The sequence below is a fragment of the Acipenser ruthenus genome, chromosome 12, assembly GCF_902713425.1.
Source record: "Acipenser ruthenus chromosome 12, fAciRut3.2 maternal haplotype, whole genome shotgun sequence".
NCBI classification, from domain to species: Eukaryota; Metazoa; Chordata; class Actinopteri; order Acipenseriformes; family Acipenseridae; genus Acipenser; species Acipenser ruthenus.
Window position 1 is genome coordinate 30,641,826 of NC_081200.1, and position 72,089 is coordinate 30,713,914.

The following is a 72,089-nucleotide window of genomic DNA, read 5'->3' on the forward strand; positions in this document are numbered from 1 at the left end:
TCGAGAAGGTGGAGGAGAAAAGGAACATAATAGGAGTTTAGCAGGATCCAACATAGTGCTTTGGATAGGGTATCAAAAATCTTCGGACTGCTGCGGCAACCGAAGGTGAGCTGGATGGCGAAATAAAATCCTCTGTTCCAGTAGACACCAAATAAGTGATGGAGGGAGGGGTGGATGGGCATCACCTTGAACGCGTCCAAAATATCTGCTTTGGCTAGCCATGCTCCTTGTCCTGCCTGCTTGATGGATTTTGGCATCTGAAAGAGTGATATAATGAAGTGAGAACTCGCCATGCAGGATCAGTGCATTAATGCTCCTCATGGAACAGCCTCTTGGGGCGGACAGATCTATAATTAGTCATTTTTCCCTATTGGGTTAATTTGATATTGAGGGGGTTGGGAATCTGCCTACCACCTGTGAATTTAATAGAGTGGACATATTTATCCTGGGAGTGAGATGCAGATGGGGGTGAGCCGTGGATAGGATTGATGAAAGAGACGCAATGGGTAGAGGGTGGAGAAGAAGGCAGTGGGGTGCAAGAGCTGTAGGAAGTGACTCTGGGGCACAGAGATGAAGAGTGGGCTGTCAAAACACAGATCTAGCAGGCGTGGGCTCGAAGCGGCTTCCAGGATTACGGCTGCTTTGGAGGAGAAAGCTTTATGCTAATCATAAAATATGGTACCCCCGTATCTGACGGACAGCTCAGAAACATACAGGAGATATTGATCCAACTCCTGGCGTCTGTGAGGGAAAGCTATGCAGAGGATGTCCCGATATGCTGAAAAGACGATGACAAACTCTTCGTGGATCGCGGAACTTAAGGGTGACGGAGAGGTCGCCGCAATCCACTACCCGATGGTCAAGGTACACGAAGGCTGCAAAGAGGATGGACACAGGTTGACGTCCTTGCCCTGGATGATTAGGCGGCGGAGATGAGAGGACATGGAGTTGTGTCTGAGGAAGTAGAAGGCGGGAAAGACAAGGAAGCGGAGGCAGCTGTGGCCAAGTTGTACTGTGGGGCCCCAGGATCGGTAGCTGGGAGAACAGGGTCTGAGGTGGGAGCTGGGGCTGAGGTGGAGGCGAAGGCAGAGACGGGAGGAGCTGGTGCGGGCCTTGATGGATTGAAGATGGGAGGAGATAGATAAAGGACTCGGCAAGAGGCTGCAGAAGGGCATTGATGTCTGAGAAAATCTCTGTGGATCATGGATAGGTTGGCTGCATATTTGTCTGCTGCTGCAGGCTCATGCTCATCTGCTGCTGCAGGCTTGTCTGCAGGCTGATCCATGAGAAGGTTAAGGGAGAGAGAGAGAGTTGGGCTGGACTGAACAAAGAAAGTAACTGGAGCCTGGCGCTGAGATTGAAAGCGCTGGACAGGGAGCTGTAGAGCTGGCGCAGCTGCGGTGGCTTGGAAGAGGAGGGTCGGGCTCTTGACGCTGCCGGGGTAGGAAAGACCGGATTAGCTGACTGGGACTCGCACAGGAGGAGAAACATTGATTTCCTGTCGGATTGTGCTGGTATGGATATTCCGAGATCGAACAATGATTTAAGTAACTTGTTGGTTGGCCAGTCTTTGAAGAAGAGTCAGCTTGGCGATGGATTAAACAGAGCAGATCTCTTACCGGGGATGAGGAATGGCGGCAGCTGCCGCTTTAATAGCTCTGGGTTTAAGAGATTTCAATTATATATATTTTTTTGAAAATATACCAGACTAGGAATAGACTGGTAGCCTACCGGTTTGTACAAAAAACAAACAAATGTTAGAGAGAGCAGAAGTGGAAACGGGAGACTTATATAAAGAAGGGGAGTGATTGACAGGGAGATTAAAGATAGAGGAAGGATAGATGCGACTCACCAGCGCCCCCCGAAACTCAGACTAAAGGTTTACACTTACCGTGACGACAAAGATCAGTGACGGATTGCGGAAGCAGGTTATTTCACTACTACAGCTATGGCCAAAAGTTTTGCATCACCTAGAATTTTAGGATTGAGATATAATTAAAAAAAATAAAAATAGACTATATAGAACATAATTTAGATATTTTACTTAGCATCCTTTAATCAAAGAAACTAGAAATTGATATTGCAAAAGTCTACCAGAAGCCATAACAGTAGTACATTATTTCATGTTAAATTTCGAAATGTCACATTTTTCAATTTTTATCAGTTTTGCGGAAAACTACAAAGCGTTATGTAATTCAATATGTTAACGTAACATTATTCAGCAGACTTTATGAGGCAAAATTAGTTAATTCTATAGGGTGATGCAAATCTTGTGGCTATAGCTGCAGTAAAAGTATGTGATATTACCACAGAGATAAATTCGACAAAGGAATGAATCAAAGATTTTTTTTTTTTACCAGTGAAAACACACATATTCTTGGTAATATTCACTTAACTTTCCAGCTACCAAATTGCATGAGAACACCATCTTCCTTTCTCTTATTCGGTTGTGTTATTTTTCTAGATTCAACGGATTTATATTATTATTATTATTATTATTATTTATTTATTTATTTATTTATTTATTTATTCATTTCTTAGCAGACACCCTTATCCAGGGCGACTTACAGTCGTAAACAAATGGTGAACATGAAATAATGTGACTTAACGGCACTCCCAACTGCACCCATGTGTCCGAAAACATTCCAAAATATATGGTGTGTGTGCGTGTTTGTGTGTGTCAAGGCAATGGTGTGTAATCCATTTTAACTAGCCTGTGTACAATTAGCAACCCATATGCACTAATCTGAACCAAGTGGCTCCTATAATACACAACCATAATGAAATGCATTATCTGAATATAATAATTCTAATAAGCGTGTAAAACATTTACAGCTGTCTCTATATGATTTCTCAAATGTTTTTTGTATTTATTTTATTTTTGATGGAATATAAATGTCCAGCATTGCATGCTGCAATCAAATAGGACCCACTTTACAGATAGCATACTGTATGATTATTAATTGTGATCACAACAGGGAGCTGGAGTAACACAGAAAAGAAAGTAAAAGCATAGCAAAAGCTTGGAAGGGCACAGGCCGGTAAGTGGTACCGTGATTATAGCTAAAGCATCCTAAAAATCATGGGTAAATGTAGAAAAGCACAGTAAAATCATAGTACAGGCACATTTACGGTGGTCAAATTGTACACAGGAGCACAGTTGTTATGTAAATAGCAGAAAGTTATGCACGTTTAGCGGATTAAATCACTCAGAATTACCAATTTATGTCATTCACGGATAACAAAGGGGTATTAGTCAGAAACGACTTTACAGAAGACCTTGTCTGATGTGGACTTGTGTTGCAAAAGGAAATGATTAATAATAATATGTATGTTATTGTTTGGGATGGCGTCAGGGAAATCATGAGTATAATATATTAACATTGTAGGATTTTTCCTGAAAAGAAAGCCAGAAAATACAGCATTTGCATGGTATTGTGAAATACTGTATATCCTTTTCCGGTAAGGCTTTGGTACATGTTCTGTGGCTCTTTGTCTGCTTATCAGTGTTCAAAGTTAACTTCTGCTACTTCAAAAGAAAAAAAAATGTCCTTTGCTAGTTCCTCCTACTGCAGTATGGATTTGCTTGGTCAGTACATTTCAGTTCATCTTGGCAACAACGAAATGTGAGGCACTTCAAGACACAAAACACTGTATAATTTACTGCATTAAGTTCAAAGTAAAACTTTGTATTAACTATACACAACACTAAACTTATGGTTGTTTTTAATAGTAGGGTAAGTCTTCATAAATCAAGAACTGGACAACTGCCAATACCGTACTGGCAATATTGTTTTCAATTGTCACTTAACTACCTGAACTGTACTGTATACCTTGGCTTTGCTTTTGGTTCGTTTAACCAAGTCTCAGATTTTGATGTATTTGAATAACCTTTTCAAGGTTTCTTTTTGAATACCCTTTAAATCAGCAGTGTATACTCAATGATGATAAAAAGATTGACTTTATTTAAATATCTAATACACCACTATGAATACCACACAAGTCAGGGCTGATACGTCTTTGAATTTGCACATTTACCTATTGGAGGCGAAGGAGATCGAACTGGAAACCCTCGAGGAAGTGTTTGAAAATGATGCACTAAACTTGACTGCTGTTGAATGTGCCAGACCCCGAGTTTTGGAAAACAAATACTAATGCATTAAAAATCACTGAAATGTATGGGGCTTCCATTCCTGGATGTGTCCAAGATACATAGGAGAAGAGCTCCATTTTTGAAACACAAAAAGCTGTACAATACTATAGAGGTATTCGTCATTGCAGAAAATGTGTTTAGGTTTTAATTTGGATTGGGCGGCTTAGATACCTGGACATTTATATCACTGTTTAAAGGGAGTTTCAAGATTCTCATTTCTGGTTAGCTTTTAGAGGGCATCTTCCATCTGATAATGACTACTCTACTCAGAGCTTGAATAGCTAACACGATCTGTGAGGTTTAAAATGCTGTTTATTGAACAGATTTTAAAAAAAAAGCAAAAATGAATACAAAGTGGATAAACAATTGAATTACTGTTCCATACATAAATAAAAATGAAGTCTTCGTCATATTAACTTAACAATAAATAAGGTAGTCATAGTATATTAACAATTCTTGATAGTTTATACATACAAAAAAAGAACTGGGACTGGGACTTTGATATTGGCTTAGTGATAAGAGTTCATAAAACAAATATAATTAAAATAAATGTAGTTGCCAGTTGCATAAAACAAATAGAAACTATATGACATTTAACAAGGCATGAACATCTGTTCTGCTGATTATAGTAATTATACTTAAATATAGATTCATTGTTCAAAAGAAAGGAGACTGTCAAATAAAGAATCACAGAGGATTCAGACTACTGACATATACTGCTTTTTTCTGACATAGACAGTTGGATAGGACACCCTTTCAACCACTTGAAAAGACTAAGGAGGACCGCAGCTATACTTCAAAACAGCTGACCATGCTCAGATCAATCCTGGCTGATTGTTTTCCACCCACACATTTTAAAAGTTAAAAATAAAACAAAGAGGCTGGCAGTGGGTCTAAACCGCAACATTTTGAATTTGCGGAATGCAAATTTGAAGGTCTCAAATCACTCTGTGGTCTCAATGCAGCACGGTTCTGTTTCAGTCATTCTAAAGACAGGTACAGTTTAGTGTAGGTAGCAATCATGCAGGGCATTCTCCCTCATTCTGATAAGCCTCAGCCTCATCCTTTGTAGGAAACCAAAAGACTTTACTGGACCTGTGTTATCATTCAAAAATTCACTTTCCCCAGAAAAAAGTAACATTCAAGTTCACATTTGGGGAAAAACAGCCAGAAACAATATCTACAAATGCTGAAAGAAAGAATACAAAAACATTCTTTTCACACCAGAAACAATTATCTGCATTGCATGCGGATATCCTAATGTTAACCATAAAATTATTATTATTATTATTTATTTCTTAACAGACAGCCTTATCCAGGGCGACTTACAATCGTAAGCAAATACATTTCGAGTACTGTGGGAATTCATGCCACACTTACCCGAGCGGATATAATATGACCACTTCCTGTTAGTCAAAACTAAATCGAACATGAGAAACTCAAATTCAAATCAGTGAGAATCCTACAATCTCAAGTGCTTGTTAGAGAGAATCCTTGAACATCTTAGCATTGAGGCATGACATAATAAGCCTGTTTAAGTTAAGTAAAGACATACAAAATGCAAGCCCTAACATGGAAGGGGTCCCGGCAGCTGTGAATGAAACAGTCTCTGCCTTAGATGCTTGGAAGGCCAGTTACAGGCAGACACAACAAATAAGATTGTAATAAAAAGACAGTATGACTAACAGAGATAAGATCATGAACTACGGATTACTATAGGAACCAAGCGTCAAGTACAAAATATCACAAATCATTAAATAATCATACAACACTTACTATTACCATACAGATTAGAATATACACTCTCATCTGTAAATGACCATGTTATACACATAAACTACACCGGGTTAAAATAATACAAATAGACTAGTAAGATAAAGAAGTCCCAATTATATGATCCCAATAGGACTGTCCAGGCTCTCTGTAATGCATTATTACTTTTTCTTCTTTTTCTTATTTATTAGTTATAACTGTGATTGTTTTATCACGATTTCTCCCTAGAAAATAAAAAAGGTCTGCCTTTATAAAACACACACTGGAAATATTATATTTTCAGCACACCAAATTTTCACAGCTTCAACTGTTTAGTAATGCAGATGACCATGCACAGTTCAGCCCGATTTGGATTACATAAATACCTACTACTAAGTGTACCATGCTTAAATCAGCTGGCTTCGCAGACCACTTTGCCTGCAGTAAAATTAGGTAGTCCAAGATTAGTGCTAATTGGGGTCTGCAGAACCAGCCAAATGACTTACACAGAATGAATCCAGCAGTTTTAAGTAGGCTTGTTACCATGATCATCTGAACCACAGATTATCCGTCTCTAAGTATTTTAGACACCTCTTCTGCTAACATTCACATTCTATACTGTAATTGTTTCTGATAACATGCTGATGGGGTGCAATGACAATCACATCTGGTACAGTCCTCCTTGTTGGAAGTGGCTTTGTTAGGTGTGGAGTTTGCTGTGGGGATCTTTATTGAAATACTTTCTGTCTTCAATATCGTTGAGCGACACAGAGCAGCAGGATGGATTCTCCTTCCTGAATTTAATACTATCAATGATAGCTTCTTTTATCACCTGCAATTAACAAGCACAATATTTCATTAGATGGCAGCACGTTTTTCCACGGTTCTTAGCTGTATGTGAGCTGATCTGTTAGCTATGATATGTCAGCACACATCAGAAGAGTAGAAAAGCAGTGGACTCACTTCAATGTTGTTGAGCGTGTTGAACTCCATCAGATCGTGCAGCTGTTTGAACGCTTGGTTGGAGTACCGGAAGTTGAAGGTGGAGTACGGCGATTCAGGATCATCAAAGATATCAAACTCACCATATTCCTTCTCTTTCTGGGTTTCTCTCGGAACACCTGTAATTGAACAATACACAGATGGATATACAGCTGTAAGTCAGTAATATGGGACAGGGATCCCACCCAAAATATTACATTTCTGTCTTCAAAAAACATTTTGTAGGTTAGTTCTTATTGTTATTAAGATACTATTTGAATGAAGAGTGGAGGATTATTGATAACATTTTTACAATAAGCATCAGAAATAAGGTGAAAAGATTAATGCAATTAAAAAAGAGACACACTGAGAACATGTCTATTATTTAGAAGTGCAGAGGACTGGCTTAAATGAGCAGATGTTGTGTTTATTAGTTTAGTGCAGAACTGTTGTCGGTTCACAAAAGTTCATAACGAGGTCAGACATTTGTGTGGGATGTATTATATTTATGGTTATTTTTATGACAGTTGTTTGAAAATGAGTGTCAATACATCACACAAAACAGGAGTCATTTATTAGTGACCAATAAAATCAGCAATAAACTTTACTGCAGCTAGTCTGGAATGTCAGAGTGAACATACACATCTGATTTCAAAGGTGGGAGACGATGACAGATTGTGGCCAAGATACTAAAGGGTAAATATTACAGGCCTTGGTAAAATAAAATAATACCCAAGGACATCATTCAGCTTGTTAAAGAAGAACAAGAAGGAAAATGTTATTGGGACATACAAAAATGTCAGAGGAAATGACACTCATTTTTGGGACTACCACAAATAGAATACAGGTAGTACACCCATTCTGCATCTGTCCGTTGTTTTATTAGGGGAACTGCCTCATGGAAACATCTGTGCCTAAACTGCATTTAAAATGTAGCACCAATACAGATTTTAATCCTTGGTCCACCATTGTTTTGTGAAAATAAAACACACACATTTCACATGTTCTTAAATCAACTTTGTTTGCACTGCCATGTTTGTTGAACCTAATCACCCAACCTACCTGGAGCCTTAAAGTTTGTGAAATCGATGTTGGCTAGCACAAAGTGGATGACTGTCGGGCAGTTTTTGTAGCCTTTCTCAGGCTTGAACACGTAGCATTCCTTCAGGCCTTCTCTGTCAAACACTTTGGGGTCGATCTTGGGGAAGGGCAGTTTGTTCATTTTGGCCCATTTCTCTGCCAGCAAAATCTCCTAGCGAGGAAAGCAAATGTCTGTCTGTCAGACAAGCTCAGAGTGAACATTAACAGCAACTATAATAATAATAATATTAACCCCTAACATTAAAAAAAAAAAAATTTCCTAAATATATTTATCTTATATTTTCAATACAAAAAAAATGTATAAGAGGATGTGACGACGGGAAAACGTGGGATCTAGGATGGGTTCACTACTATGCTGCTCGTCCAAGAATGTGGAATGAGAACCTCCTTCCTGAGTCAGCGTCTCACCTTGAAGGGCGGGCTGGAGTCACTGGGCCGAGCAGAGAAGTCGAAGGAGATAATGAGATCGACCCCTCGCTGGGGTCGCAGGATCAGGGGGTACGGCAGGTTAAAGGTCAGTCCGCTGTCCACCACGTGGATCTTCTTACTCTTCACATCCAGTGGCTCATAGATCTGGTCAAACTCGTCTGGATCTGAGGATTAACCATTCCAAACACAAAGAGTTCGTCAGCTTGGTATCTATTTCTGGATGACCAAAATGTATTTGTTTAACCCCTACGTGCCGGACCGCTCTAATTTCGGAGTTTAACCACTGATCACGCAATCTCTTTTCCGGGATGTCTCACGGCAATAATAAACCTTGGGACAATCAAATCAATCTTTCTGAGCTTTGTCATTGAATAAGTCCAGGCACTAGGAACAAAAAAAAGCATCCCGAATCGCCAATTTTGATGGTACACTTCAAAAACGCATACAAAGGAAACGTGTCTACCAGAGTATTTTGAAGTGGAAGAGGACAAGATCGAGAGGAGGCTTGTACTTGACAGTACGTACACCACAATACATCACTTTTATTTATGTATGTATTTATTTGTTTGCTTACAGTGGTGGCCACATTTAGTGCATCACCAAATTATCTGTACGATTACTGCTTTATAATCACCATATAGTTAGTAAAAAATGTGTGGTTATATTTAATTCTACGTTTGTAAATAAATATGATTTTTTGCAAAAGTATTGAATAATTTAATAAAAACAACTGCATTTATTACTTGTATTTATTAATATATTTTAAGGTTAAAAGGTTGTACATACGATTTGGCAATGTACTTTGTGATATTTTGCTTAGTCTGGACTACTTCCATAAAACAGCTTACAGTGCCTGTAAATAGGGCTGTTTTGTCATACAGACCATGGCTCGCACAAAATCTTGTATTTCCTCAACGGTTCCACAACAAAAGACATGATAGCATTGGAAACAGCTACGTAAGGCCTTTCTGTGGATATACTGGCTTTTAATTTCTGATTTAAGGTTGCCAAACTACAAGCGCTAAAACACAAAGTGGTCATATTCATGCCTGTATATGGTCATTTTATTTAGGCAGGAAAGGCTTAAAATACAGGCTGGTTATAAAGTAATTTTGAAGCTGCTGCTACCGTGGTTTAACTACCTGTTACCACGGATTGCTCTTCTTCCACAGAGTTCTGGTACATGAGGTCTCTGAAGGGAGAGTAGGGGAGGGTGGTGTTGAGGTTGAGGCCCAGCATGAAGTTGTGCACTTTGCCAGCCCGCCCCTCACGAGTGTTGAAGAGAGTGGAGTCGCTGATCATGGCAGTGAACATGCGCTGAACCCAGCTGGCCTGTGCGTTTTTCTGGTACTCCTCCTCCACCTCCAGGTTCTCTGATCCTACTGAAAGTGTCAGCAGACAGGCAATGGGTCATTTTGCTGTATTAGTTCTGGCAAGACAGCAATACTGTACAACAATAGAACTAAACTAAAAAAAAAACACAGCCCTGTGGAATTAACTTCTGCTAAAATCCTTCTTTTAATAGAAAATCTAAATTTTGTGAAATATTTGCGTTCATCCCATTGCAAAACACATGGATTACAGAATAAAATACCAAAGAATGACACTATAAAATACAGGGTACCCTTGAGTGAAAAACAACAAAGAGAACCACCTTACGCACAGAAATGCTCCAAAAATTCAAAAATCTCCTTGTGGGTTTAATGGTCATGGAGAAAGAGTCTCAGGATTCTCAGTGGTTTCAACAACTTTACTTCATTTTATATGATTGAAAGGTTTTGAATCTGGATTAGATTTAAAAGGAGATATCTCTCAATTAATGGGACAGTTGCCTTCTTTTATTTTTCATAACTGGACCCTGTGAAATGCATCTAGTACCTTTGCGAGGTTCTTCGTCACCGTCCAGACCGTCCTCTCCCACGATGTGCTGAGGCTTAATATTTTCTGTAAAAAACAAAAACAAAACTCCAGTTTTTAACACAAAATGCAGATTAAAAAAAACAATAGTATATAAACAGTATCTGACAAGCTGCCAGATAGAAAAGGACAACTTTGGGGGCTCCCGAGTGGCGCATCCAGTAAAGGCGCTCCTCGCAGGATGTGCCCTATAGCCTGGAGATCGCAGGTTCGAATCCAGGCTATGTCACAGCTGACCGTGACCGAGAGTTCCTAGGGGGCGGCGCACAATTGGCTGAGCGCTGCCCGGGTAGGGAGGGCTTAGGTCGGCAGGGGAATCCACGGCTCACCGCGCATCAGCGACCCCTGTGGCCGATAGGGCGCCTGTGGCTCTGCAGTGGAGCCGCCAGATCTGTGTTGTCCTCCGGCACTATAGGTCTGGTGGCATTGCTGTGGATCTGCAGTGCGAAAAATGACGGCTTGGAAGGAGCACGTTTCGGAGGACGCGTGTTCCAGCCTCCGTTTCCCGAGTTGGCGGGGGGGTTGCGAGCGGTGAGCCGGGGATACAGATAATAATTGGGCATGCTAAATTGGGGTGAAAACCGGGGTAAAAATAATTGGCTACGACTAAATTTAAAAAAAAAAAAAAAAAAAAAAAAAAAAAAGAAAAGGACAACTTTTTTAAAAAGGTGAAGCCAAAAATTGAACACGGTTTTCAGATTTTCTACATGGATTCTCCTGTGCTCAAGTTTATTTCAATTCAAATTCAATTGAACTACACTGACCATTTGCGGAAGGGTGGTGGGCAATTCACTGACACACACGGGAGACAGAAGTTTTATTTGAAAACACTGCACTAGTGTCATTTTATTATTTCTGAGGTTTTCTTTTAGCCCGCAGAGGGCGCTGTTGTCCGTGGCCTGAGTACCGGCACACAGGACCACAGGAATACGAATACTGGTAAACAGTAAAACAAACTGGCGCACTCACAGGTGCTCAAAATAATAATGTTATAAAACAGAAATAAAACTACAAAACAAAAGTGCTGCTTACGCAGTGCCCCCACTGCCGCTAAGCCGGTCAGAACGGGCCTCCGACCTACGCTCAGTTATCCTATATGGCCAGAGTTCCCCGTATAACTACACACATCCCCTCGGGTATGTAATTATTTATTTTATTCTTTTGTTTCTTTTAAGGCAGGCTGTCGCACTCAGCCGTGCTTGCCTACTCTTTCTTTACACTGACGTCTTTCTCCAGCGTCACTGGGTATCCTCTCTCCGGCCACCCGAATGCACAACCAAGCACAGTTCTTATTGGCTGAGCAATCTCCCAAGGCCCGCCTCTCAGCCACTCAGAGAGAGGGAAAGCCAACACACCCTCTTCCCCACCTCTCCGTGTCATCGCCATGACTGAGGCAGATCTTACAAGACTGCTGCCCTCTTCCTGCAGTACCACGCATGTGCCAGATAGTCAGCACAGACCCACCCCCCCGTTACACCATTAAAAAAGAAAACAAACTTTGAGAGCTTTTTTTTGTTGGAGAGGTATGTTCCCTGGTTCTACTATGCAAGGTCCCTCACTGAGACGACTGTTAAATATGTAATATTTTACAATTTTATATGTTGCTATTCTTTGTCTGTGTATTTTCTTTTCCTTCTATTCAAATTATGTAAGTTCTCAATGTAAAGACAAGCTTGTGGAAGTTACTGATAAGGACATTCCTTTTTTCAGCATGACATATGGAGTATGTTTGTGTGTTGTCATTTCTTGTAGTGATAGATCTTATTAGCAAGGGTGTGTGTGTCAAATGCATGAACTGTTACTAGAAGGTCCAAGAGGGTACCACAGCTGTAATGGAGAAACGTAATAACATGAATTGTGAGGACTGAAAGGACATCAAGCTACACTGGAAAACAGTTTCAAAAGAAGGAATTGTTAAAGAATGATGTAACCACAGACTGGGTATGAAACAGCTTGTATAGTGTTTATTTATTGGACCAGAAGAGGACTGCACACTCTGTCACCCACCAATTGGTAATTGTGCATAAAGTGCCCTTTTCGTATTGCACGTTGATTTTTATGTATTAGTATTAAACTGACTAATTGTAGTACACCACCCACTCGATATACCGCAGGTGTCGGGGTCCAATACAAATCAGCTATATATCGAGGACCGCGCTATAGCGAGAGACCCATAGAAAAACAAATAGGCTAACAAATACTGTACAACCAATCCCTCGTTTTATCAGGGGTGTCAGGGTCCAGTATAAATCCTCTACACAACACATTTAGTCTCATTTTTCATATAAAAAGCAGCACACTGTTTTAATTCATACTGCGGAGGGTAATTGCTTCTCATCAACTTAAAGTCTCCAATTAATTTAATGAGTCTTCCTCTCTTTTCTCAAATGCACACACCCGCTGCATTGAAAGAATCCATTCCCAAACATAGTAGGCTGCTTGCTAGGGAGTTGATGTCACTGCCCTGTGACTTTTGCTAGTGCATTGCTGCCACAAGTGAACACCACGTTGGCTAAAATAAAAACCGCTTCAGCAACTAGATATTCAATTTGCTTTGTGTTATTGTGCAATGCGTGTGTATATGATAACAGTACGATATTCATGCTTTTTTAAAAATGGTTTTGTATATTCTTTTGTTTGTGGTGTGCAGTGCAAAATAAAACAAACAGTAATTCTAAGTGAAACTGCCCATGTATATTGCAGCTAAGGCATACACAGTTAGACTGTAAAAATGAAGACACAACTCCAGGACGGCGATATATCCGAATCTGCAGTATAGCGAGGGCCGATATAACAAGGGGTGGGTGTATTTTGCGAATCATTCTGAGCAACATTTTTCAGCCATGGGAATCATCTGAAGAAGTTATTACTGCTTGAGCTGGAAGTGATTGTTAACACATTTGAAACGCATACGGAAAACATTAAGGAAGGAAGAAATAAAAAAACATAGAAGAGTCGAGAGTTATAAATTAGGAGGGTGAAGCTATTTTGGGGTCATTTCCTTTTGACCCCTCATTGGAGTTGCTTTTCTTCTCTTTACAGCGTAACAGAAATCACTCATCTCAGTAATCTAACAGTTGGGTCTTAATGCTCTTTTCATTTGGTAACTTTGCCTTCTTGAAACTTACTATTATCATTCTTATTAATTTCATGTTTTCTTACATTTTGTATTTCATTTTTATATTGTTATTATGTATTAAATGTACAGTAATCCATCGTGTTTCCGCCCGTCACATATCCACCCTAACCGTTTATCCGCCGTGGTCAAGCTCTTCAGCAACGTCACCCACGTGTACAGCACTAATGCAAAATGGCTACAGGAAAACGAAAGCGAGTTGTGCTTACAATTGAAAAAAAAGTTGGGAATACATTCACTTCTGGAAAAGGGAGTTACCAGGGATACAATAGCACAAGACTTTAAAATTGGACCGAGCACTGTGACTGATACCGCAACCTGAAGCCGATCCGACTTAACTTTTGCTCGTCCGGTCTTTGATTGCAATGGCAGCTAAAACCCGAACCTTCAAAAAACCTGTATTCAAGACTTATTTGCTCCAACACAGTAATGTAAGTACTGTGCATTTAATTTCTATTGTAACTTCAGTTTTCTACTTTTCTGGGGGGTTTTATATTGTTTGAGCAAAGGGACACTACTTGCAGATTCTTTTTTTTCCGTAAACCTATGCATTTTGCTGCTGTGTAAATTACCCGACACTAAGTGTATACAGCACTAATCTAATAGCCGGTATCTTTCTAAATGAGGGATTTAAGGAAGCTATTAAAAGCTGAATCTCAAACCAATAATTATGTGAATATAGTAATTGTTACAGCTATAATGGTATTTAAAACAGGATTCATTTATCCAAGTTTTACATATCCACCCTTACTCTGGTCCCACCGCAGTCGGATACGCGATGGATTACTGTATTATTATTTATTGCTACTTTGTCAATTTTTCAAAATTCTGCAGCAAGGGTCCATGATTTCTGCAACAGAAATTCTTGAATTCTGCGGTAGCCTTTTAAAAGTTAAAACCAATCCGGTTCTTTGTTAATTTCTTTTTTTTTATAGGGCTGTTTTCAAAGTTTATTACAGTACATGCTAAAACGAATAGCAAATGAATACACAAAAAACATTTATTGAAACTTTAATAACTTTTATTAATTCCAAAAATTGTGAGGCCACTGTCAGCAGGTAGAAAAGTAAAAGCGTTTTCCAGTTTTAAACCTTTACTACTATGAGGGGGAAAATACTTTAAAAGTGAGCAACTGCAACTGGAAACAATAAAATTGACTGAAATAAAAATAAAAAATAAATTAAAAAATGTTCTCCATTTTGTCAGGACTGTGTGTCAGATGTTTAAAGTCGTGCTTTCCCATTGAAGTAGAGGAAACAGGGCAACGACATTCATGGCCTGCAAAACAGTTAACCCCCTTCCTCAAACAAGAGTCTCGAGTATTCCCCAGCACGATCAGCGGCTGCTTTATTTCCTAAGTGGCTTTTGCCTCCAGATGCATGTTTGCTCTTAACAAATGTATCCGTGTTAGCTGAGGATTTGAATAGCCACAGCACGTCAAGTGTCTAAAACGTTTGGAGAGCGGGTTGAGCAAGATAAACAAAGCAGAGGTATTCAAAAATCTCACTGCGCCACCTTGTGGAATATTTAAAAAACTTGAATTTGTTCTTATGAATGCTCGTTAGGCTTGTTGCCGTGGAAAATCAATAATTCTGCAACCCAGAGTGCATTCCGCAAAATCGCACCACGATCCGCGGTCGCGTTTTTCACAGGGGACTATATATAAATAAAAGAAATTGAAATTGAATTATAATCTTAATTATTTTAAACGAAAAAGTTGTGTTGACAAATCAGAACATTTAATGCATTGGAAAGCGTGGGTTAGCACACGCAGGGGCAGTGTTCTTACCAAGCTCCTCCTCCATGGTGGATCCTGAGTTGTTTGAGCTAGAGACACCCAGCACTCTGTTGATGAGAATGGAGAAAGCGCTGCCCCATATACCTGCAATGAAGAAAATCACCAACATTTGACAAGGGCAACAATATAATACACAAACAAGGCTTTGCCATCGCTTACTCAGAGTGATCTGATACCTTACCTAAGGACACTGTCTGTGTACAAAATACTGCATTGTGAATCATTTAAACCTGTAATTTACTCATGTTCCAAACAGTTTAACCTCATCCTCTGTCACTCAGTCATGTGTGACCCTGGCAACGCTGCTTACCCATGAGGAAGTGCAGGGGGTTCTCTTCGTATTTTGTCACCACCGTTCCCATGAAGAATTTGCTTCCAAACATATCAGGAGGCATGAATGTCCCATACTTAGCCATTCCAATCTCATAGGGGCTGAACTCTACCCAATCTGTGAATCGGGATAAGGGTAAAAACAATAAAGACCAGCACAGACTTTCAAATGAATTTAGATGAATGTATTTATTGAACCTTTACTGTATGTGTTCACAGCATTCATTTCCAAGAGGTCTTGGAAAGAGAAAAGACAAGCAATTGCCGAAATACTAAAGAAACAGCCCATTGCCATGCTGTTTGGATTAAACTGTGTGTCACTTTATTATTTAACATTATTGCTTACATGTTTCATGATGTGGATGTTTCAGTATTGCATCTTCAAGGTAATAGATTTAATGAGGAGGGTAACAGACTCATGTGTGGAGTGTGGGTGTGTAGATGGACATACTGGCATTCACACTTGTCTGCAGACATCAAAAAGCCCAGGTGAAGGTGTACTGGCCAAAACGGTAATTTAAGGTGGTACTGCTATGAAGCGATACTAACTTAAAAAACTACCTGTACATTCCATCACCACCTTAAAGAGTAAGGTTGGTTTCACCCAAACCGGACTCAAACCGGTACCCTGAAACTCCCAATTGAAGATGACGCAGCCCATCCTAAGAGAAAGTCAGTAGATCCTTTTAAGTCTTTCTCATTCCTAAAACAGCCCTGGTTAACAGCAACACAGTTAAAACCATATATCTATTAAGGCTGAGGCGATGCATCGATGCATCGTATCGTTTGACAACTATCGATAGTCAAACCTGGGCATCGTTTTTGTGTAAAGTGTTTAAGCAAAGTAAAGCAATTATTTTTTGCATTAAGCGCAGAGCTTCTCTGCTTCCCTCAGGTCTGACTCACTGAATCTGCATGTGATTGAGCTCACCTTCTTCCCTCTTGCCCCGCCCCCTGTGAGTGTTTACTGATGGGATTGGATCTGTGCAGGAGTTTTCAAAGTTGTTAAGAGCGTTGTGCTAGAACTACAAATACTGTATTGACCGAGTGTCACAAAGACGGCCGGAGTGGGTGGCGTCAGACCAGAGCCAGGAAGTAACACACAGAGACTTGGGGTTTTGGTGAGGCTGAGCGCGTGATCGCGCTCAGCATTTAATAAACAGAACAGAAAATAAAAGGTTTTAACACAAAACAGGACACGGCACTTCACGCCAAAATAAAGAGACAAACAAAACGTACTAAACACTTAACAAACGGTGCACGGAGACAAACAAACACGGTGAGTACAACACTTATAGTTACGCTTTCTTTCACTATTTAGTTTCTCCTTCTCCACACCCGTTCTCCACTCTCGAACACCCCCCCCTGAGTGAAAGAAACGTGCATCTATACATACTGTTGTGCTGGGATTCAATTACTAATTAATTATTCACTTGAATCCCAGCACGTGAATTAATTCTGTGCAACCCCGTGCTCACATATTACATTTAACCAGCACGTGAAGTGATTTGTGCCCTCCTCGTGCCTAAATATAAATCTACACTTTTTAAATACACGTGAAACACAGACCCGTTTATATCCTGTGTACCAATGACTATACACCAACATTAACACACGCACGCAACATACAACATATAACACACAAATGCACACAGGGGCGGGGCACATTGCCACACCGAGCTACATTGCCTTTTGATGTTTGGCAATTATTTTCTAAAGATAGACGGCAGAAAGAAAAGTAAAGAAAGTAATGTCTGGGATACTCCGGTAACACAACTAATTTGCTTGACCATTTAATGAGATGCAGAGGTCGTGCTAGCCTTTAGAAATGTACATTTGTAAAACGCATACCATCTAAAAATCTGTTTTCAACCATAACATCTGCATTTTTACATATTGTATCAACATAGTTACATTATTTTCCAGTAACTATTTCAGATTAACGAAGTTAACATGCAAAACAGTACACAGTATAAATAATGGTAGTAAAAATAGACATAAAGACAAGCTTACCATAAAACGTTTTCCTTTGAAAATCCGCCGTTCACAACGTAAAAATCAGTGTTGTAGAACATGTACCAATGTCTCTGCGGTTAGCTGTCAACATCATAACTATTTACAGTTTTGCTGTTTAAAAGTTCTTTAAATTTTCCTTTTAGCACCCAAGTCAATAAAATGACTTGTGCTCTTTTAAAATCAAAGTGTTAATAATTCTCAGGAGTATCCATTAAAATGGTCATGTTAGATGATCCTCACACTGTTCTGACAGCTAAAACCCTGTTCTGCTGGTTTTTGCGAAAGCATGAAATATGTCGGAATAGTTCTCAATAAAAAATAACCCTGCAGGCCTCATTCATCGTCTTAAAACCATGATATGTGAGCATGTGTTTTACTTGTCCAAATTCTTGGCTGAGATTTCAACAGGTAAACTGCTCTGATACAGATTAGTGAGTCGCTACCAGGGACGTGCGCAATGCTATATGGGTTACTGAGACCATCGCAGGTTTCTTTTTATTTTTTTTTTGGAGAGGATGCAGGGAGCAGTGGAAGCATTTTTACACATTGCATTGCATAAAACTGCTTCGTAATATAAACACAATTATTGGATAGGGATGAAAAGGGGGAATGTTGTCTTTTACATCTAATTGGTTGTTACTCTGACTGGTTATGGAGTTAAACAACTTTTATTTTTTATTTTGCTTTGACCCCCAAACGGTACAAATCAACACGAATAAGGAAATATATATATATATATATATATATATATATATATATATATATATACAGTACAGTGCAAAAGTTTTAGGCAGGTGTGAAAAAATGCTGTAAAGTAAGAATGCTTTCAAAAATAGACATGTTAATAGATTATATTTATCAATTAACTAAATGCAAAGTGAGTGAACAGAAGAAAAATCTAAATCAAATCCATATTTGGTGTGACCACCCTTTGCCTTCAAAACAGCATCAATTCTTCTAGGTACACTTGCACAAAGTCAGGGATTTGTAGGCATATAGTCAGGTGTATGATTAAACAATTATACCAAACAGGTGCTAATGATCATCAATTCAATATGTAGGTTGAAACACAATCATTAACTGAAACAGAAACAGCTGTGTAGGAGGAATACAACTGGGTGAGGAACAGCCAAACTCAGCTAACAAGGTGAGGTTGCTGAAGACAGTTTACTGTCAAAAGTCATACACCATGGCAAGACTGAGCACAGCAACAAGACACAAGGTAGTTATACTGCATCAGCAAGGTCTCTCCCAGGCAGAAATTTCAAGGCAGATAGGGGTTTCCAGATGTGCTGTCCAAGCTCTTTTGAAGAAGCACAAAGAAACGGGCAACGTTGAGGACCGTAGACGCAGTGGTCGGCCAAGGAAACTTACTGCAGCAGATGAAAGACACATCATGCTTACTTCCCTTCGCAATCGGTAGATGTCCAGCAGTGCCATCAGCTCAGAATTGGCAGAAAACAGTGGGACCCTGGTACACCCATCTACTGTCCGGAGAAGTCTGGTCAGAAGTGGCCTTCATGGAAGACTTGCGGCCAAAAAGCCATACCTCCGACGTGGAAACAAGGCCAAGCGGCTCAACTATGCACGAAAACATAGCAACTGGGGTGCAGAAAAATAGCAGCAGGTGCTCTGGACTGATGAGTCAAAATTTGAAATATTTGGCTGTAGCAGAAGGCAGTTTGTTCGCCGAAGGGCTGGAGAGCGGTACACGAATGAGTGTCTGCAGGCAACAGTGAAGCATGGTGGAGGTTCCTTGCAAGTTTGGGGCTGCATTTCTGCAAATGGAGTTGGGGATTTGGTCAGAATTAATGGTCTCCTCAATGCTGAGAAGTACAGGCAGATACCACTGTGTAACAATTTTTTTTTTTTTTTTGGTTCCTGGGTAGTAAGTGTTATTTCCTAATTGCTTATGCCTCAAAAGTATAGAAAATGGCTATTATTCCCCACAAACTTTGCTTTTGTGACCAGGAGTGATATTTTGAAATTGACCTATTTCCAATGAGAAAACGGGCGGATTTGTATCTTTTCGTTCACATAAAGTCAGAAAAAAACAACATATGAATCCAAATTAACATGTATTTATACTAAAGTAATACAAAAATGACTACAAAAGATTTAGAAGTGAGTAGTTTTTCGAGATTTACGATTATACTGTAAATGCCTCAGACAGCTTAGGGAAGAAGTCTTGAAGGTACTTGAAGGCTGCCGACTCCTTATCTAGAGCTCTGACAAATTGTTTCATAAGGCCCAATTTGATGTGCAGTGGTGGCATCAGCACCTTCCGGGGGTCCCAGCCGTACTCATCATACTTCAAGGCGTCCAGCAAGGTCTTGATGCTGTTGTAATCCTCTTTGAGGTGCACCGAGACGGGGACTTGTTACCATTATGGAGCAGCACAGCTTTGACGCTCCTGGATGAGCTGTCAATGAAGGACAGTATAACGAGAACATGATGGGAGACTACATTTGGGGGCTGATTCGTGAAAGTGATTTACAGTATAATCGTAAATCTCAAAAAACTAATCTTTTGTAGTCATTTTTGTATTACTTTAGTATAAATACATGTTAATTTGGATTCATATGTTTTTTTTTTCTGACTTTATGTGAACGAAAAGACACAAATCCGCCCGTTTTCTCATTGGAAATAGGTAAATTTCAAAATATCACTCCTGGTCACAAAAGCAAAGTTTGTGGGAAATAATAGCCATTTTATATACTTTTGAGGCATAAGCAATTAGGAAATAACACTTACTACCCAGGAACAAAAATTGTGTTACATAGTGTACTTATCCATCATGCAATACCATCAGGGAGGCATCTGGTTGGCCCCAAATTTATTCTGCAGCATGACAACGACCCCAAACATACAGCGAAAGTCATTAAGAACTATCTTCAGCGTAAAGAAGAACAAGGAGTCCTGGAAGTGATGGTATGGCCCCCACAGAGCCCTGATCTCAACATCATCGAGTCTGTCTGGGATTACATGAAGAGAGAGAAGCAACTGAGGCTGCCTAAATCCACAGAAGAACTGTGGTTAGTTCTCCAAGATGTTTGGGCCAACCTACCTGCCGAGTTCCTTCAAAAACTGTGTGCAAGTGTACCTAGAAGAATTGATGTTGTTTTGAAGGCAAAGAGTGGTCACACCAAATATTGATTTGATGTAGATTTTTCTTCTGTTCACTCACTTTGCATTTTGTTAATTGATAAATATAAACTATTAACATGTCTATTTTTGAAAGCATTCTTACTTTACAGCATTTTTTCACTCCTGCCTAAAACTTTTGCACAGTACTGTGTATATATATATATATATATATATATATATATATATAATTACTACGATATATGCATAAACTGATGTAATCAATGTAATATGGATACTAGTTTTTAAAGCGTTAGTAGCAGTGTTACACAGTAATCCACAGCTCCACATGTATTACTGTGTTTTTTTTAAGCTTTCATAACGTCAATGAATCGATGCATCAGCTTTTTTGGAGAACAATATATCGATAGTGAAAAATTAGGCATCGCCCCAGCCTTAATATCTATACAAAGTCTGAATTCCAATTTTGGTTTGTTTGTTTATTTGGCAGACGCCTTTATCCAAGGCGACTTACAGAGACTAGGGCGAGCGAACTATGGATCAGCTACAGAGTCACTTACAATTACGTCTCACCCGAAAGACAGAGCACAAGGAGGTTAAGTGACTTGCTCAGGGTCACACAATGAGTCAGTGGCTGAGGTGGGATTTGAATCGGGGACCTCCTGGTTATAAGCCCTTTTCTTTAACCACTGGACCACACAGCCTCCTATGATTTGTAATGTGTATTACACTTATGAATACACATTCAAGTACAGTATCTAAATGTATTATAATCAAATATATGTTAATGACTCATTACTATGCATTATGAACTTGGTAACTCAAATCTCTACTTCAGTTTTGTTTTTATCTAAAAATGTGCTTTGGACAAAGGATCACTACATACAGTATGGGTAGTCTGGTTTTATTGATTTTAGAAGCTGAACACACCAGTATAACCTTTTTGGTTCTGTGTCCCAAGCGCCATATTTGGCGGAATAAGTTTCATACAAGGTTGTAATTCAAGAAGTATTGCAAACCTCTGTCTCTATAAGCTTATCAGTTTTAATTCATCACAGATCATAAGTACAGTAGCTGAGGTGTTTGCATTAAGATCATGACTCACATGATCAACTAGAAGTCATTGTTGAAATGTTGTATTTCAAGAGCAACAGAGCAAACAAGAAACCAGTATAAAGAGGTGCAAAGATTGACCAACAAAATGTAGGTGCCTGCTAAGGGGCATGGGTTCAAATCAAGACTGGATCATAACTTGGACTGTGTATTTCAAATGAACACTGCCTATCATAAAACTTTTTACTGGTGCCTAAAAATATCCCTTTTCGTAATGCAAAATTATGCAAATATACATATAAATAGCAAATGCTAGATCATGTTAAGGGAAATACTTTGACCCTGCGGGAACACATTTGATACAGTAACCTGGTGCAATGCTTTATTAAAATCCCCGCTTTGCATCTGTAAAAGGTTTACGTAACAGGGACAACTGAGCTCAGAGAATGCATAGAACTGGGTCCATAAATGCTGGTTTATGCAGTATATCATTATAATTGATTTATACAGTATATAATTGTACTACACAAAAACTAAAAGAGAAAATATTTTGGATTACCTGCAAACATGAGCTCTGAGACGTCAGGCTTGACATGCAGACAGGTGAATAATGGCAGAGGACTCTGTCCTTCATTGATCTTGTCCTGCATGTGGCTCATTTTAAAGTCCATTCTCTGAAAGACAAGGTGAGCATTCAGTTGAAAAGCCATAAGAGGATGAGATCCCAGTTTAATGTTTGTACGTTTCAGATAAAGGCATGAAGTGCATCTGCATGTTACATACAGCTTGTGCATTATATAGGAGGTGCATGGTATACTTGGGTTATAGTGTTCTATATAGTATGCTGTGATATTTTTGATAGGATATAAATATACCCTCTTCGGTCTTTTTGTTCAGAACATTTTTCATTTGAAATTGTCCACATCACCGCCAAGCCACCGAGAGCCCTCAGGTATGGATGTTCAAAATGCTGAAAGTTCAATATTTCGGGGTCCCAAGTATTGGTCTCATATTTTCTATTTTAATGTAAAGCAAATAGTGCGTTTTATAGCCAAATTTCGTTTTTAATAAACCTACACTAAGAAAGCCCAGCATAATTTGCAGTATGAAGGTGCACTAAACAAAGCTGTGCCTGTGTGCCACAGCATTCGAGTGCTGAGCAGCGTCAATATCAATGTGCAATGCAAACTAGCCAGTCCATATGAATACCATCATCCAGGCAGCTGTACAAAGCCAAGGTTCATTTGCATACTCTATGAATTATCTTGCAGGATATCCTTACAAAAAAAAGAGAATTGAATCTGAATACCATTTCCAGAATTTGCTGTGTATCAAAGCCACAGTTAAAATACAAGCTATGGATGATATTTGTGTGTCTCTCCTAAATTAAAACCATTTTATACATATGAAGAGTATTTTAATCAAAAGACCTCTGCAATTCCAACTTAATCAATTACACTTTAAAGAAGCACTCGCGGGAAGGCTGCTCTTACATCGTGGATGAGGGTCTCCCCAATGAGCATGCCGAAGATGTCAGTGAAGGTGACTGGCTGTCCACATGCCTTCTTCTTCCACAGAGCCTCGATGTAGCGTTTGATGTTCTGCGGCCGGAGCAGGAAAAGCGGGTTGCTGCTGACGCTTTTCATCAGCTCCTGGTTGATCTCTTGTGGCCCTTTCGTCGGGAAGTCCGGGTGAGAATACAGCGTTGACATGTACCTAATGCACAGCGATTGCTTTATTAAATACAAGTTAAAGTGTTACAGAACCCCCTATAGTATTTACAGGAAACACATTACCTGTGCTGTATCCCATGGCTGTCCATGTTTTTTTTTTATATACTTTTATTCACGCACCACCTGTAAATCAATTAGGGAATTAATTTATTTCAATTTTTACTAGGGAATGTTCACCAGGAGAAAAGAGAATTTGTCTTCTAAACATCCAGCTCATGCTCACTCCTGCAACAATGCTGATGCTCTGATTGCAATTAGGGCCTGTGGCAGTGTGCCGCGCCCCTGTGCATATCTTTGTGTTTCATGTTGTCTGTTATAGTGTTGCATGCGATTAATATGGGTCTGTATAGGACAGGTGATTTAAAATACATAGTTGTATTTAGGCGCAGGGATTACACAATCACTTCACTTGAAGATAAAGTATGTAAAAGTATGTGAGCATGGGGATTGCACAAATTAGTTCATGTGCTGGGATTCAAGTGAATAATTCATTAGTAATTGAGTCACACTCGGGGTTGGGTGTTCAGGGAGAAGGATAATAATTTAAAATAATAATTATGGAGGCTGTGTAGTCCAGTGGTTAAAGAAAAGAGCTTGTAACCAGGAAGTCCCCGGTTCAAATCCCACCTCAGCCACCGACTCATTGTGTGACCCTGAGCAAGTCACTTAACCTCCTTGTGCTCTGTCTTTCGGGTGAGACTTAATTGTAAGTGACTCTGTAGCTGATGCATAGTTCACACACCCTAGTCTCTGTAAGTCGCCTTGGATAAAGGCATCTGCTAAATAAACAAATAATAACAATTGCTATCGTGCTGGAGGGCCAGCACGATACATGTTGTGTGTTTAGTGTTCGTCCCGTTTGTTAGTGTCTGTCTGTTTTTGCCAAAGTGCTGTTTTGTTTTGTCTACAGTGTTTTTCGTTTGTTCAAAACCTTTTATTTTATTTGTGTTAATAAAACACTGAGCGTCGCAGCGTCTCAGTTTCGCCTGCAGTTGTTGTGTGTCTTGCATTCATTCCCTGGCCTGACGTCACCCCTACAGCCAGCCTGTTCACAGTGCCATATGATGGAAACCAGCATTGTTGCACGAGTGAGCGTGATTATTATTATTATTATTATTATTATTATTATTATTATTATTATTTATTTATTTATTTATTTATTTATTTATTTATTTATTTATTTATCTAAGGTGATTTACAGGTGCTACAGTGCAGTACAATGTAAGATAAATATTTAAATACAGTATGGTTTACAAGTTCAGTAATACTACTAGAATACAATATGAACTAGCATGCAACATGTTAGGATTACAACATATATCTACAGAGACATTGTGGTGCAATAGTGCATTAGCTGACGTACGCTTCCAAGTAAATGTAGAGAAATGTATCTCTTTCAAAAGAGACATCAATATGTTTAAAAATATAATGCTGTGATGCGGACAACACGGGACACAGCAAAGGTAACATAATGCATTTCTTGTAAATTTGGCAGGGTGTTCTATAACATTTTAACTTCAACTTTAAAAAAAATGTTATTAAAGATGCTTTTCTGTAACACATCCATAGTTTGATATGACTATTTATAAGGCGTTTCACCTCCCCATTGTCAGTTCAAGGACATTCCAATAGCACTTACCATGTGGATCCTGAGAGTCCCGCAACATATGTAACACAGTCTAGAACCCCAGATTCATAGAGAGCCTTCATCACCCCAGAGAACCCCACCATGGCTCGAAATCCACCTCCAGAACCCAGTACAGCAACCACCGGCACCTTCACACATACAAAGCATAGTTTCACTTGGAATAACTACATGGTGTTACCATCAACCCCATCAAGAGAGAGGCTTCCAATTCCAAGCATGACAATTACTTTACCTAAATTAACATTGTTTAGTCCAAGATTAGTGCTAATCAGGGTTTGTAAACTGTGCAAATAACTCCACTCAATTTCCTAATATACCCGGTTTACCTCACAGTAACTTCAGGACATGTCAATTGTACTTATTTTAGAATGCGATCTACATGTAACTCTAGCCGGTGGTGGAACCACAGTCAAAAGGCTTCTGAGGCTACCAGGTAGCAGTATAGTGTGATTATGCTGCGGAGAACTGTACAGTATTCTTCCCTTGCTCTAAATTTATTTCACAAACAAGGGGGATCTAGAGGGCTAATTAATTAAATTTGAGTTCACTGAGAGAAGACTGTCAGGTTATATGCCAGTTCTCTGCATTAAACAGGGTTTAGGCACAACAGTTTTGGGGGCTGATTTTGTCTCTGTTTATAGCAACTATATTTGGCAAAATGAGTAAGACAAAAAAAGTCTTGCTACTACTATAAAACTAGTCAAATGCAACTGGGTTTGTTAGGGAGTAATGACAGAGGCAGAGTTTCCTTGTGGTTAGAGCTGCTGTATGAGTGGGGCACCGTTTGAATGCAAGCCTCTGATTCATAATGCATTGTTCAGCTCAGTTTCACACAAAAGTGTGTATGAGATAAGTTGCACACTGTACAGTGCATGCCTGATGAAGTAGGCAGCAGACCTGGATTAATTTATTAACTCACATCCCGTTCTGATGATGGAAGACAGCGACCCTTCTCCATTCTCAGGAGTTTCTTGATTCCCAGCATCACTCGCTCCTTGCGCTTCTGCCGGAACATCTTCTCTTTGTCGCACAGCGCCATGCTGAAGCGCAGGTCCGTGGACGAGCTGGGAGCAGAGAGCATGGCAATGTCAATGTGAAGGCAGGGACTGTGCTGTGCTCTCTGGAGTGATAAATTTGGGCTTTTTAGTTTGTATCTGGATGTCTATATGCAACTGAAACTGGTGATGTCAATCACTGTGAAATTAATTAAAACAGTAATCTACCTATGCCTTGCAGCAATACAATGAGAAAATAGTGATGGGAAAGAGAGTTCTGTCTAATGATGTCAGTGCGTGTTAATGGTGATAAGCCATTTGTGCAGGTGTGTGTGTGTGTGTATTTATTCAAATGTTATTTTTCAGCGTTGAAGGTCATGGATAAAGTCTTCCATCGTAACTCACAGGAGATGGTATGCTGAACTATGAAATGAACAAAGCATAATAGTTAAATAGTGGAGTGTGATACATACCACACCTCAAGGGTCATCTCTAGAAACACTTTAGTAACCTGTTAAAAAAAAAAAGTAATCCTTAATAGTAAAATTGCTTGGTCCTGACCAAGGATGTGTGTGTGTCAAATACAAAAAGGATTGTTGAATTCAGAGTGGAGAGGAATATGTGTCTTTTCAACAATAGAGCCCACTTGATTAGGTCTGTTCTAAAAAACATACATGAAAGGTAAGGCACCAATATATATGGCAAAACATGAGGAATGTACAATAAATGGGAAGAGTACTGTTAACTGCAAAATTAAAGTGAAAATGTACCCAAATGTATAATCATTACTGCAGGGGCATTCAGAACAGAAAATAGGAGGCACTTTTTTACAGAGAATTGTGAGGGTATGGAACCAACTCCCCAGTAATGTTGTTGAAGCTGACACCATGGGATCCTTCAAGAAGCTGCTTGATGAGATTCTGGGATCAATAAGCTACTAACAACCAAACAAGCAAGATGGGCTGAATGGCCTCCTCTCGTTTGTAAACTTTCTTATGTTCTTATGTTCTTAAAGATCTAGCTACATTAACGCACTTGGCCAAATGACCTTATATTTCCATGTTTATTTACACTATGAATCCAGTCTTACTTTGCCGATGAGGAATGGCACCTCCTTTGTTTGCCCAACTCGGATTGTTTCGCAGGAGATGGGAAACGTCGTGCTGCCCAGAGTCTCGTCCATAACGTAGTTAGCATCCATTAGAGTGATCTAGAAGGAGACAGGCAACAGACTGTAGCTGGGGGTGTAACTGTATGGAGAGGACCCGTTTAGGTTGTATTCATAAAGTATGTTTACCTCTCAGGCTTAACTTATTTTTCACCATGTGTTTTGATTCTGCGGTAACAGGATGTGGCCATTTTATGAGTGTTTATGTATTTCATCTCCGGCCTTTTGAATGACTGTATGCAGTCTGGCAGTGAGCATGTACAGAAGGAGAGAGCGCTTAAACCCTTAAGGGTGTAACAGAAGACATGAGCTCTGGAAGTGGGAAGCTTTTCCAATGTGTGAAGTAATTAAACTCTGATAGAATATACTGTATTATTCAAACAGGAACCTGCTTTACCCTTTACGCTCAAATATAAGTAACAAAGCTGCTGCAGTTGAGCCTCCAGCTGATGTTATTCATCCACTAACTGTCCTGTCTAGCTCCCTAGCTAGCCTGCTATCTTCAAGGACTCTGCTCTCAAGTGTGATGGACCCTCTCTTGCTACCTGGACCAAGATTTTCATTACACATGCTTCAAACTTTTTTTATTATTATATTATACAGTACATTTAAAGTTTAAAGTCATGGCTAACCAGAATACTGGTTTAAAGAATGCTGGTTTAAGTCTTCATATTCAGCTCACATAAAAAAGTACCACTTTACGCCAAGACAATGTGACACCTGGAGCTGAAAAAATGCATTTATTTTTTTTTCCATATTATTATTTCTTTCTTAGCAGACGCCCTTATCCAGGGCGACTTACAATTGTTACAAGATATCACATTATTTTTTAAATACAATTACATTATTTTTTACACATTATTTTTACATACAATTACCCATTTATACAGTTGGGTTTTTACTGGAGCAATCTAGGTAAAGTACCTTGCTCAAGGGTACAGCAGCTGTGTCCCCCACCTGGGACTGAACCCACAACCCTCCAGTCAAGAGTCCAGAGCCCTAACCACTACTCCATACCGCTGCCTGTACCACTGCCCACTGCCTGTATGTTACTGTACTGATATGCATTATGTTATTTTAGATCATGATACAGGCTTGACTAATGACGATTTACCTCAAGTATATTTTCCTGGTTGGGATCCAGTATGAACTCATATGACTCATTCCACTTGGGATTGACATCATTGTTAATGTGTCTTGTCCTCCTCCTGCTTTCTGGAGCCGAGGAGATGAATAGCTCAACGTAGGGGTCAGGAGTATCAACTGGAGGGAGGGCAGAAAGAGAGTGGACATCACTTTCACAACGATCAGGCCAGATATTACTAAACTGTTTGGACTCTTTAATTGTTTTTCATTTAAATTGCCCATGCATCTCTATGACGAAAGTAAGCCATTAAAAATCAATCTTCAATTACATAACAAACTGCTTGTGCTTTTAAAAAAAAATGTATTTGAAGAGTGAAGCACCCCAAGTGCGGAAAAGTTACGATTAAACTGCAGATTTTGCAGGCTTGGGTCTGATGTTCAGATACATCACCTGATTGTGCTGTCATCAGGTGAAGCTGCCAAGATTTGCAAGTGTTTATGCTAAATGTAGGCAACATCTGTAATTCATGTTCATTACATCGCATGGAAGGGCCACCTGGTTAAATATAGGAAGGCTCTGGCATTGGCTAGATCATCATATTATTCTAATTCAAATGAAACAAATACAAATAATCCTAGATTTATTTTTGCTTCCCTAGATACATTAATTAATCCTTCCACTGATATTCCTACTCTTGACATTGGAGCCTCACACAGCTGCAATGATTTCTTACATTTCTTTAAAAATAAAATACTAGACATCAGAAATGAGATTCCACAGAAACCTTTTATTAAGGAGGACTCCAGCACAATTTTACCAACTACACCTATTAAGGCGACTATGGGGGCTTTTTCCCTTACAGATTACCTTACAGGAAATGACAGCAGTAGTTCAGCATATGAGAGCTACTACATGCTCTCTTGATCCTATTCCTACAAAACTATTAAAAGATGTTCTTGGTGTTATTAATACCCACATTTTAAAAATTATAAATGGTTCACTTTCCTCCGGTATAGTTCCCTCAGCACTTGAGGTAGCTGTGGTAAAGCCTATGCTTAAGAAGCACAATTTGGACCCTAAAGTCCTCAATAACTAGGCCAATCTCCAACCTACCATTCTTAGATAAGGTTCTAAAGAGTTGTTGCAATTCAAATACAATCATTTTTAAATCTTAACAGTATATTTAAAAAGTTTCAGCCTGGTTTTCGTGCTGCACATAGCACTAAGATGGCCCTTGTCAGAGTTGTGAATGATCGGCTGACTCTTTCCATCAGTTTTAATTTAATAAGTGCTGCCTTTGATACTGTAGAGCATTCCATCCTACTGAATCGTCTTAAAAGCACAGTGAGGGGCTCCCGAGTGGCATATCCAGTAAAAGCACTCGCTAGAGTGCAGGATGCGCTCTATAGCCTGGACGTCGCGAGTTCGAGTCCAGGCTATTCCACAGCCGACCGTGGACAGGAGCTTCCAGGGGGCGGCGCTCAATTGGCCGAGCGTCGCCTGGGGGGAGGGAGGGTTAGGTCGGCCAGGGTGTTCCTCGGCTCACCGCGCACCAGCGACCCATGTAGTCTGGCCAGGCACCTGCAGGCTTGCCTGTAAGCTGCCCAGAGCTGCGTTGTCCTCCGACGCTGTAGCTCTGAGGCGGCTGCACGTTGAGTCTGCAGCGTGTAAAGAAGCGGGCGGCTGACGGCACACGCTTCGGAGGACAGCGTGTGTTCATCTTCGCCCCTCCCGAGTCAGCGCATGGGTGGTAGCGGTGAGCTGAGCCTAAAAAATAATTGGGCATTTCAAATTGGGGAGAAAATAATAAAAACTAATTGGCAACGACTAAATTATTAAAAAAAAAAATACAAATAAAAAGCACAGTGGGACTGTCTGGCCTTGCCCTATCCTGGTTCAAATATAATCTTTCTGATAAGTTGGTCTCTATTGGGGAGGTAAAATCGGCATTATCGGAAGGTGTCTGTGGTGTTCCACAGGGCTCCATTCTAGGTCCATTGTTGTTTTCATTATATATGTTACTGTTGGGTGACATTATCCGCAGACAGAGAGTGAACTTCCATTGCTATGCTGATGATATCCAGCTATATTTGTCCCTAAAGCCAGGAATTTCTTCTGCCTGGGTGTTAATAGCTACTTGCCTTACAGACATCAAGCATTGGATGTCACAGAATTTTCTAATGTTGAATTCAGATAAAACTGAGGTTATGCTTGTGGCATCACAGAACCAGCTAAAAGGAAATGTGGGATTACATGAGCTCGACCCTTGCAGTCTCTCATCAAAACTTAAACTAGAAATTAAGAATTTGGGTGTCATCTTTGATCCTGATCTATCATTTGAGACTCACATTAGGGAAGTAACTAAAGTATCTTTTTACCATTTGAGTTACTGATCCCGTATCTTCCAAACCGAACTCTGAGATCACAGGATGCAGGGCTGCTAGTTATTCTTAGAGTCAACAAAAGTAACACAGGAGGTAGGGATTTTTCCTGTAGAGCTACTAAATTATGGAATGCTCTGCCTTCATTTATCAGGGAAGCTGGGACCTTTACAGTTTTCAAGTCAAGACTAGAAACACACTTTTATAAAATGGATTTCTTATCTTAGTGGGTTTTAATGTAACTTTAAAATTGCTGTTTTTGTATTATGTGTATACTGATTAAATCTGTTATTTAAATGGGCTGAGTGTGGCAGTTGTATGCATGACATGCTATACAAATGTATTGTGGTTTGTTCTTTTTTTCTGCTATGTACTGTACAGTGCTTTGCGATACTTTTGTATACAAAGTGCTATATAAATGCAATAAATAAATAATAAAAATAAACTAGGTTATAGAATTCGACTAATGTTGCAATGAGAAGCCTTTGGTATATCTTTAGTCTTGTAATATAAAGTGATAGGATAATGTTGGTGATGTGTCAGCCTCTGCAAGGCAGCTGCAAATACAGATAACTGAAGTTCAAGTACAAAATGACTGAATCACTGTTGATAAAATCCATAGAAATTAAATAACAGCATCATGACCATGAATGAAAAATCTGAACTAAACATGAAAGAAAAAAAGCATTTTACTTTGTGAATATTAAAAAAGGCACAAATTCAAACTAAATCCACCACACCTAACATCAGCAACCAGCCAAGACATCCGTCAAATCTATGTGAGGTGAGGTTTATTTTTATTGTTTGTTGCTACAGTATGTACTGATATGCATTCCATTATTTAAGCCCATGATACAGGGTTGACTAATCACAATGTACTTTGGATTTTAGACACTATTCACTATTAGGCTGTAATGCTATATGATTGATACTGAAATCTAGATTTAGAGCATTAATGCCCAGCTCAATTGTATATGGTATCTGTGCTAAGGTTCTGTGCCTTTAAGACACAACTCAGAATCCTCAAACTCCACCCGAGATGGCTCAGAAGTGAAACCAGGTTCTCCTGGCCTAATACAGAGCCCTGTTATGTGAAGCAAGGATAAGACGGGGGCCAGAGTAGGGGCAGGCAAACAATCAGGCTGAAAGATTAATGGACAGAATAATGGTGGGAGAGCAACATGAGCCAACAACCGGTACCTAACACCACAAGGAGCTGCTCAGACAAAGCTCATGTGCAAGTTAAATACTTACGCAAGTCACCAATAGCTCCCTTAGTGACATGTTCGGCTCGTAACACAGTCACTTTGAACTTATGACAATACTGGTGTTCCACCTGAAAAAACAAGAATAAAGAGTACTTATATCTGAAAAGCTCCCCATAGCATACAAGACCTCTCGGGTATCAGGGATGTTTATTTCATTGAAGCTATTGAAATAAATCATGGTTGATGCGACTGAAAGTAAAGTGGATAGTGCTTGACAAATACTGTTGCTATCCAGGTTATTGCTTGACAGGATTATTAAACTTATCATGAGTGAAAAAGGTTTGTAGTTTACTTGGAACTTTTTAAGTACACACACACACACACACATATGCACGCACGGACACACGCATGCACGCATGCACGCACACATTTTTTTTGTTGTTTTGATACCCCTGAGGCAGAACGCCCTTGACACTGTTAAATCACTGATACCAATTGAAACATGAATTCTTTGTAAAGGAATTCCTTCCTTGATGTGGGACACAGCAATGTTGATGGTGCCATTGTTCAGATAAGAAGTTAAATGGAGGCCCTATGAAAATATGGAAGATGGTAAGAGATATGAACCATTCCTTCATGTTAAACTTCTATCCAGTTCAGACAAGTTCGGATAACCTGGTCTGCCAATAAATATGCTAAAGTTTTCTGACCACAAGCTGAGACACAGCAGACCAAATGTGTCATTTCCTTTTGCAGACACTTCCTCTTTATATTTCAGTACATATCCTCTATTCTTGTCTTTCACAATTTACAATATTTTCCACTTTACAGTACTAAATAATGTAAAAGCAGAGAAGTCAACACTTTCATTCACTCTTAATCATGCGCTCTGTTGTACTATGTACAATGCATTGTCAGCACAGATACAGCCTGCTACGAAGTGCTATTGCTACTGTATTTCAGTGAAACTGCATATTACCACCTACTCTATCACTGTAAATAATTTGCAGTTAATTTGCTCCACCACTCTTTAGGCACAGGATAAAAGGTTAAACATTTTAACATCAAGAATGCAAATTCACAAGAGAGTTAATGAAATGATGGCCTGATTTCAACGGGTGCATTCAAAGTAACAAACTGTGTTCACCCTGGATAACTGACCACAGTATGAAACAAAGCTTATATTTATAATATTAATATGAATGCAACTTTCTTTGGCTCTATGAGATTTGTCTTTTTAAAAGATTCTGCTTATCCCATGCTCATCACAGCTAGAGCCATCTCAGAGCACCTTCATTAAGATTTTTAAGCTGTACAACTGCTGCTATGGATTTTGACCCGTTAGTGAGTTGAGATTAACTGTAATTGTTTCTGCAAGCCTGGCTCTTTTGTGCAATGGCTAAGAAGCTTGATTGCTGTGAGTGTGGTAACTGATCAGCTCCCAGCCATTGCCCTGTTACACACAGTGGCGTAACTTTCAAAAGTGGAGGGGACAGTTTCTTCTGATGTATGCATAAAGATATCTATCTGAAATAATGAAAAAGTGAGGGGGACATGTCCCCGGTGTAAATTACGCCTATGGTTACACATGCACAAAAATACAACTGCCTATAAGTTGGATTTACCCCATTTTATTTGGTTTGTTTTGTTTAATACGCAGAGATTAAAATACACAATTCATAAGTGATTTAATGAGTATTTACATACTATAAACAAAACAAAACTTCAGTTCAAGTTACTCACTGGAAGTAATTCAATGTCACCAAGCCTTACATTTCATCAGTCTTGACAGTGGATATTCAAGTTCAAAGACATTTTTCCCCCGCATAGAATATATATAATTATATTTGAGAATGATTATCTATAAAGACAATTCTATCCGTAAAAACAGGGACAGACTCCTATCAGGACTGTATTGGTAAAGTATGTATAAAATATAATATGATGATAGCAACCAAATACAGAACACCTCTCCCCCCTCCAAATAAATACATAAATAAATAAATAAATAAATAAATAAACAGGGCTGCTACACCTGTATGCCTGATAACCGTACTTGCCTATTTATTTTGGATTATAAGTATTTTGCTTTGATTTTAGATAGTGGAAGCCACAGACTAAATGTTTATAGTGTGTAAAAATATCTCAAACCAAACATACTTTTAGAGAACAGAATTACATACAAAATTACTGCCTTGTAATTCAGACATAAACTAGATGCACCCCCTGCTCCACCTGGCACCCAACATACAGTAAACATAATATTTATCACTATCACAAAGTGAAATTTAAGCAATTCTTATATTTACACATAAAATGGGACCCCCTTCACTTTAGTTTATCAATAACAAATAACCCATCTATATTTTGTGATTACTTTAAGAACTGTAGCATTTAGTGTTATAAAGTGTAAAATTAAGGCATTAGAAAAAAAAACCTAATTACTTTATAATTAGGCTTGCTACTATTCGATTTTAATTTTTCTGCCAAATTGACGATTAATATCGACGTTTATTTTAGAAATAATTTTTTTATGCCGTTGAGAAACGCCTCCTTTCACGAAACCCAAAGAAACAAATTCCCAGGGCCTGAGGGAATCCTTAGGGAAATTACAGAACAGATTTTTAAACCAATATGTTATATATTCAATAAATCTATAAATAATGAAGCCATCTCACTGGGCTGGAAAATTGGCAATGTTGTTCCTATTTAAAAAGCGGGACAAATTTGACCCTGGGAACTGAAGACCTAGAAGTTTAACATCAATCATATGTAAAATCATGGAAACTGAATGGCCTTTTCTCATTCTAGAATTTCTTATGTTCTTAAGTACTTTAGAAGGAACATGCACTTAAAAATCACTCCAGCAAAACAAAAAGACTCAGCTCACCGCTACCACCCCTGCGCTGACTCGGGAGCGGTGAAGACGAACACATACTGTCCTCCGAAGCGTGTGCCGTCAGCCGACCACTTTTTTTCACACTGCAGACTCACCATGCAGCAACCCAAGAGCTACAGCATCAGAGGACAATACAGCTCTCAGGCAGCTTACAGGCAAGGGTCGCTGGTGTGCGGTGAGCCGAGGACACCCTAGCCGACCTAAACTAATTATTCAAACAGTGCTAAAATCCAAATTGCTAATCTATCCTACTTACTGTATATAAGAGACAATAACTAGTTATGTTCACAGCAAAGCGACTTTATTCCAAGTACAGTATCTATCACATTAATTCTCTTGACATTTGCAGGATCAATATGTTAAAAAAGTAAGTAATTTACTAATAACAATAGTTTGAACACCAAAAAATAAAACATAAAATGTAAGAAATATTCTTTCTTTTTTAAAAAACGTATTAAACATCTCTCGGGCGCCGGTCCCAGAATAGCAGTTGCAAACTGAACCGGCATCTACCTTGGTAGGGTGCAAACTAAAAAAAAATTATAATAATCAACACGGCATTTTGTAACCTGACTCAACAAAAACATTAACTTGTTGAATCCGGTATCCTCCACAATTGAAATTGGTTGCATGTCAGTTGCGAGCCTCTCAATAATCAACCGTGTTATGTTTTCAGCCCGAGTTTTACTGCATTTACTAGCATACACTTGCATTGTTGTTTGTCTCTGCGCTAGATCCAGCACCAGACATTGTATGTACAGCATACTTTATTTTCATGTGCTTTAACACTGTTCCTGTACTGCCACTGTAAGTAAGCTCTGCAGAGCATAGCCAGCATTTTACTTTTTGGTTTCCATTTTTATGGAAATATGCCCACATTTTTGTCAAGCAAAATTAAAAATGTTTGACACATTACTAACTTTAAACATTTAAACACCTCTAGTTTCAAGATTATTTTAGCTTTAAAAGGGTACCTTCCTGTGGAATAATGACCACTCTACTCAGAACCTGATTGGCTGAGACTGTGAGCTTTATAATCCTATGATAGTTCATTTTTCAGTTCTAATGTTAAATTAGATTAGGTACTAAGTCTATAGATATGGCCTTTCCTACAGATTAGTACTGAGTATTTAAAACATTCAGTCAAGCTTCTGAACAAACTTCCTGAGTGAGGTGCACCCAGGATTCCAGAGTCTACACCAAACAAACACAAACCACCAACCATACCACCAGTCCTTCTCCACAAACACCCCCACATCCACAGAGTAACAGGTACTTGTCTCCACTTATTGAGAGCAAGAATCAAAATTCAGGTAAAACTATTATTGTAGGATTTGTGGGGTTTCAAAAACATACACATGTGCGACACCCGGCTATCTGACCCTCAGGGCATGCTTTTCTCAGCTGCCATGTACCTTGTGAAACCGAAGTTTAGTTTCCAGGTGGCGCAACAAGTTAGTAAGTCGTGTAATTAGAAATGCTTGTCAAACGCAGGATCAAATCCCTGCTCCTGTGAGGAAGTGTGCGTGTAGAGAACTTGTTTAGGAGGCTGTGTGGTTCAGTGGTTAAAGAAAAGGGCTTGTAACCAGACGGTCCCCGGCTCAAATCCTACCTCAGCCACTGACTCATTGTGTGACTCTGAGCAAGTCACTTAACCTCCTTGTGCTCTGTCTTTCAGGTGAGACATAATTGTAAGTGACTCTGCAGCTGATGCATAGTTCACACACCCTAGTCTCTGTAAGTCGCCTTGGATAAAGGCATCTGCTAAATAAACAAATAATAATAATAGAAGAGGTTTGCACAGAACATGGTTGAAAGTATTTAAAAAAAGAGATGGCCAGTGCTGTAAGCTTACACCCAAACACAAGTTTGCATTAGACCTTGGTGCAACAGTACACATCATAGGCAAGGAGAAACAGATATGACAGTTTGCTATCAGCCTTCAAAAACCTGTCCCCCATGATGGATTTTTTGAGAAAAGCTTGGCACCTTTGGGTTAAGGTGTGAAGGTTTATACTTACTATTATGTACTGGTAGGGATCTTTAGAAGACATCGTTGTTCAGTTTGAGGCGTTGAGAAGATATTCCGGTGCTACAGGATGAAGATTAATGAGTCCGCTTTCAGACGTGTCTTCAGGCACATTCAAATCTTCTGACGGTGTAGGACTGCATTTACTGACATTGAAAAATGTAAAAGATTTAACATAAGAAACTAACAAAATCTTCACTGAGATGCAACACTGTGCCCTTTCTTTTAAACATTTTAACTCAGCAATGCCACTTAATCCATACCAATTAAAAATGCATCCATATAACATCAGGATTGTACTTACATAGAGTGTATGTTCCAGTGGTTAAAGAAAAGGGTTTGTAATCAGGAGGTCCCCGGTTCAAATCCTGACTCACTCACTGACTCACTGTGTGACCCTGAGCGAGTCATTTAACCTCCTTGTGGTCTGTCCTTTAGGTGAGATGTTCTTGTAAGTGACTCTGCAGCTGATGCATAGTTCACACACCCTAGTCTCTGTAAGTAACCTTGGATAAAGGTGTCTGCTAAATAAACAAATAATAATAAAACTCCACCAATCAAATACTTTCACTTCAGTTGTTTTCTGGACTCATTTTCTATTAGTTTTGTACCTCAAAACACTGTTTGGTAACTTTGGTTCTAACAGTTAATTTGAATGTTTCTCTAACACCATATAAACATACATGGCAATGCTTGCAAATATGATGTGCAAACCATTCATATCAAAGAGAAAACTATAACAGAAATAATATTTCATTATAAAAAGACCTACTGAACCAATAATATAATCAGGTATATTCAACTGATCTATTCAATTTGATGGGCATAGCTAAAATGGATGAAATTGATGGTGGGGGTGACTCATCAAGACAAAAAAACTAGCATGTGGAATTGATTTACAGGCTAGACATTCAGGACATTTTTACAGTAAGAAGGGTGTATAGGCAGAACCACAATGTGGAATGTCATCAACTACTTTGTGTGTTATTCACGGTCTAATGCTTTACAACTAAAGTACAGGGGTCTGCCCCACTAAACCCCTTTTAAATGAGGTCTCTCTCTGAGAATCCCACTCACCACAAACCCCTTTTAAATTAGGTCTCTCTTTGAGAATCTCATGCACCACAAACTCCTTTTAAATGAGGTCTCTTTGAGAATCCCACGTACCACAAACCCCTTTTTTGTGGCTGCTCCTCACTGACAGTTCCACCTGTCTTCTCATTGATGTGTGTAGGATGTAATAACCTGATGCTTCTGTACCCACATGCAACTCTAATCTTCAAAATGAACTAGTTTCTAATATGACATAGTAGTTTACACACCCAGGACTCTTTTGTCAATGAGTTTCCTGTTTTGAAATTCACAGTATAAATAAAAGCAAGGGGAAATGTTTAATAAATATACATTAAGACACATGACACTTTCTGATTCATGTCTTATACAAATATAACGCATAACTAGGCAGTTCATGACAAACAGAACCCAGAATGTTTTGACTCACTAGGCGTTAAAACAGTTTCAAAAGTATCAACCACACAGCAATGCAGGGGGATTCAGTAGCCGTATATCACTAGATGAGATCTAAGGTTGTACAACACAGCAGGTTTCTGAGAATTAAACCCTTTAATATGTGCACTGTTAAACACATATAGTACAGTCTTTTTGAATGAGACTTTTCTTCTTAAGCTTTACAGCTTTTTTATTATATATGTGTCTGTGGGTAGAATTATGTGTGCACAGTTTCTTAAATATGCCATTTAATAATACATTTGGAAATTATTAAGTTATGTCCCAATTATACCATGCGGTATGACGTCCTGGTCTTGGCCTCTCTCAACAGAGATTGACAAATTGTTTTAATCATTAGGACTTACATCCACTGAGTGTTAACTCATTTTGTTTGTGTCCTGAGCCATTTTCCTAAGAAGGCCTCCAGAAGTGAAAGGAAGTGAAAGTTAATTGTATCATTATGATTGAAGTGTACAGTACTGTACTTCCTGCAAACAACTTAAATATGCACACCACCAGGAAGCAGAAGGTTTAAACATACTGTAATGGCTAAAAAAAATGAATTGCTGTTACTCCACATCTACTTTTCATTCACAAGTAGTTTGGAAGACAAATGGAATTCTTCTGTGTGAGGAAGTTACAGCGTTTCAAAATGTTGCATAATGTGGATACTTTGACTCTCTCTTCACTGCAGACTTTTCCTTTGACCCCAAGATAGCCTGTGCAAAACCACACCAACCTGAGTTTAAATATACACCAGTAAACCTGGGAGTAATGTGCAAAAGCTTAGTCATGTCTGGCTTTATGAGTTGTTCAACATTCCAGTAGCATGTATGTTAGATGAATAAATAAAATGTCAGTTATTTGAGTGAGTCCATTACTGCCCTGGTGTGCCACAAGAGGCAATAGGTGTATCATCCCAGATATACTTTCCCAATCCAGTTCTGACTCAAGTCAGATACGCTGTTGTCAGCACAGTAGCTTCAATGCCAAGGATTAGTCTTGAACTGAAGCATTAATATCACACAACACAATAACTGAATAGACACATTTTTGGAGTGTTCTTAGCCAAATCTCAATGACAGAACAATGACAGTATAGGCAGTAAAAGGACTGGGAGAAGAATAAAGTGCATCGTGTGAACTGCACTCTTGCCGAGAATCCATTTCAATTACTATGACTTATCCAGCATTATGTTATACCACCTACCCCCACATTAAAACACAGCATCATTTTAAATGGTGTCATATTTCGCCCTTTAAAGTAATCAACTCACAGATCAGTAGATCATGACAAACGAACCAAAGGGCAAAAGGTGATTTTTTTCTTTATATTTTTATAAACAAAATTACCCAAAAAGGGAAAATTGTGAATCATCTAACAGGGAAATGTTATGAATTTCATAAACAGACTGACCAATGACATATTTTGCCTAACTTATTTAGGTGAATCTCTATGATGACACATAAGCCTACTTGTCAAGTAAAGCTGATGTAATGCCAAAAGAACTATTGCACACAGTAATTAAGAGTATTGCTAAACCAGACCAACAACTAACAATTCCTTTTGATTTGGGTCTGATGTGTATTATTCCAATCCAAATGACTAGCTCCAAAGAAAGCCAAAACGCACTGAGATAACCTTTCAAATGGGAAACCATCTGATAAACCTCCAATAGGGTGAGCTCTTTATCAAGATTATTTTACTCTGTCTCTTTGGTGGTGGGAGTATGGTAATAACTGGGTGACTACCTATTCCTGTTAATACATGGTAACTAGTGATGGAACAAGTGTGTAATTACATGTGCATTAGCGAAAGCTTTGGGAAATTACTGACCCATGAACTCGACACGAGAATCATAGAATAAAGACATGCATCATATACTAAGTCAACATCGCAAAGAGCTAAGCCAAAGAGTCACACAACTATAATATGCCATCCATATTAGGTTTGAGGTCAAAGTTGAGGGTACTAGTAGATTTGTCCCTGAGGAGTTATCATTACATTAGAAATATATGGAGTTGGCAGCTCAAGTGGGTTTTGAGATATGACCAGTCGAAGAAGCTGCAACAGTGACTTTTCAAAAATATATAAGCTATTATTTTAAGCATGCCCAATGCAAAAGTGCTTCAGGGTAGTCTACTTTGCCCTGAAGTTTCTGGCAACAGTTGTTATTTTGAGTTTTGATGGCAGATTCAAAAGATGTTCTTAGGGTGAAGATCTCCAATCCAGAGGGGTTTTTATCCATGAATCGGTTATTTCAGCCACTATGAAATAAGTGATGTAACTTTGGTAAGGCACTTCCCTACTTTTCTAGCTATTTTTACTGTACACACATGCAAAAAGCACTGTACAGGGAGCAGTATTAATTTGACCCTTAAAGAACAAATTAAGCAGCCATAATTACATTTCAGTAGCTAATAGCAAATCCAAGTTAATGAATTGCTGATGTTGCTACAAAAAATGCTGGACATAGCTTCAGAAACCCCCAGTGAGCAATTGTGAAAACTCTTGTGTCATTATCACCACTGTAAATTTAGAGGTTCAACACATGAGGAGAGGCCAGCTCAAAAGTGACCAGTAAACCTGACATGTATTATTATACATTGTTTAATGAACTGCATCTCGTTGCCAGCAGCAGCACTGCCCAGATTTAAGACCTTGCAAACACCTTCTGTAATATAAACAAATCCCTGACACGAAAGACTCTGGCATGCAGAGAGGTTGACAGAGCTCCAATACTGCACTATCATCCAACACAACATGGAAAAGAACATGTTATTTATTGATGTCAAAGAGTGTGATTTGAGAAAGTCAGGACCGCCGAAAGCCGTCATGGGCCCCGGGGAAGGATTCTTATGTAACACCCCCCTCCCCCCTCATAGTACTAGATTCATCCGCCTTTGTAGTATACTGTAGTCTAAACCAAGCTTCTAAACCAAGCAATGATAGAAGTTTCAATATCCCAATTAAAATCTGCAGCAGGATACTTTCTCAAAGTAGTTATGTTTAGGTTATTTACAGTATTCAAATTTTTTTTTTAGGTAAGTGAATAAATATTTTTTTTTGTACAAACTCCACGTGTAATAGTCATTAATTGGAAGCTTACTTAACATCAAATAACATACGCTTTTAGCATAAACTACATTTCAATGGTGTTGCTATACACTATTTTATTTATCCCGTGCCAAAAATAAACCACTCATCTCTGCTCTTAACTAATTGCCTGTATTGGTAAATATATTTGTATTTTAAGCAATATAACCGATCATTCTCTAATTGTGTTTACCACCAGCTAAAGAAAGGACTTTATTTATTTTACACGATACAATTGTTCTAACAAACTGCTGCACCACGTTGTTTTGAGCAAATTATAGATCTTAATAATAGAATAATTCATACTGTGGTATATATTGTGCAACTTTAGAGTTCTTTTAAAGTTTTTAAAAGTCTTTAAAAAATGACATAAAATTGCTATGCCTTTTTTTCAGCTTTTTGGTGTGCAAAAGTTCAAATCATTGTGTGAAAGGAAGTGTTTGACAGCACCTGGATACACAATCATTACACAACAGAAGCACATGGTGTGCAATACGGGAGTTTTTCTTTTTAATGTGGTGGTGGGAACGCAAAGGGTCTTGTGAAGGGCTAGTTGTTTTAAAATATTTTATATTTTACATTTTATATTTTATATTTACATGCAATTACCATGTTACTGAACGCTCAGCTGATGCACTATCCTTTCGCTATTGCAATACTATCACGTCATTGTAGATGCAAATTGTCTTGATCATAAGTTGCTATCTCATATTGTATTCTAGTAGTATTTGCACTTACAGTAAACTGCTGTGTTTCTATATATTTTTTACACTGTAACCTTGTATTGCCCTGTACCACCTATACATCACCTTGGTAAAAAGGCATCTGCCAAATAATAATAATAATGATAATGTCATCGTAGATGCAAATTATCTTGATCATAAGTTGTTATCTCATATTGTATTCTAGTAGTATATGCACTTACTGTAAACTACAATGTATTTAAATCTTGTTTTTGCACTGTAACCTTGTATTGCCCTATTACACCTGTAAATTAAATAAATTATTATTATTATTATTAATAATAATAATAATAATAATAATAATAATAATAATTCTGGTACTGGTTTGCTTAAGGCTATTAGTTGTCATGTCCTAGTACTACTGTATCAAGCCACTATCTCATCAGGTCAACATTGAGTCATTTGAGGTCACAGGTTCCATAACATTGACAATATGAAGCCTGTTCCTCAAATGGTGAATAAGATATTAGTAGTTATTATGATTATTTTTTTAATTTAACGTTAAAAAATTCAAGTTCCAGATAGTAATCTCACTGCGCCGGAAACTAATTCAATATTAACATTGCTTCACTCCAAATGTATTAAATCATCGACAACTACGGACATCATTCCAACTCATAATCACAGTCGTTTCAACTTTCTCTCTCTCTCTCTCTCTCTCTCTCTCTCTCTCTCTCTCTCTCTCTCTCTCTCTCTCTCCACTGGAAGGTAGTTTTTTTTCCAACGCGACAGAAAAGTTTTCACAATTTAAGCAACAAACAACAAAAAAAGTATATTTCACAGCCCTTGCAGTGACAATGATATTTTCTCTACCCCCATTCTCCTAGAGTTAAAAACAAAAATCAACGTGACTCTACCTTGAATAATGTATCAATCCATCAATCCAGAACAGGTCAGATGCGATCCACATGAAACGAGTTAGAAACAGAAACTTCTATAGTCGACTTCTGCTAAGTCTTTTACACAAGTAGGAGGTGCCAGACGAAACGTTCAAAGCCCTCTTAAAGCAGCAGTTTCCAAAACATGTTTTTTGGGGGCATGTTTTGCAAGTAGACGATAATCAGTTGACTTTTAAACTTTCCATGAAAATTATTTTGAATGGACCTATTTTTCATTTTTTTTCATGGACCAGTTTAACCAGCTGAAGCTAAAAGTTCACCAACACTGAAGCTAAAAGTTTTAGGAAGATAAATGTAATTACTGATATGAAAGACTTGTGTACGTAGCTTAAATGCAAGGTACATATTAGAAAATGTGATTATTATTATTATTATTATTATTTATTTCTTAGCAGACGCCCTTATCCAGGGCGACTTACAATATCACATTATTTTTACATACAATTACCCATTTATACAGTTGGGTTTTTACTGGAGCAATCTAGGTAAAGTACCTTGCTCAAGGGTACAGCAGCAGTGTCCCCCCAGGGAATGAACCCACGACCCTCTGGTCAAGAGTCCAGAGCCCTAACCACTACTCCACACTGCTTAATGATTAATTCATGTTCCTAAAGTGCTAATTAAAATCATTTAGCAATAAACTTACACACACACACATATATTTGATTTACTTTGGCAAGCTAAATGCTAGTTCTGTAAAGATCCAATAATTTTTTTTATAAAGTTCTGTGACTCTTCTCTAACAGACCAATCAGGACTGGAATATGTTTTAATGATCAAGCCATGTTAAAACTAAAAAGGATTTCCAATACATTTAAAGTTTTACAGCATCCCAGTTTTCTAGGAGGGCAGAACGAAAGTGGGGGCATTTGTTCTTCAGTTACTCCAACCATATCCCCAAATCATATCCCCAAATCAATAATAATAATAATAATAATAATAATAATAATAATAATAATAAATTGCAGTGTTAACCCCAAATATTGCTTCTAATATTATACAACTGGTCTTCTGTTTTTCTAATTAGTGATCAATTGAGAGCCTGGTCCAGTCCCACTGAACAGTGTTACTGCTCCAATTACAATATACCTAATCACCAGCCCCTTGGTCCCTCCACTGAAGAAAATGGGCAACGCAGCTTTTACTGTATATGAACTAGCCTTGGACAGAACAGCGTCCACTTTGTAAAGAACATGGAATTGTCCAGCAGAGGGAGCTTTAGGATCACTTACAGAATTCTTACCATTAGTTAACCACATTGCTCGGGTTCTGTTAACTTTTTAAAATGTTAATGTTGTGATACAATTTAAAAGTACACATTCGTAGTGTTACACATTGTACACCAACACTTCAACTTTCCAATCAAAATTATATTTAATATATATTATTAAAAAATGTGCAACTTGAAAGCATGTTTTATTTTCTAAATAGAAATAATAAACAATATAGATAATGTTTTATGAACAATCTCTTAAATTAGTTGTTTCTGACATTTTTCATTTTACAAATAGTTTTGTGCAAACTTTGCACTGGAGTACACTGTTAGTGAATCTATCTTTGTGGCTTAATGCCATGCATTGACTGTTTTATTTAACTTTTACACTGTATCTGGATGTTATCATTTCTGATTTCTGTGTACATTACGGTATACAAAGATTGTGATGATAAATAAGGTGCACATTATAAACATTACCACGTATATACACCAGCATTAAAGACAACATATCACACTTCAGATGTATAAGGAAACAGAACCATAATAATGCTGCTTTCTTCACAAATATATTTAATTATCCGGGTTTAAAAGGCATGTCGTATGCAGACAGGCTAAAAGAATTGAATCTATTCAGTCTTGAACAAAGAAGACTACACAGTGATCTGATTCAAGCATTCAAAATCCTAAAAGGTATAGACAATGTTGACCCAGGGGACTTTTTTGACCTGAAAAAAGAAACAAGGACCAGGGGTCACAAATGAAGATTAGATAAAGGGGCATTCAGAACAGAAAATAGGAGGCACTTTTTTACACAGAGAATTGTGAGAGTCTGGAACCAACTCCCCAGTAATGTTGTTGAAGCTGACACCCTGGGATCCATCAAGAAGCTGCTTGATGAGATTCTGGGATCAATAGGCTACTAACAACCAAATGAGCTAGATGGGCTGAATGGCCTCCTCTCATTTGTAAACTTTCTTATGTTCTTATATCTCAAGAAGAAGGACTCATTCATTCATTATTATATTGTTCATTATTATAATTAGTTTATTAGTCTCTAAATACATATTATCTACAGCAAACATATGTTTGGAAACAAAACACCTGTGTGTGTGTGTTTGTTGCTATGAGACTCCCACACAATGGAAATACATTGCATCAAGTTGGGGGAGGTATAGAACAGATGGGAAACTGTAGGGGTTTCATCCGAATGTCTATACCATATCTCATCAGAATTTTCATAAACCCACACTGTTAAGACTCTATAGAATTTCCATTATGGTGTTCATGTTTGTATGTGGTTGCACTGGGGAGAACATAGGAAACTGCAAGAACACAGTTCAAATTGTTTCAGGGTATAAAATCCTCTATATATACAACAATGGCCACACATTTTGCATCGCCCTATAGACTTAACTAATTTTGCTTCATAAAGTCAAATGAAACCTGCTGAATAATGTGACGTTCATATATTGAATTAGATACCGCTTTCTAGTTTTCCATTTACTTAACAAAAAACTGACAAATTCAAAAAAATTGACATTTCGAAATCTAATACTGTAATACTACTGGTAGACTTTTGCGTTATCATCTTGTAGTTTCTTTGATTACATGATGTTAAATAAAATATCTAAATTATGTTCATATTTGTTTGTTTTTTTTGCTTTGTTTGTTTAATTAGGTCTCAATCCTAATATTCTAGGTGATGCAAAACTTTTGGCAGAAATATTATAATAAACTGTTGTTTTTGATCATGAATGTTTATTTGGTTCTTAACGTTGGCCTGTTACTGTTCCAAACAATAACTGGTTAAAGTACATATACATGCAACTGTATATGTAATTTAATGCAACGTGTAATGCAATGTGTAATGGCAATTACACAGTGATTAACAAATACAGTATGACAAACGGCAAAAGCCAGCAATACATTTCCATGCATCTTTAGTTATTGCATTCCATAGATAAACAACAGATCCACCTTCCTGGCAGAGTGACCTCAACACACACACACTGTATATTTAGTGACAGCAATCTGTACACATCTACTCTTTGGCTCTTTTTTGGAAGAATGTTAAAATCAATCATAAAAGCTGTCCTGCTGGACTCTGATAACAACATTATTATCAGTACAGATGAAAACAGCTGGACATTCACAAAGATTAAAGGAGGAAACTATATTTTTTTTAGCAAATTTGCTAGATAAAGATCAGATTTACAGTTGAAATGTCTGTTGGTTATATGCCACTGCATTCACTCATCGCAATATGGTGATACCATTTTTTTTTGTGTGTGTTTTTAACTGTATCCATGCATGGTTTTTCCAAAATTGTTAGCATAGTGTGACTTCATAAGTTACATCACAATTGGATACCTCCATAGAGGACTATACAATCCACAAATAAATTCTTCTGCTTACCGCAATTTACAAAAAAACAAATATACATAATAGAGCTTTTGGGTTTTCTATTTATAATCAGGTTGTGCTATAAAAATGAATACAAAGTTAATTTATGAAAATGTTTATTTGTGACATAATATAGCATACTCAGTTTCTTTGGTATTATGTTTGTTCGCAGATACCTAGTGTTCAGTAAAATATGAGTCTGCTGGCCCACTTATTCTAAATATTGTGCATGCTGAAAAAACTTTTTTTTTTAAATGTCCAAAGTCCCCACAAGATGGTACTGAATCACTCCTCAATACCACACAGATTCCCTCCTATAATGCTTTCCTAATTAAATTACTGTAGTGTACAGTACTGTAATAAAAAAAAATACATAGCTGGGGATAACAGCTACAGAGTATTACTCAGAACATTAGACTTATTAATCCAAATTACATAAGAAACTTTACTTTTCAGGAAGGACAGTACTTAGATAAGGATTGTCTAAATAAAATTATACACCTGACTTGAACCCATAAACAGGTCTATACCTCTGCTCCGGGTTTATATAAGCATGGCAATAGTGCTTCTTTACATTGAGGAAATGTTTAACTCCATTGTACTCTTTCATTGTTATTTGTTTACAAAACATCTTGACTTGGACCTCAATTATGTCAACCGCAGTGCATATTTAAGATGGGTGCGGCTCTTCCATTATATTGTTATTTCAACTTGAACGAGTGATTCCGGTTATTTGGGGGGGGGGGGTTAACCTTTAGAACAGACATTCGTAATAGGCATACTGAGGTTCTTTTCATCAGGGTCTGTGTGAGGTTGAGTATAGTCAGCACTCACATATCCGACCCTTTACAATGTTGACCCGGATATCTGATTATTTCATTTTGGCCCGTTCAAACCCATGTCGTTTTTTCAATGTAAAAAATACATAGCTGAAATGGCTGTGTTTTACCTGTACTGTGGTTGGTTTTGTTGGTAAAGTACTATCATTTTAATAGAAGTAGTATTTTAATTCCGAACGATATGATTCTGAAGAGATCACTTGCCAAAAAAGACGAATGTGGACACGTGGAATGTAAATCAGTACATGTTTTTAAATCCGGTATGTATTGTAGCAGTATGTACAATTCCCCATTAACGACCCAAGAGCAAATTGAAATCAAAATGTTACCCATGCACAGAAGTGCGTAAAAAACTAAATTAAATTGAGCAAAAGATTAAACAAAACAGATATCAAAATTAAAACAGTTTCCAAAGTCAGTATTCCAATTTGCAGAATACTGTGCTCGATAAATCCATAATGTCACAGTTCACTTCTAAATGAAACAACTAAAAAAACAACTAAAGATCACAGATTGTTTAATGTTTGACGATTAACTTTTACATTATCGTAGCTTGTCTCGTTCGCTTTGTTTTTGCTGCATTTTCGTCAGGTGAAATTGTAGGACGCGAATAACTGCACAATAATGACAAAACGAAAAAAACGCGGGCTGTGGCGGATATTTAAATACATTGTAAGCGCATTAACTTGTTACATATATATTTGTATATATAATGGGGATTGATTTTATTCTTAATACAAGGGAGGTAAAACGCGACTGACGTGTAGGATATCTGCGCAACGGATATCGAGCGCTGACTACATTCAGAACCAAAGGTGCAGGAAACATAAGAGCATGTTCCAAGCAGCAAAAATGTTGTTGTATGGACATCTTTTCAACATAACTTTATTTATATTAATATGTTATTATTATTATTATTATTATTATTATTATTATTATTATTATTATTATTATTATTATTACTGACAAACATACTACACTAATACTATACTTCCTGAAGGGCACGTATTGCTGTTTGTCTGTTACACTATTTATATTTATTATATAGTTTAAACTTACACTGTACGTGAAATGTATTTACAGATTTAATGTGTTCATTAATTAATTTGGCAGTTGCTGTCGTATACTCTATTTGTATTACCGTATTATTTAATTACCTCTTTATTATTTAAATTCAACTCGTTTTAATGATATCGTCAGTGTATTTTTCGTGATTTGTATTTTGAATGTTTAAGTACAATTCAAAATACGGTTGCAATACAGTAACTAAGTAGTTACACACTTTACTACACTGTACAGTGCTTAATAGTCCTAACTAGTAGTATGTAACTACGAGTTGTTTAGTGTAGTTACTGTACTTTCCCAATCTGTTCAGAGCCAAGTGTAGTGACTCACTTCTATGACTCCACAGTCCCGCCTCTGAAGAGGCTTATAAATGGGTTGCTGCTCAAAAAATGATCAGTTTCACTTCAGAAGATAGCGTTGTTACAGATGTTCTTGCAAGGCGCTGGGATGAACACAATCGTATCTGTTGTTTTACTTATTGCTGCAGTAATCACCATTGATGCAGGTAGAAATCTTTTATAATTATGTTACAATTGATGCTTGTATTCCTTGTTTGTCTTTGCACGTAGTATACGTGAACTAGGCTACTAATGTGAACATATTATACTTTATGGTAGTTGGTTGGTTGTAAACGTGAACGTTTATGGAAAGATGCGTTTTTTTTTGTTTTTTTTTTGTAGGCAATGTGTAAACTTTAAACCTGAATGAATAGCACAAAAAATGTAAAATGTTGATCTGTGAATCCAAACTAATATCGTACTGTAATTTACTATTACAGCAAACCCATGCTGTTCTCAACCATGTCAGAACAGAGCAGTGTGTATGACAAGGGGGTTTGGCCAGTACGAATGTGATTGCACAGGAACCGGATTTTATGGCGAAAACTGCACAACCCGTAAGTATATCATGTAGAATTTGCTAATGAACACTTACAACTGTCAAATTCACGCTGTTTAATTACAATCTGGTCTGTGATTTTTGTACTGATTTTTTTTTTTTTTTTCCTTTCAGCCGAATTCTTTACAAGGATAAAGGCAGCCATCAAGCCCAGTCCCAATGCGGTGCACTATTTTCTTACACACTTCAAGGGGTTTTGGAACATTATTAACAACGTTTCATTTCTAAGGGATTTTATAATGAGTTATGTGTTAACATGTAAGTAAAATACATTTTAAACAGTACATTTAAACCAAGCTATATGAACATATCTTTCCTACATGAGTGATAATTCTGAAAGATTCTATTGTAGAAATGTTAAATTGAATCTGATTATATCAATTTCTTAACATGTTATTTTGTGAATATCCAAATTAATTACTAACAGCATGTCTAAACTTAACAATAGAGCATATGCAGTGAAATTGCAGTACTTAGTGCTAATAACATTTATTTATTATACATTGTATTTATTTTGCAGCTCGGTCTCACTTGATTGATAGCCCTCCTACCTATAACCTTGATTATGGATACAAAAGCTGGGAAGCCTATTCTAATCTCTCCTACTACACCAGGAGCCTTCCTCCCGTGCCGGAGGGATGCCCGACACCTATGGGAGTGGCAGGTGAGCTATCAGCCGAACGCCATGGATTTCTAAACCAGGATATTTTAAAGAAACATGAAAACAAAGACTTTAACCGTTACCACCCTCCTCCCCCCCCCCCCCCCCCCCCCAATCAACTCTCCTTAATGGCTTTACAAAGCAGCCTGTTACCAACTGATGGATTTCTTATTCTTTTAATTATACATTTCAAAGTAGCTGCAGGGTTACAACTTTGTGTTATTCCGCAGAGTTATAATGACATAAAATGACTGTGCTCTTAAGTGTCAAATGAACAGTCCTGAGCCGTTGCAAAATCCCTCATTGAAGTAACAGAAAAGAGTCTGAAAGGACGTGCACATGTAGGTAGTCCGATTTATGATTAACTCACTGAAGCATTTACACGCTTCAACAGACTGAGGATGAACAGGACTATGTGCATCAGGTCAAGTTTATTCAGAATTTTAAACCCCATGTTCAGTATCTGCATGTTGTACTGTGATTCACGCATCAGTGTACTACATCTGAAACATGATGGGTATCAAGTATTTACCTAGATTTATTCAGGAACTTTTGAATATAGGCATGATCAAAAGCGTAAGCTAATGGTGTCCTTCTTTTTTATTTAAAAGGAAAGAAAACACTTCCCGATGCAAAATTAATTGTGGAAAAATTCCTGCTAAGAAAAAGATTCATCCCGGATCCTCAAGGTTCCAGCTTGATGTTTGCGTTCTTTGCTCAGCACTTCACCCATCAGTTTTTCAAGACAGATCACAAAAAGGGCCCTGCCTTCACAAGCGCAACTGGACATGGTGTAAGTATACATCTAGAAGCTGAAAGAAAGCACCTTGATAGAATAGATATCTTTTAAATATAAGCACTTTAATAAACTTCTGTTATGAAACGCATTTGTATTTAAATAAAGCACTTCATGTCTGCTTAATTAGGATAACGTTTCCCAAGGTTAGATGGATACAGAATGTATTAAAAGCGCTTACTGTGTTATTGAAAAGAGTATGAGTAATCGTAGTACTTAATGACAAGTTGTAATTACATTTTGTCCTGGATCAGTCTTGTCCTGAAAAGAACCCATTATCTCACAATGCCGCTCTGCACCGTATCACAAGTGTACTGACAGGCCTGTTCCCTGTGTTTTAGGTTGACTTAACCCATATCTATGGACAGACCCTTGACAGGCAGCACAAACTCAGGCTCAAGAAAGATGGAAAAATGAAATACCAGGTAGGCATTACTCATTATCACTTGAAGCACATATTGACTTACTGATGTCACAGTAAGGCAATAGCAGCCAATGGTCGGAATGAAAATGTAATTATTTAACAAAGGCACATCAATGGCCTTTAAGATATGATCCTGACCCCAGACTCATTTTATTTAGGTTAAGAGCAGTTGGAGTGTGACTTTCCATAACATACAAGCAAACAAATAAAGTATTGCTGTTGATGTTAAATAAGGAAAGGTGTCCAGTAATTTCAAATAAAAGAATTATTGCATTGTGCCATTATAATATCATACAAAGGCCAAAATAAGAGTGCATTGTTGTCCATTTTATGCTGACGGAGATGTGTGTTATGCTTGCAGATGATTGATGGGGAGATGTACCCCCCCACAGTAAAGGACGTTCAAGTGGACATGCACTACCCTCCCCATGTTCCAGAAGAGAACAAGTTTGCTGTGGGTCATGAAGTCTTTGGCCTGGTCCCTGGGCTTATGATGTATGCCACCATCTGGCTGAGAGAACACAACCGCGTCTGTGACATCTTGAAACAGGAGCACCCCGAGTGGGAGGACGAGCAGCTCTTTCAAACCACCAGACTTATCATGATTGGTGAGTTTTGATTGGTCTTTCCAAAAGTAATGTCTGTTGAGACATGAAATAACTGGAGCATATAGCAAGGTAAACTGCTAAAAAGAAAAAAAAAACATTTTCTTTCTTTTAATAGGTGAGACCATCAAAATCGTGATTGAAGATTATGTTCAGCACCTGAGCGGGTACCACTTCAAGCTGAAGTTCGACCCTGAGCTGCTGTTTAACAAGCCATTCCAGTACCAGAATCGGATTGCAGCCGAGTTCAACACCCTCTACCACTGGCACCCACTCATGCCTGATTCCTTCCTTATCCAAGATAAGGAGTACAGCTACCAACAGTTCCTCTTCAACAACTCTCTGGTGAAGGAGCATGGCATCAGCAACCTGGTTGAGTCTTTCACCAAGCAAATTGCTGGCAGGGTAAGAGTCTTCTTCTCTGTCATTTAGCCCATGCTTGGGATTATCCACACTGCAATAACTCATTCAAATGACCATGTTGAAGTAAATAGATGGCAGAAATGTAATATTTTGCAGTAAACTTTTAATGATATCTAATACATTGTAATGGCAATCTTAGTACTGCATTTAAGGATGTATTGTTTAGCCTATCAGTTCAGTAGATTATTGTCCATCACCCCTCATTGCAGGTCGCCGGTGGCAGAAATGTGCCCCCAGCTGTCATGAAGGTAGCACTGGCTTCCATCGAACAGAGCAGACAGATGAAGTACCGGTCCATGAACGAGTACAGGAAACAATTCACCATGAAGCCTTACAGCTCATTCGAGGAACTCACTGGTAAGATCAGCTATATTTACATTGCTTCTTTGGAAGTAAACTACAACCTTTAGAGGTGCTTGTTTTATTTTTATACCAGCCTTAGAAAAACAGCCATGGTTATATAATTAATTGGGTGTGACAGTGTGTAGGTTGGTTATTACGCAACCATTTTCTTACGATGAATGTTTTCTACATTTTTGAAGTAGGGTATGTAATTGGGATTTTCTTGCGGCCCTCTGTGTCAATAAGTGAAATGTAATGGATTTAGTAAGTAGGTAATTACTGTAAAGTGCAGATATATAATTATTCCACGGTTGTGTCCAGAAGGATCTGGAAAAACATGTTCTGATCAAGCTCCCTCTTTAGTTATTGTATTTATAATATTAGTCGTCATGGTTACAATACCTGTTGACCACTTTAATTGGTTTTCTCCAAGGCTAGGTAAGAGTGTACGGTATAGCCTATAGCTTAAAGTCCCAATATAAGGTTTTGTTCTGCATTTGTGAAAAACACGATGAGATATGTACAGCAGTGCCACTGAAATATGTACATTACAGGATTATTACAGAACACTAGCAGATTAATGGAGTGCATTTCAAATGTATTTGTGTTGCAGGAGAGAAAGAAATGGCGGCTGAACTGAAGGAGCTATATGGAGATATTGACGCGATGGAGTTGTACCCCGGTTTACTCGTAGAGAAGCCTAGACCTGGTGCCATTTTTGGGGAGACCATGGTGGAAATGGGCGCCCCCTTTTCCCTCAAGGGCCTTATGGGCAATCCTATCTGTTCCCCACAATATTGGAAGGCAAGCACCTTTGGCGGGAAAGTGGGCTTTGAGATCGTGAAGGACGCCTCCCTGCAGAAACTTGTCTGCCGCAATGTCAAAGGGCCTTGCCCAGTGGCGTCCTTTCATGTGCCTGAACCGGATCAGGCAGGCTCTGCAACCATCAATGCAAGCACTGCTCACTCAGGGAAAAGTGACGTTAACCCCACTCTGCTACTGAAAGAACGGACTTCTGAACTTTAAAAAAACCTGATGAAAAATACTGCAAATTATTTATTTATTTATTTGTAATGTTGAATTAATACATACAAGAAACAAGTCTGCACATATTTATGGGAATATCATATTTTTTAATTAAATTAATTCATTAATTTATTTATTGAAATGTTCCAAGATACTATTTATTTTTAAATGTTTTTTTACTATTTATATGTATTTTAAAATGTTTCTAATTGCTCACTTTTACAAAGAGTTTTTGTATTTATTCATTTTCCTACAATGCTTAAATAGGTTATTTACATTTATTACAAGATATATGGCTTCATTTTCCTTTCCTTTCTGATGAGTGAAGCACATAACATGGATTGATGTTACATGATCATGTTACATGTCATTGCATAGTCTTGCTAGACAAACAGGAGTTAAAAGCTGTGACATATGTAGATTGTATGTGATCGTTCTTGAAAAAGATACCTGCTAAAGTAATGGCACTGTTAAATGAAACCCTGAATTTTCTGCCCCCCTTTAATATTTAAAGGTGGTGCACTCTATAATGATCTGACTATATAGTCTGCAAAATATATGGAATCGTGAATTATTTGCATTCTCAGGGACATGCAAACAAATGTATGTATATACACATTGTATACACATTTGAGAAAGTTTCTTTAAAAAATAAATTTGCTTGGTATATTTTTTGATCTATCAATTTGATTTCAATGATCTTGTACTGTATGTTGGAAATAAAAAAAATAATGTTTTTCATCAAAACCTTTGAAGTCCTTTTCGTATTTTTCTTTTAAAAATCTGAAAACTGAATTTACTCATTCAGCTCCCTTAAATAGTTCTTGTTTTTGATGGATTCAATCAAAATAGGTTGAATGAACACTGACATTTATGTAATTACAACTGGGTCTTCCCTGATCCCCTTCCATACAATAATACACCACAGAGACATACACTGCCAGGCTGCTTTATCCTGGACCTGCACCTATAGTCATATTGGGTCAGGGCCCCCCTTTGCCCTGATCACAGCCTTGGCGTGGTTGGCATGACTCCATAATGTGCTGGAAGTGGCCTTGAGGGATGTTAATACATTCAAGCTGGGAGTGGGGGTGGGGAGCACCACAGAAAATATCTTATTTAAGCAATAATGTCTGACACAGCACTCACTACCAGCCAGATACTGAAGGCAGGGGCACTTTAAGAAAGACACGGTCAATTATGTACAGGTAATGACCGCTGAGGAGGATATTAATCCTATTTTAAACCAAACTAATGTTTAAGTATGTGTGTATGAATACATTTTAAAACATATTTTTAGGTTATATTTTTGTCTGCATCCCTTAGGCTGCTTTAAATTTATGTTACCATTTAAAGTTTCAAGATTCTAAAGTCGCGTTTGCCTTAGAGGTTACCTAGAGTAGAATAACGGACGTTCTACTCAGAACCTGATTGGCTGAGATGATCAGTGAGGTTTATATAGGTTGTACACTTAGGCATTAAGACAAGACAGGAGTGCCTTAACCCTTGAAGGATGTGATTATCTTATGTTAACGATACCCCCTGGAGTTACCTTAATGCTTTTATGCAACATTTTAAGTCAAAAACATTGTTTTATAATATAATTTAACTGTTTTGTTTATTCTCTCACTGAGTGGATGTGCATCAATGCTGTTGAGAAACTAGTTCTTTTAAAAAGAGTGACATCATAAAACTGTTTACTTTTTGTCGCTAGCAATGTGGTGGAGAGAATCTGGCTGCCACTGAGAACAGAACTTTTACCATTGACTTTCAATTTTTATTACACAACATCATCATAATACAGATCATACAGGACCGATGAAAATAATATTGGGGCATAAACTAGTTGAGACGACTAAATACAACTGTGAGCAGAGCTATTTCTCACGCTAGCTGCGATACATTTGGCAGGCAAAGGAAATTACTTAAAAATATATACAGTATTAATGCAATTACGCTGCACATAAGTGAAAGCATTGTTTTAATAGATTTGTTCATAGAATGGTAGTGTGGAGTGATGTGTTTATATAATGAGGAGGCAGCCAGTTGTTCATCTGAGATTAATCCACCCCTTATAGAATGTCTAGGCTCTAGCCAATCAGAATGCTCCCTCAAACCACGCAGTTGCATGAAACACAATTGTGATTCAGAATACAGGTTAAAAAAAACTTAGTGTATCCAGCCTGACTGAACTAGAAATCCAGGAATGGTGCACATTTTAATCCAAGCAAGTGCTCTCCAAATGATACTTGAATCCAGACTGGCTTTCTTGTACTGGCAGGCATGTCAGGACAAATGGCTAAGTTTATCTAAGATGTACCTGATGCTGTTTGTATTTTTCCATGACAGACCTGTGTGAGCTTGCCAGTTGACACCCACCTGGAAAGATAAGCAAACTATTTTGTAATTGGGAGGGAATGTGTGGGTGCAATTAGTGGATTTTGCTTGGGGGCTTAAAAAACAGAATCTTTTAAACTGGATAAAATTATGAAAGAAATTAGACATTTGTTTTGTACATAAATTCCTTACAGTAAAAAGGTAACATTAGTTTTAATTAAAAGGTGTAATTCCCAAGTTACATGGTCACTCATTCTTAAAGTGCCAGTATTATGATCATATATTTATAGGTGCCTGATGAGCCAAGTTGATTTTGTAATATCGATGAATAGTAAATTCATAACAATGGTAATTAGTGCATACATATATTCTACTTTGTTTTCTATTTAATCAAAGTAAAGCTGTATACTATTTTGTTGTAAGAAAAAAATGTATTTTTGGTTTTGCAACTTAAATAAAACAATATGGGACAATTCGTATCCCCACACGTCACAGTGCGACCGCAACTCGTTTTTCCTCCGATACCGAACGTCTCATCTGTATGTTTTGGCACTCCAGGAAATCTCAGTTAATGACAAAGACGCATATACGACTTCTTAGACATGCGTAAATTTTTTATCCAGTCATTTGGAAACCACTCAAGTCGTTTCCACCAGCCTTCTGTTCGGAAGATCGCACACGTTTCGATCTACCGTCATGGTACTGCAGATAGTGGCCACTATTTAGCAGTGCAGAAAAGGCAAAACGGCGTCTCCGCTGGTTTTGCAGAAAAGAGCAGAGCTGTGCTTGACGAGCTCTCGATCGATTACGTACAGTACTTTCTTCAAAAGCATAAACAAAAACACAGCCTCCATGTTGTCACACAAAACCTCAATTTCGGCATGTAATGATGGCCCGAGTTCAGTGGTTTGTTTAAACAGGGAGAGCACTCAGTAATGAAAGGCATGCGTGTACAAACGTGTGTACGGTTGTCGAACCAACTGTAGTGTGTGGACGTAGCAGAATCATCTACATACTGTCAAATATATTCATTTAATTTATTTAGCATTTCAGCCTAGGTACACCAGTATTTATTTTACCAAACCATTGTTCACCGTGGTAAAAATGCACAGTAATTCCACAATTTACCCTGCTTTACATTCTCCACTATACTCCGCCTTTACTATTCTTTTCTATGCTTTTCCAGCCTTGCCCGCGTTTGTTCATACGTATGAATATCTCATATACATTTTTATATGTACATGCTTGTGACGTACTTGACTTAGTATCTTATACTGCACATATGCCGGGCGTGGTGATCTATATTTGATGACAGTTCATGTTTTGTAATTACCGATGAGGGGAGTTAATTTATATTATTCACATTGTAGAGAAATATTGTGACAGTTATTTGCTAGACATGGTAAAATTGATAGAAATGTAAATTACCTTTGTTTTTGTCCAGCCGAGCTGCTGATAAAACTATAATGTCAGAGGTAGCCCAAAGGGCAAGTGCTGTAAAAAACAAAACAAAAAAAACAATAGAGCCGATGACTGAAAACACTTAGATGTGGTCAAAGTATGTTAAGAATTAACCTGAAGCAACTAGAACCCTGGGATAGGAGTGGAAAGTGCATAGGTTCCCTTTCAATTCGAAGACAACCACCAACATGACTATGGGATAACCCTGCCCATTGAGTAGGTATTCTGAGCTCTTTATATCAGAGCTGCCAATAGGCCCCTTCCTGGGATGACGCACTCGGTGCCGCCCACCAAGGGGTTAAAATCGTCATCCTGAGGAAGCCATTTCTCTTTTTCCTTCTCAAGATGGTACGAATGGCCCAAAGCGTTTTTGTACACTTTCCCGTCTGTACCGCTGCTCCGGTTAGAGAAGGTGTCAGTTCTCCTAGTGGCCCCCAGGTGGCCCAGGAGAATCTGGTTCTGTGCCAGCTGTTATAAAGCCAGCCCTGGGAGATCCCACTTCGCATGGATCTCCTCAGTCTGGTGAGAGGCTCTCTTTGCACCCGGAGTCAGGCAGGTTCCAGCTATGGGTCTGGCCCCTGAAAGGGACCACTGGTTAGCCCTAGGGCTATCAGATGTGGTTGTGGGTACCATGCAGAACACTAGGGCAGATTCCACTAGGTCGTTGTACGCCTACAAGTGGAAGTATTTCCAAGCTTGGTGTCATTTGGGATGATGGCATAAGGGTGTCACTGCATACACGGCCTTCTACATGAATCAATCTGTGGAACTGGAGTCTTTCCATCCACCCCCGTTTTCTTCAGAGGAGGATATGAAATTGAATTTCCTCCCTCGTGACAGCTCTGGTATACTATCCCATAGTCATGTTGGTGGTCATCTTCGAATTGAAAGGGAACGTTAGGTTACTTACCGTAACCCTAGTTCCCTAAAAGAGAAGACGACCACCAAACACAAGGTCGCATCGGTCGCCCTCACGTGTTTGATGGAAAAAGAGAAATGGCTTCCTCAGGATGATGGTTTTAACCCCTCGGTGGGCGGTACCGAGTGCGTCATCCCAGGAAGGGGCCTATCAGCAGCTCTGATATGAAGAGCTCAGAATACCTACCCAATGGGCAGGAATGTCCCATAGTCATGTTGGTGATCGTCTTCTCTTTCAGGGAACCGGGGTTACGGTAGGTAACCTAATGTTATCTCATGATGGTTTAGGAATGCAAATAGTTGTTTGACTGCCTGAACCTCGTAATACTTTGAGATACAAAACCTGTCTGTATAAATATGGGGTGTCAGTGAGCTGCTCAGTGAGATACGCCCATGAGACCTCCAGCCCCCTCGCTGTACCATCGCAGAGGGTTATGCTCACGTGAACTCCCTGTAGACAGGTAGAAAGGCCTGATATTCTAACTGCTGTTATGCTCGTATCTCCATTCCATGCCTCATGTTAATGGGTTCTTGTGACATTAACCGAATGTGTGGGGTTGGTGTTAAACCATGAATTCAATATGAGAAAGTTTCTTATTGCAACATTAGAGCAGTCACAATTGTACATTTACTTTCAACACATTGAAAGGAAGTGGCTTTTGCAATGCAGAGGTCAATCTCTTGGATAGCAGAAGTGTGTCCTGTACATTTGTTTGAGCTTTTCTTATCGATGTTTTGGAGAAAAGGTACAGTTAGGTACAGTTAAAAGCCAATTTAAAATAATAAGTCTTTAGACCTTAATCAGAGAAAGATAATCTTAAATTTGTAATTTTATGTTTATATGTGTAGTGCAACATGCTTTATTATGCATTACTTTTCATCCATCTGCTTCAGCCAGAGTTTTCCCACACTTCATGGCCAAAACAAACAGCAGGGCTCCAAAAACATCAGAGATGAAGTACGTGCCTCCTCGCATAGAAGCCAAACTGTGTCAAACTAGACACCTCAGATTGCAACTTTGATTTGTCATAGGCTACTTGAGCTTTTAGGTCTCAAAACGTCTCTAAATCTAAATCCTTACTTATTGGGTATTTCCTGATTACTGAAAAGACCCATTCTGCAATCGTATTATTCAGCTGTACAGTTATGATCTTTATGCAGATAGTCTATTTAATAATATCCATAAACAGCAGATAATACATATATTGTTTTTCACCTCACACAGAGGACAGAAATGTTTAAGCAGTATATCACACAAAACTGCCCGTCCCACAAATCAAACCATAAATAGCATTTTAATGGGAAACAGATACCATAAAACAAGTAGAGCAATGTGCGTAATACAAATGAAAAAAAAGCTAGAAACAGAAAGTCGTTTTTATTAATGTCTGCTTTATATATGTGTGAATGAGCATGAATAATTACACATTGTAGTCATTGGCCGAGTAGGAGCATTGCTCGTTAACTGGCCTTTCATAGTCCCAATAGATATGCGAAAGTCTGGATACGGTAAGTGACATGGAAAGGCATTAAACAAAACAACAAAAAAAAGTCTGTGCACAGCACTGTAGAAAACTCTGAGCTGTTTGAAAATATTAATTGACCTAGACTGGGCCAAAGAGGACGTCATTTCCTCTTTGGAATTCTGGAGAATCACTGCTACAGTGCTTACAAACACACACACACACACACCATTGTGTAAGGCTACGTGTTAAAATTCAGGCCAGAATTACGTAGTATTATCTTCATAATAACATAGTCATTTGCCTAAGAAGCCTGGTTATTGCTTTATTCAAGCAACTGTGATTTCTAACTGGAAGTGAGTAAATACTATAATCAGAGGGGAAAATCTAGCCTTAACACGAAACATGTTTTATTTATTATACTCATTCTTTTTTAAACAGTTTTACTGTTGTTTACAGAAAACTTTGGTTATTTATGAAACATATTACATATCTGTTTAATTCCCAGACCAAAGTTCCCAAAATGTGTAACGCAGTTTCAGAGCTGAATCATCCATGATGCACTACTCTCAGTATCAGCTACTTGCATGCATGCATTCCTGTTAGTGTGAAAGATGACGTATTCAAATGTGAACGTGTTGTTGGAAAAAATGTATCCATCCGCACAATAAATCACAGCTCATGAAAAATGTTACAGAAATTGGCAAAGGCAAACACTACTTTTTACTGTTATGTAACTTTTGCAACAATACTATCTTGTCATTTCACTTATGTAGTCACTGATACATTTGAAGGGAGATATCTGTCTGCTAAGAAATAAAATATTAACAAGATAGCAAAACAAGTTTTACCATACTGTATGTGAGATGAGTGTATGGTGAAGGAAAATGTAAAACTCGCCGAGCTTCAGAACACCACCAACAAAAAACTCCCAGCACAAAAAATGAAACAAATTAATCTAAATCTGGAAAACAATTATAAAGTACATTGGAATAACGAAATTGAATCACACAATAAATTACAATGCTATCTGGCCCTAAAAAAAGAATTTACCCTGGCAGAATATCTGGTCAGGGTCAAAAACACAAAACATAGACAGATCCTGACGAAGTACAGACTCAGTGACCACAGCCTGGCCATCGAAACTGGCCGGCACAAAAAAACCTGGATTGCCAAAGAAAAAAGGCTGTGCTGTCACTGTGATCTGGGAGAGGTAGAGACAGAGCTGCACTTCCTGTTGTCCTGCCCAAAATACACAGAGATACGGGAGAGATATATCCCCCAATTCAAAAAACAAATGGCAGAGTTTAACCTCCTCTCCAATTCGAGTAAAATCCCCATCCTTCTAGGAGAGGAGGAGCGAACTGCAAATCTAGCAGCACAGTATGTGTCTGCCTGCCACAACCTGAGGGACAGTGTGTGACACCCTGCATACACGACCATGGGTTACTGGTGATGAGGAGGGAGGGAGGGAGTTATATTGTTCAAAGGGAAGGGAACAATGTTTTTTTTGTGTTTGTTATGTTCTGTAATTGTATTTCTGTTTTATTATTTCTGTTTTGTATTATAAAAGCTTTGGCAATACCTGAGCGCTCTCGTCATGCCAATAAAGCATTTTTGAATTTGAATTTGTATTTGAATTTGAGAGAGAGAGAGAGAGAGAGAGAGAGAGAGAGGCCTGTTGTTATCTCTACTGGACCTAGCAGCCATTAATTCCTTCGTTTAGTACAAGAGTGACACAGACGCAAGATAAATCATATGTTACTTTAGATTAAAAACTCTTGTTTTTACAGTTTTGTATGTACCTGTTTACGCGCTAGTTCCTTTTGAAATTGTTATTTTATTATAGTTTTTCTTTTTTGAAGCAGTGCTTTAGTAAATTAGAAAATAAACCCTTTTATGTTTAATTGTTCATTTGAATACGGCGTTTCGGCTCTGCAGATGTTTCATATGATGTGCTTGAATAAAACTTTTGGGTTGTATCCAATAGTTTGTCTTTCATTTTAATATTGATGATGTTTAAAATGTACCGTGATAATGACTGCCCTCGGCAGTTGTAGGTATGAGTTTAACTGCGGCGGCTCTAGTGCTGAAGTAGTCCATAAATGTACATTTTGTGTGTGTATGTTTTGTACGGCCTTTCTGTTGGAGATTACGAGAGATTACGTCAGAAGAACTGAATATGCTGAAATCTCGTGTGCCACAAGCACGATTTCTGCTCTGGTTTACATGGGTTTTTAAGGCTGTTTTTATCGTGAGAAAGCGATTGACGCTGCCATTAAAGTCGTGCTGCCAAAAGTAAGTCCTTTTGCTGTTTCACGATGTATTCGATGTATTCGTGTGACAACATCACACAGTCACGACTGTAGAGTCGATTTTCACCTGCATGTAAACCCAGCCGTTTTTATATTATTAGCCTGGATGATCCTGCTGGATGCAGGTTGAACACTTGAGAGTGTGTTTACTTATTTAAAACTTTTTATAAGATTGCTAAAATACATTCTCTTTCAATTCAGTTATTGCCTTTTTCTGAGCTGTTGGAGATCAATATTTGGTATGTAATACACTATTACTTCTTGAGATCACCTGTAACTTTGAAACCCTATTAAGAAATGAAGTCAAGTAAACAAACATTTCGGCTAATGCCTTCCTCAGTGTAGCTGCAACCAATTGAATTTACAACGGACACTAATAGAAACATTTTTCAATCCCAAACAAGTTGAGGCGAGAATAAAAACCTAGAATAAAAAATGAATGCTTCTTGTCCTATTGCAAAGAAATAAACTGAGCAGGAAGTCCCTATTGCTTATCTTTCTAATTTTAATGATGCAGCTGAATTAAATTGACATATGAATCATTTCCATAACTGCCCATAATCCCTGCAAAAGCCCAGGTCACACCTCAGGAATTACTGTGATTACCGTGCTTAAATTAAAGGAAAGTCATGATAAAGAGGAGGCACCTGCTTTCAACCCAATAAAGTGTGGTGCCTGGCCAATAGTCCGTTTTTAAAACTTTCTGACACTGTGGAAAGATCTCTCACTGATATAGAGTACAGGTGTAATAACAATGAAAAATGAACTGGAAAAAGGAAACCAGTGTTGGTAACTGGAAAACTGAAATGAATGAAAACACTTGACCTGGCAGAACCAAGTTTAAGATCAACTGAATTATGAAACACCTGGAATGATATATGTGGCATCTAAAAATAAAACTACAGTAATAACCCCATCTAGTCTCTTACTGGCTTGTGTATAAATCTTTCACAGTATAAAGCCCTTTGCTATCTTCTGTTTATTCTTCCTGTTGTCATAGTTGTTGCTTTCTTACACCTAGTGTTTGATACTACTTTACTTAGATGGCATTTACACTGTATATGTCTTCCATTCTCAGTCTGACCAAAAGCATTACCGGTATGTGCTGAAAGCATGTCAAGCTTAATTGAAACTCATCTCATCACTTAGATAAAAATATAACCCTGTATAGGGAAATGGGGTAAGTTTTGTTTTTGTCACAGCTCCTCAATTTAGTCTGCTTTTACACAAACATTTTGTAGGGTTAGTGAGGTTTAGGTGACAACACATCCCAAATGTCTCTGATCATTTTATCACAGAAAACTAGGAAACAAAATGCTATATATTTTTAAAACAAGAAATATACTTGCTTTATGTTGAATGGTTGCAATGTTTGTCAATGGTTGGAATTCCATTATGCTTCTGTGTTTACTGTATCTAAACAGCGTTACATTGCGTGCCAAAAATGCCACCTACACAGAGACCATCCATCAGTGTGACCGTGCTATTGTGCAAAAATGATTAAAAATAGAAAGAAGCAGGAAATACGTGAGCAGGATTAGTGTAGAGGTCTGGAATCATTCATTCATTTCTGTTGCTTCATAAAGCATTAGATGTCTAGTCCAGGGGTGGGTGTAACTGTGTGAAAAGGGTTTAATTCATCAGTGTTTAGATGCATATCTCTAAATCAAATATCTAAATCAGTATTATTAGTTCACCAACTCTGCTATGTTTACACAATATTCTTCATCTGATTTGCAGTTCCTACCTGCTCAATAAAGTAAATTGTACAAAACTTAGGGTGAATCAACAAGTCACTTATCCCCAGTTTTCTTGCAACGTTACTGAATTTATAGTTCTGAAATTGCAGCTCCAGTGCGATTAAACTGCAGTCTTCTATATGTCTTTAATACTTCATGATTTTTGATCCTGGGTTAACCTTTGAACCTCATGTGTTGAATACTGTCAAGGTTTCATTTTTTCACCTCTGTATCTGCAGATGAAAAATTGGTTCATGCGTTTGTTTTCTCTAGGATTGATTATTGTAACACCCTGCTCACTGGTGTCTCTAATAGCATTCTCAGCAAATTGCAATATGTTCAAAATTCTGCGGCTAGAATTTTGTCTAGGTCACGCTCTAGGGATCACATTACACCTGTGTTGGAGGCCTTGCATTGGCTGCCTGTTAGGTTTCAAGTGGATTTTAAAATCCTTCTCCTGACCTACAAGGCTCTCCATGGGCTGACTCCGCTTTATTTGTCAGATCTTTTAATCTTTTACACACCCAATCGCAACCTCTGCTCCACCGATCTTAGACTGTTGTGTGTCCCTTCTGCTCGCCTGCGCTCTATGGGCAACAGGGCCTTCTGTTGCTATGCCCCCAAACTGTGGAACTCTATACCATTAGAGATGAGGGATTCAGCAACTTTGAGTGTTTTTAAATCTAGCTTAAAAACATACTTTTTTAGAAAGGCATTTTTATGATTCCTTTTCCTTGTTTCTGTTTTTGTTTCTACGTGTAATTGTTTTTGTTGTATTTATCTTTGTTCTGTCAAGCGCTCTCAGACTATTGCTTTTAAGGGCGCTATATAAAATAAAGTGTATTATTATTATTATTATTATACTGCAAACAAGATATTGTTACTCTTCACACGTAGCATTTTCCTGCCAAGAATACAGCTGCACTTTCTTTTGGTTTGATGTAGTGAGATTACTGTGAGTCACTGTAGGGAAACCCTGCTGTTGACTAGGATTTACAGCATGCTGTTCAACAGGGAACCTTCACAGCATAATGGAAAAGGAATAAAAAATGCCTTCCTTCATAGTCTGTAATCACTGTCTCAGGTATTCAACAGCCCTGCTTAGTCATGCTTTACATAAATACTGGTACTATTTCTGTTCTTGATGTACCATGCAAGGAATTTATTTTGCGTGTGCTTTATTTACTTTAAGGTTACACTATTTAATTGCTAATACATTAAAAAGTCATAGACAAACCCTAAAGATTAGTAAAACCCATCTATGTCATCAGCAGGGAAGAAAGAGGAGTAATCCGATTCCTTCTTTTTCCGGAGCCATAAAAGGTCATTGCTTTGGCTGATTTCCCTTCTTGTAGATTCCTTTGTTTTATAATGAGTTCAAGTTAAAAGGAACCTGGCAGAAATGCACAATCAGTGTGCTCTTTTCTTTCAGGCTGTAATTACACTTATAGTGTAAAAATTTCTCAGGATTCAAATTTCTCAGGATACATGACTTTTAGAGAGAAAGCAGTTTTTGGTGGATACCTAATCTCTGCTCTCTGTAGGCCACTACTCATGACAATTGTTGAAGGTTATTGGGAGCATTACCTTTTTTTCCAATTTAGTCCCACAGAACATGTACATAATGTATATAATTCATCAGATTTACTATGAGGTTCCCCAAACTGGTTTTCAATGAGTCCTGAAATCAAAATATTGTGTACTAGATTTTATTATGTCTTGATTTAATGTGAAAATCAGCTCATAGATATGAGAATGTTTATTAAATATATCCTGAAATTTGTTCTGTGATTTGTTTATCATAATATTTGTAAATTTATTGTGTTAAACTGATAAAGATGAAGACATGTGCAACAACCAGCTTTTCTACTGTTGCAACCAATTCAACCTCCTTCCAGGTCTTAATCAGTCAATTAGACATGGGTTATTATTTGAAATTACTTCATACTGTATCTACGTATAAAGCCTGGAGATTTGTGCACACCTGACCTACAATAAAAGGGACAAATAACCTACTTATCTAGAAGTCAGTGACTGACTATAGTCTAAAAATGATGTATAACACACAAATAACATCTGACCTGCATATGAATACAAATTAATATCAGAAGTTGCAGGTAGATGAACGTTAGGTTACCTACCATAACCCTGGTTCCCTGAAAGAGAAGACGACCACCAACATTAAGTATGGGATATTCCCTGCCCTTGAGGTAGGTAATACTGAGCTCTCTATATCAGAGCTGCCGAAGGCCCCTTCCTGTGATGACGCACTTGATCCAACCGAGGCTATAAAACCGTCACTCACCGGAAGATCTCCCTCTTTTTCCGCCGAACCCGTGAGGGCGACCGGAGCGACCTAATGGTTGGTGGTCGTCTTCTCTTTCAGGGAACGAGGGTTACGGTAGGTAACCTAACGTTCCCTTTCAAGTCGAAGACGACCACCAACATTAAGTATGGGATAATGTATACCAGAGCCATCGCGAGGGAGAAGGAACGGCAGCATATGAGGGATGCACAAGCGCTGTCTAACCTAGAGGTTAGTGGTGTGAACTTACACCCTCAAGGACCCTTGTGCCCACAGATGGCACAGCAGGATCTACCACATTAATGCGGTAGAATCTGGTGAAAGTATGCGGCGTAGCCCAGCTAGCCACAGCACAAATCTCAGAAATCGAAGCGCCCTTAAAAAGGGTCCATGATGTAGCTAACCCTCTTGTCGAATGCGCAGCTACTCTACCAGGTGGGGGTAACCCAGCACCACCATATGCAGTCGACACCGTGTCCGCAATCCAGTGTGACAGACGCTGCTTAGAGAGGGGCTGTCCCAAGGTCCGTGTACCATAACAAACAAAAAGCTGATTCGATTTACGCAAAGCTTTCGTCTTAAGTACATAAAACCTCAATGCCCACACTGGGCAGAGGAAATTTAGTTTCTCATCCTCCTGCGAAGTAAACGGAGGCGGGTGAAAAGACTCCAGTTCCACAGTTTGGTTTATGTGAAAAGCTGTAATCACCTTGGGGAGGAAAGCAGGATTGGTGCGCAGCGAAACGATGCTTCCATCCTCCCACACACGCATGCAGGAGCTATGCACAGACAGCGCCTGCAGCTCACTGACCCGTTTAGCAGAGGTGTTAGCTAAAAGGAAGGCTGTCTTCATAGACAGATACTTCAGTTCTATGGAGTCTAAAGGCTCAAATGGGGCCTTTGTAAGAGCCTCCAGTACAATGTTAAGGCTCCACTCAGGAAGAACAGTCCTTCTCGGAGGATGTAATCTCCGTGCGCCTTTAAGAAAGCGCGTAGCCAAAAAATGCGCACCCGGAGACTTAGAATCTACGGGGGTATGACAAGCAGATATAGCTGCCAGATACACTTTCAGCGTGGAAGGGGACCTTCCAGCATCAAACAGTTCCTGCAGGAACTGCAATATAACTGGCATCGGGCAAGCAACGGGGTCATGGCTCCTAGCCAGACACCAAGCTTGAAAACGCTTCCACTTGCGAGTATAAACTGACCTAGTGGAGTCTGCCCTAGCATTCTGCATAGCGCTCACAACCGCGTCCGACAGCCCCAGGGCTAGCCAGCGGTCCCTTTCAGGGGCCAGGGCCACAACTGGAACCTGCCCGGATTCGGGTGCCAAAGGGAGCCCTGTGCCTGAGTGAGGAGATCCAGGCGAAGCGGGATCTCCCAAGGCTGGCCGTCCAGCATCTGGCACAGGGTCGCAAACCATATCCTCCTGGGCCACCTTGGGGCCACTAGAAGAACTGACCCTTTGTCCGACCGGACTTTCTCCAGGAAAGCCGGGAGCAACGGTATAGGAGGAAAAGTGTACAAAAACGCTTTGGGCCAAACGTGTGCTAGGACGTCTACGCCTAGTGGACCCCCTGAGCGATGGAGGGTGTACCACAGGGGGCAATGTGTCATCTCCGCTGAAGCGAACAGATCGACCTGCGCCTTCCTGAACCGTTCCCAAATGCGCTCCACCGTCTGGGGGTGGAGACGCCACTCTGATGGATGCGGACCTCTCCTGGAGAGGAGATCCGCTGCTAAGTTCACCACTCCCGGAATGTGCGTCGCTCGCAGGGACAGCAGGTTGGCTTGGGCCCATATCAATAGCCTGAAGGCTATGCAATGTAACCACGGAGACCGAAGGCCTCCCTGGTGGTTGATATATGCCACTACTGTTGTGCTGTCCGTTCGGATCAGCACATGCGCACTGCTCAACACTGGAAGGAAGTGCTGGAGAGCCAGGAACACCACCCACAATTCCAGGATGTTCACATGCAGGGATGCCCAGCGGTCCGGCCAAGATCCACTGACTCCCTTGCCCTGCCAGACTGCTCCCCAGCCCTGGCTGGAGGCATCTGTTGTCACCACTTGGCGATTCAATATTACTCCCATTTTCACACCCTTGCACAGGTGAGAGGGAACCCTCCACCAGCGTAGGGCCGCCGAGCATGTGCGAGACACAGTCAACCTGCGGTGTTTGTCGCGTCTGGCATTGAGGTGAAACGCATTGAGCCACGCTTGCAGCAGGCGCATGTGAAGCAGACCCAGCTGGATCGCTACCGTAGCTGCAGCCATCAGACCCAGCAGTTTCTGGCACAACCTGAGGGTTACCTTCGATCCCTGTCGAAACAGGGAGAGGCAATCCTGAATAGCTGCTATCCTGTCATCCGACAGGTATACACGCATTGGAGTCCAGCCGGAGCCCCAAATACATGGTGCATTGCACTGGTGCAAGCCGACTCTTTGCATCGTTCAAGGCTAAACCCAGCCTGACTAGATGCTCCGTCACAATTGCCGTGTGGGCTAGAGCTCCATCTCGAGACTGGGAACAAATCAACCAGTCGTCCAGATAGTTTAAAACCCTGATCCCTTGCAGCCGCAGGGGAGCCTGTACAGCGTCTACGCACTTTGAAAATGTACGCGGAGCTAGGGAGAGCCCGAACGGCAGCACAGCAAACTCGTACGCGCTTCCTTGAAAGGAAAACCACAGGTATCTCCTGTGCTCTGGACGAATGGGGATATGAAAGTATGTGTCCCGCAAGTCCACAGTTGTGAACCAGTCGCCCGGCCGGACTGACTGGAGGATGTGATGGTGTGTCAGCATTCGGAACCTCCTTTCTTTCAGAAACCCGTTCAAGAGCCTCAGATCTAAGATGGGGCGAACCCCTCCATCTCTTTTGGGTACCAGAAAGTATCTCGAGTAGTACCCCTCCTCCTGGGAGACGGGGTCTACTCGACAAATGGCCTGCTTGCGCAGCAAGGCGGCCACTTCTTCTTGAAGTACCGAGGCTTGCAAGGGGTCTGTCACAGAGGTGTTTATAACTCCCTGTGGCAATGTGCCCCGCCCCTGTGTGCATATTATGTGTTGTATGTTGCGTGTGTTAATGTTGGTGTATAGTCATTGGTACAGGGATATAAACGGGTCTGTGTTTCACGTGTATTTAAAAAGTGTAGATTTGTATTTAGGCACGAGGAGGGCACAAATCACTTCACGTGCTGGTTAAATGTAATATGTGAGCACGGGGTTGCACAGAATTAATTCACGTGCTGGGATTCAAGTGAATAATTAATTAGTAATTGAATCCCAGCACAACAGTATATATAGACACATTTTCATTCACTCAGGGTTGGGTGTTCGAGAGTGGAGAACGGGAGAGAGAGAAGGAGAAAGAAAAGCAAGATAAAACGTAAAGTGTTTTTGTACTCACCGTGTTTGTTTGTCTCCGTGCACCGTTTGTTAAGTGTTAGTTCGTTTTGTTTGTCTATTTATTTTGGCGCAAGTGCCGTGTCCTGTTTTGTGTTCCAACCTTTTATTTTCTGTTCGCATTCGCTCAGCTTCACCAAACCACACATCTCTGTCTGTTTATTTCCTGCTTCTGGTCTGACGCCACCCACTCCGGCCGTCTTTGTGACACTCCCCGAAAGGGAGGAGGTCCCGAGTGAAACTGAAGCGCATAGTCGGTTTGCATGGTGGCGAGCACCCAGGTATCCGTGGTGCAAGCGCGCCAGTATTGCAGCTGTTGTGCCGAAAAGGGGGTCTGAGGCCACCAGCCTTCAGGGGCCTTGCTGGGGCTGCTGGGGCTGGGGCTCAGTTGTTTGGTGTGATCGCATAACGCGCTGGCCCTGAGGGCGACCCCTGAGATGCTGGTACATGGATCGACCACGGCCCGTGTTTCCTTTACCTGCTGGCTGGGCCCTGTTACCCTGAAGGCGATGCCTTAGGTCACCCCTTGGGGCTGTGGGAACTGGAACCGTTCTGATGATAGTTTGTGTCCTGGGAATCCGCCAACGGCTCGACCTATTCCACGCCGGAGCGCGGGGAGGGAGCAGTGCAGCCACCCGACGGGAAGCCTCCCGGTCTCGAAGAGATTTCTGCAGAATCTCTTCCACAGCTGGCCCAAACGTATGCCCCGGGGATATGGGCGTATCCAGCAGCGCAGCTTTATCTGCGTCAGGGACCCTGGCCTGTGACAGCCACAGCTGTCTACGCGCCACAACTAAGCCCGCCAGGTTTCGGCCCAGGGCTTGTCCCTGCAGGCCGGAGATCTGCAGCATTGTATCTGCCAGGAGACGCAGCTCCGAAGCCACCGGCTCTGGGAGCGGGGCCTCGTGCAATACTCCATCCAGATACTCAGTCAGCACACTCGCTGTGTTAGCCAAGTGGGTTGCCTGCGCCCCTGCTGCATACGCTCGCTTTAAATGCATCTCAGTCACCCTGCACTGAGGGTTAGGACACATTGGGTCTCTAGCGAGACCCCCCACAGGCGGAGCCCTAACCAGGGCTGCGATAGTGGAGTCCACTGGTGGAAACCCTGCCAGGCCAAGCTTATCCGCGCTCTCCAAGGAGGAGAGCGGTGTAGCCTGCTTGGAGACACTAGGGTTACGCTGCGCACTTGGGATGTCAGGCAGGGAGTCCAGGGGCGCGTCGTCGGGGGTCCCAAAGGCCGCCGACGACGTCGCCGCGTAGGACGCGGAGCTCTCCTTTCTGGCTCTCTCCAGACGAGCCTCTTTCACTTTAGGCTGAAAAGCCTCGCAGACACTGCAAGCCACGTCCCTCTCGAGGGCCATGGTGGCATGCGGGACACCCAAGCACCGCATACAGAGGGTATGGTTATCCTCTTGTGGGATACTGGCATTACAAGCCGTACAGGCATGGAACCCCGGCATGGGTCTGTTCATATTCAGCATCGGTTTTTTTTGTTTGTTTTTTTAAACGATGCACAACAGACTAGGCCTGCACTATACCGTGCGGCACCACGAGGTATGCGTCAGCAGTTCAGTGCCTACGCAATGCGAGCAACATGCACAGCACTGCTCGTCCTCGAATGTTCCAGACGCCTTGCGCAGCGGCAGCGTAATTGCGCACACTGCGCTCTGTGCGCTGTGAATACTATTATGTGTACACTGCGTACTGTAACTAAGTACCGTGTGCATAAGCTCCTATGCTGGCGTCGGATAATACGCAGCCTGTGCCAAGAGAATCAGGCAATGCGTGTGCCACAGTGCCGCAGCACCGGAGAGGACGCTACGCAAAGTGCGTACCCAGACCGCGTGGTCAACACACACACCTGGTCAGCGCAAAGCGTGTACCAGGGGGGGACAGAGGCCGAAGCCGCGGTGGGTAAAGTTTTTGTAAGCAAAAATTACAGTTTACAAGAAGGAAGAAAAGGAGAGAGAGCACACCGAACGGACATGAACCGACACACCGCAGCGGTCAGGTTCGGCCGGCAACTCTGCTCGGACGGGGATACACTAGTACCTAGCCCCGAGGAAGGGAGCGCGGCTGGGTCACTCGACAGCGGGGATACGGCAGGCCTAGCCCCGAGGAGGAAACTTCTGTGACTCTCTATAGGAAAAGACAACTCATTCACGGGTGGCTGCACAGACAGCCGCTCACATACAACAGACAGCAAAGAGAGAGCGGCCCGCCCAGGGGGGGTGGCGCTGAAAGACAGAAAGACAAAAAACTCGGTCTCTTTTCAAGAG

The 72,089-nt window shown here is 39.5% G+C and overlaps 3 protein-coding genes across 3 annotated transcripts; 1 reads left to right on the top strand and 2 right to left on the bottom strand.

Moving 5' to 3' along the window:
• Nucleotides 1–4,447: 4,447 nt before the first annotated feature.
• Nucleotides 4,448–43,218, bottom strand: LOC117416518 (cytosolic phospholipase A2-like). The gene is made up of 18 exons (XM_034027639.3): nucleotides 43,125–43,218; nucleotides 36,912–37,065; nucleotides 32,038–32,119; nucleotides 28,430–28,578; nucleotides 27,238–27,357; nucleotides 26,621–26,658; nucleotides 26,072–26,216; nucleotides 25,144–25,280; nucleotides 23,265–23,487; nucleotides 22,331–22,445; nucleotides 15,578–15,715; nucleotides 15,259–15,351; nucleotides 10,295–10,360; nucleotides 9,559–9,798; nucleotides 8,396–8,580; nucleotides 7,949–8,138; nucleotides 6,869–7,026; nucleotides 4,448–6,737 (listed from the first exon to the last, which is right to left on the bottom strand). The coding sequence occupies exons 2-18, from the start codon at nucleotides 36,942–36,944 to the stop codon at nucleotides 6,606–6,608; spliced, it is 2,244 nt and encodes a 747-aa protein (XP_033883530.3). The 5' UTR covers nucleotides 36,945–37,065; nucleotides 43,125–43,218; the 3' UTR covers nucleotides 4,448–6,605.
• A 5,882-nt stretch (nucleotides 43,219–49,100) lies between these two features.
• LOC117416604 (prostaglandin G/H synthase 2-like) lies at nucleotides 49,101–54,597 on the top strand. The gene is made up of 10 exons (XM_034027854.3): nucleotides 49,101–49,194; nucleotides 49,468–49,584; nucleotides 49,701–49,844; nucleotides 50,107–50,250; nucleotides 50,859–51,040; nucleotides 51,385–51,468; nucleotides 51,829–52,075; nucleotides 52,191–52,477; nucleotides 52,705–52,852; nucleotides 53,451–54,597. The coding sequence occupies exons 1-10, from the start codon at nucleotides 49,116–49,118 to the stop codon at nucleotides 53,861–53,863; spliced, it is 1,845 nt and encodes a 614-aa protein (XP_033883745.1). The 5' UTR covers nucleotides 49,101–49,115; the 3' UTR covers nucleotides 53,864–54,597.
• Nucleotides 54,598–66,702: 12,105 nt separating this feature from the next.
• LOC117973223 (uncharacterized) lies at nucleotides 66,703–68,678 on the bottom strand (the record flags this gene model as incomplete). The annotated part of the gene is made up of 2 exons (XM_034924753.2): nucleotides 67,976–68,678; nucleotides 66,703–67,883 (listed from the first exon to the last, which is right to left on the bottom strand). Coding segments are annotated over exons 1-2 (1,884 nt in total), but the record flags the coding sequence as incomplete, so codon positions are not given.
• Between the last annotated feature and the right edge of the window lie 3,411 nt (nucleotides 68,679–72,089).

Excerpts from the sequence above, each read along its gene's own strand:
- LOC117416604 (XM_034027854.3), top strand. The coding sequence starts at position 49,116 with ATGTTCTTGCAAGGCGCTGGGATGAACACAATCGTATCTGTTGTTTTA. Across the intron at positions 49,845-50,106 it reads AATGAGTTATGTGTTAACAT|CTCGGTCTCACTTGATTGAT; the intron begins GTAAGTAAAATA and ends TTTATTTTGCAG. Across the intron at positions 52,076-52,190 it reads CACCAGACTTATCATGATTG|GTGAGACCATCAAAATCGTG; the intron begins GTGAGTTTTGAT and ends TTCTTTTAATAG.
- LOC117416518 (XM_034027639.3), bottom strand. The coding sequence starts at position 36,944 with ATGTCTTCTAAAGATCCCTACCAGTACATAATA. Across the intron at positions 27,358-28,429 it reads ACCAGGAAAATATACTTGAG|ATCACTCTAATGGATGCTAA; the intron begins GTAAATCGTCAT and ends GTCTCCTTCTAG. Across the intron at positions 10,361-15,258 it reads CACCATGGAGGAGGAGCTTG|AAAATATTAAGCCTCAGCAC; the intron begins GTAAGAACACTG and ends TGTTTTTTACAG.